This window comes from Cupressus sempervirens, chromosome 5 (genome assembly GCF_028749045.1).
Source record: "Cupressus sempervirens isolate cs-2001-9-10 chromosome 5, ASM2874904v1, whole genome shotgun sequence".
Taxonomy (NCBI): Eukaryota; Viridiplantae; Streptophyta; class Pinopsida; order Cupressales; family Cupressaceae; genus Cupressus; species Cupressus sempervirens.
The window spans coordinates 675,183,948-675,256,036 of record NC_143122.1 but is presented as its reverse complement, the minus strand read 5'-3'; the positions used below and the strand labels follow the sequence as shown (position 1 = coordinate 675,256,036).

Below are 72,089 nucleotides of genomic sequence, written 5' to 3'. Positions count from 1 at the left end.
TTCCTCTATCTCCCATCCTATACTCTCTCTGGTGCCCCTACTCTTTCTCACTTCCTCTCTCCCCTCTCCCATCCCCTACTTTCTCTCTATCTCTCACACTCACAAAAATAGCCATTCCCTCGCTCCACCCCCCTAGCTCTATCTTGGTTTTGGTTTGCAATTTAGGTCTCAATAGTGTGTGCACACTATAGCGTGTGTGCACTATAGTGTGTACGTACTACCTCAAATTCAATAGCATTTTAAGAGTGCATGCACGCTATAGGGCGCATGCGCTATTCAAAGCTTTGCATTAAAACCAAACCTAAGGCTTGGTTTTGCCTTGGAGATCCAACCCAAAGGTTTGAAGTTTATAAACATGTCTGAGACGTGTTTTCCAGCAAACATACAAAAAATGATTGATTTTTCTTGTGTGCTCCCCTTCAAGATTCTTCGTGGTTGGGTATCAATAAGATCAAGTTATATTACATTATAGGTCTCTGTGTTAGCTATCTAACCATATAATTTATTTTTAATTTGAACTATTTTAAGTCTTTCATCTATAATTTCTTTTGAATGTATGTTCATTTTTTGTCAAAAACCACCATGTACTAATTGGGCTGTAGATTTTAGCTCATTCATAAAATTTTGTAACAACTTAGTTTTTTAGAAACTAGACTCCATTCTATACACGTTGAAAAAAAGAAGTTTTGATTTTAGATTAGTTTTCAATCATTTCTAGGGGGAGCACACAGATATTTCATGTTTTTGGAATGGGTCTAATTAAAAAATTCATTAAAAAAAAATACACATTATAAAATTACCCAAAAAATCTGGGATAAACACATAATGTTAGGTAACTTTTGACCAGAGTGATTAAAGAATTTCAAAAAAAAATTTAAAATTTTAGGGGGGCCACACTTTGTACTATGTTATATTTTTTTGGAATAAATAGTACCACTTTCTGTGGCCCCCTTTTTTGAGGACCTAAAACTAAACCATTTTGAAAAAAAATTAGTAGTTTAGAAACTAGATTCAAAGGATTATGACTTTTGTTTTTGTCATATCTTAAAATTTTGAGCATAACTATCTTCAAATTCTTGTTGAAGTCCAGAATTTGCTGATTTCAGGAAAAAGGTGTCCACTTATACCCCCCTTTTGGCACCACAACTTTGTGCACTTACCTTACCAGTAGAAGGTGGATCTGTTTCAAATCTTTTAAATGAGTTTAATACTATTACTAGTCAGTTATCTTTTTGAGTATCAATTTTGATGAAGAAATTAGGGCTCTCTTGATTTTGTGTTCTTTTCTTGAAAGCTGGAATGGCTTGGTAATGGTGGTGAGTAATTCTATTCCTAGATCTAGTACCCTAAAATATGATGATGTGATTAGTGTTGTTTTGAGTGACGAAACTCGTAAGAAATCCTCATGTGGATGTACATTAGGAAGTGCTTTGAATGCAAAAATCAGGGCAAAATGACTAAGAGAGGAAGTAACTTTGGAAATCGTGGGAAATCAAGAGGAAAATCTAAGGGGAAGAGGCCTGAATCAAGAGGACTGAAGGACTGCTGGTACTATGGGAAAGCAGGTCATAAAAGGAAAGATTGTTGGAATCGAAAGAAAAATGAAGGAGATAAATTAGATTCAAACAAGGAGGAAAATGTGGTAAGTAAAAAATCTAAAGAGGATGCTTTGCTTTTGTCTTTAGAAAGTGTTGATGATTCCTAGGTTTTAGATTATAGTGCTTCATTTCATGCTACACCTCATAGAGGTTATTTCATTGATTATGTCCAAGGGGATTTTGGGCTTGTTTATTTAGGGGATAATGAACCCTATCAAATTGTTGGAAAGGGAAAAATTAAGATTAAGTTGCAGAATGGGTATCATTGGCTACTACATTAGGTAAGACATATTCCAAGGCTGTGTAGGAATTTAATTTCGGTAGGGAAACTCGGTGATGAGGGTTGTGTAGTTACTTTTAATGATAAAAATTGGAAGGTTTCAAAAGGTTCCCTTGTAGTAGAAAAAGGTGTGAAAGTAGGCACCTTATATCTTTGTACAGGTCATATTGTTCCTTCTACTTTGATTGTTTCAGAGAAAAATGTATGTTCAGGAACAATTGTTGTAGTTGAGCAGGGAGAACAAATAGCTACTATAGATTCTAATATCTAGTGTTGTGGCACAATAGACTTGGGCACATGAGTGAGAAAAGTATGAAAGTACTTCATTCAAAGAAAGTTTTACTAGGTCTAAAATGTGTTAATATGGATTTCTGTGAAAGTTGTGTATGGAAAACATAAGAGAGTGAGTTTTGTAAAGAATGGGAAGGAAAACAAAAAGGAGGAATTAGAGATTGTGCATATAGATGTATGGGGACTAGCTCAAGTATCTTCCCTTGGTGGCTCTCATTATTATGTTACATTTATTGATGACGCAACTAGAAAAGTATGGGTTTATTTCTTTAGAAAAAAATCTAATGTATTTCAAACTTTTAAGAAATGGAAATGCTTGGTTGAAAATGAGATTGGTAATAAATTAAAATGTCTCAAATCTGATAATGGTGGTGAGTAATTTAGTCATGAATTTGAAGATTATTGCTCCACTAATGGTATTCGTAGATAGAAAACTATTCCAAGTACTCCACAAGAAAATGGAGTGGCTAAACACATGAGCAAGACTATAATGGAGCACTCAAGGAGCATGAGGTTGCATGCTAGGTTTCCCTTACACATGTGGGTGGAGGCTATCAATACTATTGTATATTTTATTAATAGAGGTTCCTCTACTCCTTTGGGCTATGGTATTCTAGAGGAGGCATGGACTGGTAAGAAGGTGAGTTATTCTTTTCTCAAGACCTTCAGTTGTGAAGCTTTTGCTCATATAGACTCTGAAAATAGAACCAAGCTAGAAGCTAAATCAAAGAAATGTGTCTTTATTGGATATGGCATTAATGAATTTGGTTATAGGCTTTTGGATTTTGAAAATCATAAAATTGTAAGAAGTTAGGATGTAATATTCAATGAGAAAGTCTTGTACAAAGATCTATTGCAACAACATGAGAAGAAAGAAGATGATTATTTAGTGCTGGATGATACTCTAAAAGCTGATGTTCCAGCTATTCCTCATGATGTGCAACAACTACAAAAACAAATACCACACACACCAGTGAATGTTAAATGGTTAATGAGGCAAATTAGACCTCCACAAAGATTTTCTCCCTCTTTGTATTCTATTTTACTTACTGATGCTAGCGAACCTGAAAGTTATGATGAAGTTGTGTAGGTGGATACTAAGATTCAATGGGAGTCTACAATGAAAGATGAAATGGACTCTTCGCTAAAGAATAAGACATAGGATTTATTCAAGTTGCCTGCAGGTAAAAGAGCTTTACAGAATAAGTGGGTTTACAAGTTGAAAGAAGAGGAAGGAGGTAAGAAAATATTTAAAGCCAAGTTAGTTGTAAAAGGATTTTCACAGAAAAAGGAAATTGATTTTGATGAGATATTTTCTCCTATTGTTAAAATGACTTCTATCCATAATGTTTTAAGTCTTATGGCTGTTGAAGATTTGCATTTAGAGTAGCTTGATGTTAAAATAGAATTCTTTCATGGTGATTTGAATGAAGAAATATATATGGCTCAGCCACAACATTTTGAAGTCAAAGGTAAGGGGAACTTAGTGTGCAAATTGAAGAAAAGTTTATATGGCCTAAAGCAAGCACCTCGGCAATGGTATCTAAAATTTGATAGTTTTTGGCATGAGCATGGATATAATAGGTGTCATTCAGATTACTATGTTTATTTTAAGAGGTTGGATGATGATAGCTACATTATTTTATGCTTATATGTTGATGATATGCTTGTAGATGGGTCTAACATGGATCATATTAAGGGGCTAAAATGCCAGTTAGCACATGCATTTTCTATGAAGGATTTGGGGGCAGCAAAAAAAATCCTTGGTATGAAGATTTGCAGAGATAGGAAGAATAGAACATTGACACTATCTCAGGTTGATTATGTTAAGAAGGTGTTGCAACGTTTCTCTATCGAGAATGCCAAAGCTGTCAGCACACCTTTACCTAGTCATTTGAAGTTGACTAAGGAGATGCATCCCAAGACACACGAAGAGGAGGATAAGATGTCCAAGGTACCCTATGATTCAGTTGTAGGAAGCTTGATGTATTTTATGGTATGCACTGGGCCAGATATTGCACATGCAATGGGAGTCGTTAGTAGGTATATGAGTCATCCAAGAATTGAGCATTGAAATGCATTCAAATGGATTCTCAGATATTTGAGAGGCACATCCAATAAGTGTTTACACTTTGGGGGCTCTACTACTATTTTACAGGGCTATGCTGATTTGGATTTGGTAGGGGATATTGATACCAGGCAAAGTACTATAGGTTATGTATTTACTGTTGGTGGGGCAACCGTGAGCTGGGTTTCTAGGTTACGAAAGATTAATTCTCTATCCACTATAGAGGTAGAGTATGTTGTTGCTATAGAGGCAACTAAGGAGATGATATGGCTTTAGTTCTTCTTGGAAGAATTGGGACATCCTCATAAGGATAATTATTTGTTCACAAATAGGTATTTAGCTTTGCATTATAAGACCAAACACATACAGTTGTAGTACCATTTCATTTGGTCAATTTTGGAGCATGGATAGTTAAAGCTAGAGAAGATACATACCAATGACAATCCAATAGATATGTTGACAAAGGTTGTAACAAGGGAGAAGCTGAACTCCTCTTCAACTTCGATTGGTCTTCTAGACTGAACATGAATAAAAGAACAATAGAGTCTAGGGTGGTTTGATCCAGTGGGAGCCCCATGTGGTAGTGGTATTGCTACAAGATCAGTCTCCAAATGGGAGATTGTTGTTTAGTGCGGAGCCTGATCAGTCCCCAAGTGGGAGATTGTTAGATTGTTAGATTGTGGTGGCTAACGTTGTAGTTGACATATGGCCAACATATGGCCGACATGTTGTAACCCTAAAATGGCATAAAATACTTGTATAAAAGGGTTTAGGATTAGGTATTTTCATTATGTTGTGATACAAAATTGCTTCTTGTTGTAGTATTGAGCTGTAAGGGATTACAAATTGTAATAAGGTTGTAATCACTAGATTGTAATAATATTGGACTTGCAGTTTGGTGGACGTAGCCCAGGGATTGGGTGAACCACATTAAATCTTGGTTCTTTGTGTTCATTTTTGTGTGATCTATTATTTTCTATTATTGGTTATATTTGCATGTAGTTTTCATTTCTGTCCACAGTTTTATCCTAACAAAGCATATAGAAGCTACAAAGCTTTATCAGAAGTAACTGTTGATCTAAAAAACCTCCATTGAAATATAACCTAACTAGGTAGAGAAGGTTGTAATCTACATTAAATTAGGAGGCACACAAAAGCAAACAATTTAACTCAAAGATACAAATGACATAAAAACCAAAGCCCGAAGAGATGATCAATCAAACCAAGGAAGCATGAGAAACAATAGAAGACCCCCCTAATGCAAACAAGGGTGAGGTGACAGGCAACTAGAAAAGTGGGCCAAAAGAAATGCATGTCAAGGAACCATGATCAAGATGCAAAAATGAGTACATATGTGTGTACTAAGGTGATCAATCTCAGACACGTCATGAGGTTAATGTCATGAAAATGACACTCACTAGACAAAGGAAGATGGAAAACAAAGGCAAACATCAACCCCCCATGACACTTTATCAGATTAGTGCATGTATAATAAGGCACAAGACATATTAAATCCCAATAATACAATAATATGCATGAGTGTCCTCAAATGACACTACTCAAATCAAAAGGAAAAATAAGGCAAACAACTGAAATGAAAATACAGATGCAGTATGACACTTTATCTTAGTGCATTTGCAAGAATGCATACAAATGGTGTCTAAATAGACCAGAAGAGATAGAAGACTGATACAAAATATAGTACAAGTCATGACGAATCATCTGAAGCAATGAAATCAATCCCCAAACTTGAAATAACCAAGTTATCCACTAGAATGCAAAAATGTATAAGACTGAATAGAATGTTCCTCGAGCAAAATTTGGAAAAACAGTTAGCATCATTGGAAAGAGCTCAGAAAGGCCTTTCCATGATATAAAGATGTCACAAATTAGACATCAGATGCTCAATATATGTCTCCCAAAGTGCAAACATGTACCATTGACTTTGACAACAGAAAAAGCCATTAAAAAAAATGAAAATTGAAAATGAACTAGATGACTGTGATGTGCTCAAAATTAGCTTTCTGGCAATTTCTTGTTTTCAAAAAAAAGGAGTCTGTATGCCTAAGATATGAGCAAAAACACAAAGATAGGTCCAAATAGAGGCCAAGGAGGTGATAGGAAATGTTAATGCAGTGCTAATGTGGTGTTGATGTTAACAAGTTATGAGCCCAAATTTGACGGTCAAACGACCATCGAGGCAAAAAAAAATCACAAAATGACCCCTACCAGAAAAAAAAATCCAATCGCTAAAAACAAAATAGGATGTCAAGAAAAGACATTGTCATTGGATCAAAGGACCAATGTCAAATTAAAAATTGGTCGCCAAAGAAGGAATGCAAGTTTTTTTAGAGTAGTTGTCAAATAAGCCAAAATAATGGCCTCAACAATAGATATTAAAACCACATACATTGATGGACAAAATAAATGGGTGGTCCCACACCAAATAAGTCGTCCTACATGTCAAGAATTTTGAAAAAAAATGATAGATAAATCATCAAAATGCATCACAAACCTGCCCATGTATATAATGTCGCCCATAAAATCTTAAAAATTGCTAACTAGTTGGTATTGTGTTAGAAAAAAAGGTCATGGGGCTAAGTTAGGAAGATGAGCTCGTAGAATTAGCGCCACCCAAGACCTAAGCAAATCCAAGTGTGATGTCGTTGATAGAGGATACAAAGTATGCATGAACAAAGGCCAAGGTATATTGTGCATAGAAGGGCCTCCAATAATGTTGGTTGCAATGGCAAGAAGACTGATGTAGATTGTTCTACCCAGCCCCAATCTACTCAAGCCACCCATGTCACCAACGCTTGTGTCATACTCCAATGTATATTATATGAAACTGGCTATGAAGCTGACAAATTCCCTGCCCCATGCCATGCATAGCCCTCCATACACCATACCATTCACTCTACATTGTAGAAAACATATTGAGAGTCTTTTGCCTTTATAGTCAATCTTATTAGAAGGTAATATTTTAAAATCATTCTAAAAATTTAAATTAATTTTCCTTTTTACTATTAATATAATATAATATTTCTCCTTCAATTTTTTGACATAGTATGAAATGGTTTATTGATTATATTTAAAAAATTTAAAATTTTTACAATATATTTAATTAAAATTTTTGAATTAAGTTATTATTTAATTTTTTTATAATTTTTAAGTTATTTTAAATTTTTTGATTCAAATTGAAAATTTCACAAATTCTTAAACAAAATGGCTTATTGATTATATTAATCTACTATAATATTTTTGTTCCACTTAATTTAACTTTTTTAATTTAATTTTTTCTTTAGTTAAATTATTATTTTAAAAAAAAAAATTCTTAAAAATTTAATATAAAATTATTGATCTTAAAAATAAATTATATTATTTTTCTTATAGAATCTTTCTTTAGTCTCATTTTTAAAATAATTAATTAATCAGTCATTTTTAAAATGTGTCTGAATCAATAGAGTAAAGAAATTAATTATGTATGAAAAAATAAATTCTAAATAGAGTTCACATTTTCCTAAGGTATATGTTAGTTATTTTTATATTTTGATAATGTTATAGGCTAGTTTTTAGTTTTGTCATTTTCATCATACTACCAATTTCCCTAAGCATTTACTTGTTAGATTAAATTATTTAATTTATTTTATTATCTCAATATAATGAATTATGATAATAAAAATAATTTACAATCAACTAAATTACAACAATAACAATAGTCAAATTTGTTGATTTTAAAAATAGATTATATTATTTTTCTTATATAATCTTTCTTTTGTCTCATTTTAAAAATAATTAATTAATCAATCACTTTTAAAATGTATTTAAAAGAAATATATCTAAATATTAAGTTTGAAATAGAGTAAATAAATAAATTATGAATGGAAAATTAAATTCTAAATAGAGTTCACATTTTACTAAGGTAGTTATTTTTAAATTTTGATAAAGTTATAGGTGGGTTTTCAATTTCTATCATTTTCATCATACTACCAATTTTTCTAATCAGATTAAATTATTTAATCTATTTTATTATCTTAATTTAATGAATTATAAAAAAATTAATACTATACAATCAACTAAATTACAAAAATAACATTGGTCAAATTTATTAGTTTTAACTAGTATAGAATCAAAACAAAACAAATAAAATTGTTTTAATCTTATATAATAATTTTTTTTTTATGTGAAAAGAGTGAACTGTGCAAAACGTGTGAATTTCACCAAACCCTTCCTAAATAAACATTCTAAGTGATATGCATTCGGACAAGCAGAGGCATCCAAATAGTTTTCCCATGGATTGTGAAGCCCTACAACTTAGAATATGATGGAGGATTCCGGGTATACAAGAAAATTAGAGGTCAATACTTCTAATTACTTTTCCCCGCTGACAGATCTTCAGATTGAAAGGGAGGAAATCACAACACAAGGTTTTAGTTGGGATTCGTATGCTAAAGGAAGGGGCATTTCCCCAACCAAAGTATACTCTGTATCAAGCCTAGACAAGTAGATTTTCATGTTTAATTCCACCAAATATGCTAGTCAAAACCTAAATTCTCTTTACCTAGGGCAAGAGGGTTTCACTTTCCATGCTTGTGCAGGTGTTCCCTTGCATTCACTGATCCACCCTCCATTGCTTTCTCCATCCATTCACATCCCTTCACATTGCAAAGAGACTACTAATATTCATCAAGATCCTTTGTCCTCTAAAGTCTTCCATCAATTTGCAATAGAAAATGAAGACACAGTTCTCTTCATCAACAATCAAGATAGTGAAGAGCATCAGGAAGAATGCCAAGAGGTAGGTCTTTTCACCTTTTCGAATGGTCCCATAGTAGAAATGCAAAAATTGATTGAATGGTTTGAGGAATTTTGTGGTTCCCAAGTATGCATCACTCATTATTTTGATATAATTATCTTTATTCATTGTTATGATGAGTTGGTAAAAAAGGAATTTCTTATGGTTTTTGACTGTATGTTTAGAGGTCATGCTGTATATTTTTTTGATTGGATCCCTAATTGCAATGAAGATAATCTTCATTTTACAATTCCAACCTAGTTTTTAGTTAAATCATTACCTCTAGAATTAAATCACATAAGTATTTTAAAAAGGATTGGCAGATCATTGGGAAAACTGATTGGTTTGGATTTGTCATATGAAAGAAGTAATAATGTTAAACTCTTAATCAAATCTCAAATTAATAAAACAAATCTAAAACATATAAAACTCATCACAAAAAGATATACATATAACTTAAAATTTCAAAAGTATGAGGGAAAAATAATAGATATCATCAGGCTTGATGATGAGAGAAGGTTTTCCTTCAACATGTTATCAAAAACCTCAGATCTCAATAGGTCTTTATCTTTGATCGAAAGAAGGAAGCTCAGGATGATGAAAGATGATCATGATTTGGAGGATCACAATATAAGTTATGATTCAAAGATGAAAAAAGTAAAGATAGAAAAGAAGAATAACAACTCATGTCAAAAGAAAGGGAGTCATCAGGTCAATCTGAATATATCTACAAAAAGTGATACTTGGAATCTTCAGTTAGATAGGATCAATTCTAAAATAAGTTGTAAATCCAATTAATCTCCACTAGAAGCACCTATACAAGATAATATTCTTAGTGATAAGGAAAGGCCTCCTAAAGTAAGTGGTAGACCTAGGCTTCAGAGCATTATTGTGGACAACAGAAAATAGAGAAAGAATGATAGGAAAAACAAAAGAAAGAAGATCAATGTTAGAGAAGATCAGTGTTCACGAGGACAACAAGTACATATGGAAAAGGGAAAGAGATCACTCAAAACTAATTCAGCCAAGCATAAGAAGGAAGAGGTTACACTCAAAGATAAAGACATAGAGTTTAAGTTAAATCACACTTGCGAAGTTGACAAACATAAAGGGACTTCAAAATTTCAGCAAGCAGAAGATACAAGGGATAATCAAGAGGGCAAGTTAGAGGAAATTGAGAACTCTATGTTATTTAACTCTATCGGGGAAAGTAAAGAGGAAGTTAATATTGATAAGGATATGGATTAAATGGAACTTTGTTAGCTCTAGGTGCCCGATAACAACATGGTAACTCCACTCACAAAAATCAATTTTTGGCAAACCCCAACAGCCACAATAAGCTCACCATTTACACCTACTAGCAAGCAATAGAATAGGGAAAGGTATATAGAACAAGTAGATAAGCAACCGATAAAGGAATTTTATGAATTCTTGAAAAAGGATAGTACTCTGGATCTAGTAATGGATGACTTAATCATATCAAAATCAGAAGAAGTTAACCTAAATCAGCTTATTGATGAATTAATCCAAGTGTTCTATTTTGAAAATGTTGATAAAAGTGTGGATGCTTAGAAGGGAGAACGTATTCAAAGAATCCTCAAATTAGGTGGGAAAAATCACACTTGTGAAGATCTAAGAAAAGACCTGTTAAATATTGAAAATGAGGATAATAATCTAAGACAATCTTAGATGATAGTGTCTCATTCAGGTATGGAGCAAAAGAATAGTGGTAACAACAATGCCAGCAAAGTGGTATATGATTTAGACTTAGAAAATCAGTTTGGTCTCTTAAATTAGTTTTTAAAAGAATTTGAAAAGGAAGAATATGAAAAGAACTCAATCGAGAAGACCTTTATTGTTCAGAAGGCAGAATCTAATTTAGATTAGCTTGGAATCCATATGAATCAAGAAGGTCTCAAATCTCCTATGTGTGGAAAAATAAAGGGTAAAAGAGGAAGAAGATCACTAGAGGAACTGAAGGAAGCAGATGGACATAGAAGAGAATAGCAAAAGATAGACCAAATTTTCAGCAATGGCAATGGGAAGTGCCTTCCCAAGTAGGTATGAAGATCACTACCTAGAATGCTAGGGGTCTTAATGCCCCTAGCAGAAAGAGGTTATTAAAAAATTACCTCGAATCCTTTGAATTTGACATTTTTTTAATTTAGGAAACTAAATTAAATAAGCTAGAAGAAGTTAAATTAGGTAAGGTGATAGGATTGTGGAGTTCTATATTTCAAGAATCAATAGGGGCTTCTAGTGGTTTAGGTATTCTTTGGGATCCTAGGAAAGTCTGTATAAACGTTCTAAATATTAGTAGTAACTAGATTAGTGGTAGGGTACAGAGCTTAAAATCAAATCTTAAATTTACTCTCATCATTGTTTATGGACCAATTAGCAACATTGGTAAAAAAATAGTTTGGAGAGACAGCGTCTTATTTATGAATAGCCATAAGGGTAGTCTGTTTGTTTTAGGAGGTGACTTTAACACAATCTTAAATATTGATGAAAAGGTAGGTGGTATTCAGCTATTATCACAAGCATCCAAAGATTTCAAAGATTGGTGTGTCGTCGCATAATTTGATTGATATCCCAATTAGTAATGGAATTTACACATGGAATAATAGGAGAAAGGATTTTGCATATATTGCGAAAAAACATGATATGTTCTTGATTAAAGGTGATTTGGATGTTAGTAATCTAAACATTCAATCTTCTATTTTTCTTATTGCTGGGTCAGATCATTTTCCAATTAGATTTGAATTTTTAGAGCCTCACAAGCCTGTTAGGAATCCATTTAAATGTGATAAAATGTGGTTCTTAGACCCAAACTTCATCAATAATATTAAAGTATGGTGGGTACAAGATAACTTCGAAGGCTCAAAGATGGTTTTTTTTGTTCCCAAATTGAAAATGCTCAAAGAATGAATATTTAGATGGAATAAGGAACACTTCAATAACATTTTTAAAGAAAAATTAGATATAGAAAAACAATTGAAAGATTTAACTTCAAAAGTAATTAGTAAAGGTATGAACAATGACAACTATCTATTAGAGAAAGATTTATTAGCTAGGCAAGAAGATATTCTATCCAAAGAGAAGATTTATTGGAGACAAAAATCAAGAGAGAGGTGGCTAGCTAAAGGGGATCAAAATACAAAATTCTTTCACAATTCCACATTATATAATAGATCAAAGAGTAGAATAACATGTGTCAAAAATCATTTGGGTGTTCTAATTGATAATCCATGTAAAATTGTAGATACCTTTGTCAAATACTTTTAGAATATTTTACGTAATCATAAAGGTTCAAATAGAATAATGCAAGCTAATCTTCTGAAAGTTATTCCAAAAATGGTCATAATTGAAGATAATAAGGTTCTAAACAAACCTATAACAATGGAAGAAGTCAGGAAGGTAGTATTTGATATGAATCTAGATAAATCCTTAGGCCTTAATGGATTTCAAGCTTTCTTCTTTCAAAAATGCCAGGATATTATAGGTACAAATCTTTGGAAAGCAATTGGAGCATCCAGGAATGGGGGTGCTCTATTATTAGAATCAATTACTCTTTTCTCAAGCAAGTCTGAACCTGAGACCCCAGGTGATTTTAGATTGATTACACTTTGTAATATGGTGTATAAATTTTTTTTCCAAGGTCTTAGCTAACAGGCTTAAAGGAATACTTCATTAAATTTTTTCAGAGGAGCAAAATGGCTTTATGCTGGGTAGATCTATTCTTGATGGTATTATTATCATTCAAGAGATAATTCACTCAGCTTTCTTGAATAAAGAAGAATGCATGTTCATGAAACTGGACATTCAAAAAGCATATGATATGGTTGATTGGAGGTTCTTATGTAAGGTTTTGGAAGCTTTTGGGTTTTTCCATCAATGGATCAACCTCATTTTCAAATTTATATCGACTCCCAAAATCTCCATTCTTATTAATGGAATGCCAGAGGGTTTTTTTGATATATCAACGGGCATTAGACAGGGAGATCCATTATCTCCCTCTCTTTACATCATCATGGCAGAGGCATTTGGGAGAGTAGTGATTGATGCACATAAAAAGAAAAGGATTTCAGGTGTTATGTTTACTAGAAATATGCCTAATATTGCTCACGAACAATATGCAGATGACACTATCTTACCTGGAAAAAGTACCATCGAAGAGGCTCTTGGTCTAAAAGACATCATAAAAATGTATATGGAAGCCTCTAGACAAAAAGTTAATGAGCTTAAATCTAAGATTGTCTTTATTAATACAAGACCTGATATAGAACAACAAATATGCAAGAAATATCTTGGTATTGCTCTCAAGAAAGGAATGAAATCAAGTATGGCATGGTGTAATACTTTGGAAAAAATGGATGCTAAGCTCAACTATTGGAAGGATAAATGGCTAACAAAGGTTGGAAAATGTACCAAGATCCAATCAATATTATTAGCCATTCCAACCTTCCCTTTAACTTGTCTTCCTTTATCCAAGCATAACATCCTTAAATTTGAAACCAAAATGTGGAATTTTCTATGGAAGGACTATGAAGATGACAAAAAATTGTCTCTTATCAAATGGGAAAATATATGTAAACCTAAGGATATGGGTGGATTAGGGATCGAGAATTTACAATGTAAAAATGAAGCCCTTGGGGCAAAACTTATTTGGCATCTCTATAATGAAAGAGAGCACAAATGGGCTAAGATTCTTTACAATAAATATCTAAATGAGGATGACCCTCTTTCAATTTTTAGAATGAAAAACCCACCTAGGGGGTCAGAAAGTTGGAACTTCATGATAAAATGTTGCCATTTGATTTACAAATTTTTAACTTGAGATGTTAGCAAGGGTGATGAGGCCCTCTTTTGGGAAGATTCTTGGGATGGAAAACCCCCCTTTCTTCAAAGTAGTATCCCATTAGAGCTCAAAAATAATTTAATTAATCTATTGGGTAAGAAAGTTAGTGACTACAAGACTTTGGTTTATATAGACGATACTCCTAAATGGGTGCGGAAATCTCTGGAGGGTATGGGTATGGATGCTGAGATAGTTAAAGTTTTCAAAAAGCTACTAGAAGATAGGAAGCTTAAACAATCATAAAAGACAGATGAACTAATTTGGGCAGCCTCTATTGATGGTAAGTATAGCGTAAAAATTTGATATAGGGCTATATTTGAATCTCAACATTGGAAAAAGGTGGATATTTCGTTAAAGCTCTATTGGGATTCTTCATACCTTCCAAAAGTAGGATTTTTTTTATGGTTGGCTTTCCAAAATAGAATTCTAACTATGGATAGGTTATTTAAACTCAGTTTTTAGGGTCCATCTAGATGTGTTTTATGTAAACAAAATTACACAGATGCGGATCACATTCTTTTTAATTGTTCTTTTTCCCAGAACTGCTAGGAATGGCTTAGGCACATGTTGGGATGGTCAACCCTTTTCCCAAAATCTTTGTCTAATCTTCTTCAAGATTGGCCCATGAATTTGGTAAAGGGTATATACAATAAGCTATGGATTATCTTCCCATCCATTGTGGCATGGGAAATTTGGAAGGAAAGGAATCACCATATTTTTTCATAACTTAGAATTGAAACCTAAATATTTAATTGCAAAAATAGAAGTTATCATTGTTGAGACTACCATTTTGTACCTTAGGAATGTGAGGATAGAGGAAGGATCCTTTTCCAGTTGGGATGGGCAAATGAAGAAGCATATGTCTAATTTCATTAATCTTCCACTGTTCTATATGAAGAATAACAAAGAGGCTAGAGAAAATTGTAGATGGGTTCTACCGCTGAATGGCTGAGTCAAATTGAATTTTGATGGTGTTTCTCAAGGTAATCTAGGTGTAGTTGGTATTGGATGTATCATTAATGATGATTTTGGACATTGGGTAGCAAAAAAAGCTATATCTATCAAACCAACCTATAACAATCTAGTGGAATTAGAGGCTCTGTATCAAGGTCTTCAATTGTTTCTCATGCTTAAATTATCTAAGGTTGTCATAGAAGGAGACTCATAGATTGTCTTAAATGTTGTCAGAAAATGATCTACTCCTAATTGGGTACTCAATTCTTAGTTAGAAGAAGTCCTTGTTTTGCTGAATAAGCTTGAAGATAGCAGGATATGTCATATTTTTAGGGAAGGAAATCAGAAAGAAAGCCACTTAGCAAATATGGGGGTGGTTGGAGTTAAATCCTTTCTCTTCAAAGATGGATCATCTTCTCCATGATAATCTTGGTTGCCTAGCTTATATGTTGTTTTTTTATTTTCTCCTATTTATTTATCATTCTTTTAGAGGCTCTGTATCAAGGTCTTCAATTGTGTCTCATGCTTAAATTATCTAAGGTTGTCATAGAAGGAGACTCATAGATTGTCTTAAATGTTGTCAGAAAATGATCTACTCCTAATTGGGTACTCAATTCTTAGTTAGAAGAAGTCCTTGTTTTGCTGAATAAGCTTGAAGATAGCAGGATATGTCATATTTTTAGGGAAGGAAATTAGAAAGAAAGCCACTTAGCAAATATGGGGGTGGTTGGAATTATATCCTTGCTCTTCAAAGATGGCTCATCTTCTCCATGATAATCTTGGTTGCCTAGCTTATATGTTGTTTTTTTCTTTTCTCCTATTTATTTATCATTCTTTTCTCTTATATATATATATATATATATATATATATATATATATATATATATAGGGAAGGAAATTAGAAAGAAAACCACTTAGAAAATATGGGGGTGGATGGAGATAACTCCTTGCTCTTCAAAGATGGCTCATATTCTCCAGGATAATCTTGGTTGCCTAGCTTATATGTTGTTTTGTTCTTTTCTCCTATTTATTTATCATTCTTTTCTCTTTTATATATATATATACACACTCCTTTGTATATAATTTTTTTTAATTTCATAAATAATATATCCTTTTATTGATTAATCCTATCTCTTCTTTGTATTGTTTTCCTATTTTCTAGTTTGGCATGCCTTGGTAGGAATCTTATTAATACATGTTATACTATCTTTTTATAGTGCTATTGAATCTTTAGTATTCTTAGCTTGATCATTAGTCATAATGAATTAGGATGATTTTCAAACATCCTTGTAGTCATGGCTGGGTTTAGTTTTTATCTCGTGACATAATCATTTATAGGCTAGGGCCAGTTCATGCTAAGTTATTTTAAATGACATCATTTGCCAGTGTCATGCTAGGCTATTTCTGGATGCTTCCTTCTCCTTTTATCTGGGTGTTGGATTCTATCTGTATCACTTTTCAATCTCTTTCCTTGGTCATGGATTTGAATTTTGTGGAACAGCCTAATGACATTCCATAAGTGATAATGGTATATTGGAAGTGAAGGAGTTGCCTCAAATGGCTTTTGGGAGTTTTTCTCTATTTTGATAGGGTTAGTACTTTGGTAGCCAATAGGAAACCTTTATAAGTTGGTTTGTAATGATCCTAAGGACTAATCATTTTATGAGAATTCTCTACTTATAATCTCTATTTGATTGACAAGTATTCCTACTTAGACTTATATGATTAATGTTTCAATCTTGTTTAAATATTATGTTTATATTATTCTAAATTTATGAAGCTTTCTTATTTTTATAATTTCTTTGTTTTAGATATGTTCATGAATGCCCGTAGGGCTTTCAATTTCTAGGTTTTTTAACTCTATTTTAGGGGTCAATTTTTTCAATCATGGTTGGATACAGTGTGTTATTAATTTTGGGGATTCTTATCATGTGTTTCCTACTCTCTATCTTCATTCTTATATATGTTACTCTTAAGATAGCTCTATTTAATTGATGATATCTTTAAGATTTTTCATCAAATTTCATTGATTTGATGCATTTATGCATTGTATTTAGGACATGGAATGACAATGCATATCTGCATCACCTCCTCAAATGGTAATAAACTCATCTAGGTGGTATACTATATAAGCAATTATCTATTATATTTCTTTATATTCAATTACATTTCTCCACGGAGGTCTATTATTGTTGTCATTTTCAATATGTCCTATTCATTTTGATTTGTTTTAGTTATGATCAATTGAGGGTTTTTATGATTGGTTATTAATGGGTTTGTCATAATATGATAAGTTGATAGTATAACTTCATAGCTTGTTTGAATATTTATTTAGATGGGATTATGCAAAGTAGGATTTAAGATTCATTTAGTCTTTCTCTGTTAGTGATCCCTCAATGCATATTGGATGATCTAGTTCAAGGTTTGATTGGAATTTTCATTAACGGCTAATTGCATTTTCTCTTTTAGTTTTGTGAATCATGTAATCCTATTTTGGCTGTATGGAAGTAAGGTGGGCTTTTTTTTCCATGAATTCCTATTTTATTGAATCAATATGCTCATAGCTATTTGGTTGGAGATTATGGATGTCTATGGTATAATGTTCTAGTTGCTTCTTGAGCTTCATTTTTGGTTGATTTCTTTGAATTAAATCCTATAGCGGATTCTCTTAAAAATAAGGAGGTTCTCCCTAAGATCTTGTTTTAAGGAAGGTACTCTGTGCTAAACAGAATTTGGTGATTATCTAGGATGGGTTACTTTGAGATATTCATTACTAAGTTCTCCTCATTATATTCACATAGTATTGGTTTAATTAGTGGAATTCATAACATAATGTGATTAATGCTAAATGTTTTCACCAATTTCTTCTCCTATTATTCTTATGTTACTATTTACTAAAATCCCTTCATCTATTTAAAGAAAACTAGAGGAGTGATTTTCTGCATAAGGGTTAATTGTGAGAAGAGGAATAAGAAGTCTTAGGTAGTAGGAATTTGTTACATGCAATGGATACTCCATCCATATGAAGTCTAGGAAGAGGTAGATGTCATTTTGGGGTAAGGTCAGAGAAACGAGGATTAGGAAGATGGTCAAGATGAAAAATAGGTTGATTCATAAGGCCATTAAAGTCATTGTAGGGAAAGAATTTTTGCTCATGGTAGATAGGCATAAGCATAATACATATGTAGTTTCCATGTTTATAGTCATGGTCCTCTATGTTCACAAGGATGTAGTGGTTATTATGGATCTATGTAAAGTGGTGTTTAAAGGGCATTTCATTAGGGAACCAAATGTGGTCCTAGAAAATATTGATGATAACCTCTACATTCGAAAGAAGAGAAATTATGGAGTCAAAAAGAAAGGTGTCAAAGTCTACCCAATTTTGAAGATCAAATATCATTAGAAACTTGAGGAAGGAGATAGAAGATTGTGAGAAATTTGATGTTTCTCTTGGCAGTTACCAAGATTCAAATCTATGTGGATTTGCAAGGGGTGGAATAATACTTACATGTGGAAGGTTTCAAATGAGGAAGAAGTTTGTAGTTTTTGTCCATTTTTTGACTCATGTTAACCTATTTTTGGCTTCTAAGGGTAATTTTTGACTATCATCTACCTCTTTATGTCTGTATTATGATAGAATCGGGTCTTGTTTTGGGATATTTGTCTCACAATATATAGTTAAATTACCATATATATATATATATATATATATATATATATAGGAAGAGTAAGTTTTTTATGTCCTTTTCTATTAAAAATAATTCTAGCAAGAGTTTCCTTTATCCATAGAAGATAGTTAATGCATCACAAAATATAAGGGTAAAATTCTCAATTTTTGGTTATGATTATTATAAATAGCTCAATGATCAATGATTTCTCACTATGTTATGATCAGACCAAAATCTTATGCCTTTGAGCTTCCAAGAAAATTAACAAACCAGCTTATATGATTCAATAATAATAGAATGAATAGACCCAAAAAATTTAAAGTAATTCCAAGGTATCTAAAACAAAGGAAATAGAGATAAAGCTAACAGGGCAAGATAATGACCCTTAGATCAAGAAAATTGATGAGCTTGGTTTAGGGGTATGTAAACAAAAAAAAAACTTAGAAGAAAAAATAACAAAATATCAATAGACCAAGAGAGAAATAAGTAAGCTAGAATGATATTAGCATCAAAGGGAGTTTGGATTGATAATGGAGGCTTGAAGAAAGAAACAACTGAGATGTTGAAAAAAAATAACGAAAATATAATTGAAATTGCTAAAAAAATGTAACAAAACCAAAATTACAATGCTAAACATGTGCTTAAATAGTATTCGCTTTCAAACCCTTTTCATCTTGCACTAACCCATGCACATATAAGGCTCTTTTGTTATCAAGAGCATATGGAAAGCTTGGGAAGCTGTCAAGCCTTGACATTTCTAGTCTGGTGATGAGTTTCATGATGGACTCTCTTTGAACTAGCATAATATTTGGTGGTCTCCCCTATTTTCCATTTAGGGTATTCCCCTATCCAAGAGTCAAGGTGCTAATGCTTTGCATTTTTTCAAATGAGGCATCAAGAGTCCTAAATATCTTTTCTCTAGGGTCTCCATGAGTCTTAGATCTTGGAAATATATGCAAATCTAGTATTGTTTTGCTCATTTAGATTGACTAACTTTTGACTTATTGCTTTCTACAATTCTAGGTCACTTAATTCATAAAGTGGGTATCCAATCTATTCAACCTTGGTGGAATGATTGGAAGTGGTATCCTATCACTCCTTTCACCAACAACAAACCAAGGTTGGGTTGTAGATGACTTTATCACCATCTACCAGTGGTGGAGACACTCAATCAGAGATGACATTTGCAATCTTCCCTTTCCCAATGGAGAAAATACTTTGACACTATTTGGAGTGCTATTATAGAGTCCAAGATTGCCCATTTTTCTTAGTTCCTAGCTTTTCAAGGTCTTTCCCTTGGGCCTTGGCTCAAGCATATTGGCATTCTAGATACTAGGTGTCCATTTTGTGACCAACCAGAGTCTTCCTTGCATATTTTTTGGTTTTGTAGATGTGCTCAAAATTATTTGCATTGGATTCATAAATTTTTTTAAGTTGTTTTGGCCTAAACCCTTTTCTTGGCACATGGTTTTTTTGGGGGATTCCCATAGGATCCCCAAAAAATTTACCCAAGTTTGGCATACCTTTAGGATGGAGATTTTGTTCACTCTATGGAAATATAGAAATGTTGTTCTTTTTGCTCTCAGTTTTCTTGATATAAATATTGCTATGTACACCAAGGCATGCATTTGTAATAATGTAATGATGCGGATTCAAGTACAAGAAAACAAGGTGGCCCACCTTCAAGAGCTTCTTAATCACTGGGGCAATGCCCCTTGTACTGTTGCTAGGGTACCTCTAGATGCCTCGGTTGATACCTCGATGCCTAAAGGCCACCACTAGAGGTGCACTTTTCCAAGCTGCCACTTGCACATGCAACATTCCCAGGCTTCCCGCCACTACTCTCCTAGTGGTGACAATGGTGTGTGGAGGCATTGCTTGGATTCCCCACCCCATGGTGGCACTAATTGGTCCTCGACTCCTCTTGATCCTCTGTGAGTGGTTTCTAAAAAGTAGCCTTTTTCGCTTGGAATTGGCCATCTCTCCTCCATGACCTGATAGGAAGGATGCTAACTAGGTCCATGATGATGTTGTTGATGGTTGGACTATTCCCAGCCTATCTACCAACCCTAAGGATGACTAGGGATTTCATGATTGAGATGAACCACCCCCCTCAATTGGCACTACTTTAGTTGCTCGAGGGTTGCTTCTTATATGTTAATTTTGATGAATAATTTTTTATTCTGGCTTCGGTCGTGTGAACTCTTGTGGGGTGATCTTGTATCCTTCGACCCCATTTTTATGAATTGTAATCTTAGTATATTTTTATTAATAGAAAAGGACTATTCATTAAAAAAAAGTTAGATGGTAATTTTTTAAATTTTTAATTTTTATATATTAATTTTCTATGTTTTAATTGGTTGAATGAATTGAAGTCTTATATGTAAATTTTATGAATTGTTGAAATATGAAGTTAATTAAATATTATTTTAAAATTTGCTCCATAATTATCCCATTATTATCTTGAACTAATATTTTTATCCCCAATTTAGAACACATTTATTCGTATAAATTAAATTATATTTACAAACTACAATTGCTAATTTGAGAACTTCAAAAGTTATACTTCCATATGGAAAGGCTTTTCTTCCACTCAAAATTCCAACATTAGCTTAATGTTTCGGTTCTATATGACTTCCTCCATTGCCCATTATTGCTTTTACATCAAAATAACTTTAGTCATCCCAAAATAACTTCAGTCATCCCAAAATACAAAGTTTTATTGCCATAGAGGCTCTACTAGATATCCATAAAATACGTCTTTTCCTTTCTTCCATTACACAACTATGTGCTTCTCCTTCCCATTGGAGATCTTAAAAAAACTTATAACTTTTCTTTAAATAGATTCCTATATAACAACTCACTCCAAGAAGATTAATAAACCCAATGCAGGGGAAAATAAATGTTGACCAAATTGAGTTTTTTGAAAAGCTCCGCCCTTGATAATTCAAGTTAACATTATTGCTATGAATTACTTTGCTGCATATGATAGAACCAAAAGGAAATCATATATTTTTTGTTAATTATCATGTTGCATATTGAAATAGTTAGTTTGACTTCTTAAACTCAATAAAATATAATACAGATACATATATTGGAACATCAAGGTCACTAGAATCTATTTTAGTAACCGTTATCTCTATATAGAGTAGAAACATGTTGTAATCTTTCCATTCAATTGAATATAGATTTGAATGTGTATAAGACAATTATTCTCTGAAATTTTGTGTCTATTCACTATATATGCTCATATGCTATTGGTTAGCTTTGTGTTCAACAACATACTACCAATGAGATTCAAAATGATTTTGTACATTGTATCTCCACTGGTTACAAAATAGAGTACCTTAAGTTCTTTCTTGTATGACAATTCTCTCAGCAAAGTTATGGTCATAGATTTTGAAAACTTATTTTCCATGTTAAAGAAGACCAAGATATCATCAAGCATACCATTTTTTTTGAAAGCTGGTTTAATTTACATAGTCATCTTCAAGCTGATTTTGCACTTTCATTTATAACAAGTCTAGTTAGACATTATATAATTTAAAATATTGAGATGATTTTCCCAATTAATATACAGATGTCTAGCATTCAAGATTCTGAGTCATGATTTGATGTAAATCCAAACCCTTTTAATGTATTGGGCAAAGATACTACTATCATTGTGAATTCAAAGGAGTTCTATAATTTTTTGGTTGTGTACTAATTTTCCTATATTTATCATTGAGAAAAAAGATAAAAATATTTATCTTATTTTACTAACAAATTGTCTTTGTGGAAAGATGACTAGGGAACATAGGACCACAAAATTGCTACAATAATTGCTATATATGTCTCTGCAAATTCAATTCAAGGAATACTATACCTTTATTGAGATACAACTATAGAAATTCTCTAAGCATCACCTACCTCAAGTTATCCCATGTCTACACATATATATTTTTGGTAAAATATGGGCTGAAGAAGTGTTGGTAAACAGATTTGTCACTGTAAGAATTATCTTTAAAATTGACCTTGCCCGTCGTGTGAAATGTGGTAATTGTACCAATTTAGTTGAAGAGATTGTTACCGATCACTATCAGATTAAAATCTTCCTCTTTGTTTGAGAGGGGGAGCTCCCTCATATGATAAAAAATTTAATTTTTCAATAAAAATATATTCGAACTTGAAGGATAGAAAGAAAGCTACTAATGATGAATACACCAAATGACTTCAAAGCGTTGTTAGATTAACAAAAATTGCTCATAAGGACAATCAAGAGCTACGCTTGAAGATGATCGTTAGCACAACACTGATTTAAGATTCATGAACATTTGCATAATACCATGAAAACATTCATTGCAAAAAGAATCAACACTTTCATGTCTCACCAATTAAGATTTTTAGAAAGATAACTCAAAATGTGCTTTCCTTTATTTTCTTGCACCAAGAACATAAGAGGAATTTTTTATTACACAGACAAAATTTGTACATACTTTCCAAAAATTGTCTTGTCATCACCAAAATTCTAACATAAGTGTTGCCTAATTCCAAAGTCCAAAAAGTCTCTTTGCAAAGAAAAATGATCCCTTATATAGACCTAAGGTTAAGAATGACTTCTCTATGGTTAATAACTATCTTGCAATTATGTGATTTTGACAAGGTTAATTAACCTTACAAAAATTAACCTAAAATGATCAAGTCCTTAGCTTATGACTGAAAGCAACAAGATCACCTTTAACAAATTCCCATCCTAAGTATGAAAAATAGAATGATATTGTTATCCTCAACAAATTTGAAGACACAACTTGACTGGTATCTCAAATTTGTTGAATTAAACCCTTCTTTCTCCATTCAATTTAGTTTGATGCGGGGACCATCTTATTGGAAAGATATTGTCTTGTAGCTAATTCATAGAGCTATCCAAATGAACATGTGCTCTCAGCGTTATAGTCATTCTAGTTGACATCAAGAGACAAGTCTTGGAAAACCAATATGTTCTATATATACTCTTGATTTGTCCATGTGAAAGGCAAGAGTATAGGTTGAAGACACCATCCAAAAGAAGAAAAAAAGGATTGGGTTGCTTTTGTATGTTTGATAGCAACTCTGTCCATTGATTCAAAGATATAACTTGTTGCAATGTTCCCTCTTTTGATTAGACAATGAGGATATAAGCAAAGAATCACACAACTTATTATGTTACACCTGACAAGTGCATTTGTTTGAAATTTTGAGTATATATGACTATAGGCTATATTGATGTTTTCCCATATAAATATTCTATACCACAAACATATCTCTCATCATTTCTCCACACTTAGTCAAATAGTTCATATCCTAACTCATTTATGCCTCCATGCTTTAATGGGTTCTCCACACTTAGTCAAATAGTTCATATCCTAACTCATTTATGCCTCCATGCTTTAATGGGCTGGTTACATATCGTAGCACATGTTTACAAGGAATATAATGACAGAGGCGATTTAAACACCTTACTTTGAAGTTACTCTTGAATATGGAAAGGCTTAAACATCACACACTAAACTCAATTCCTAGATCAAAAGTGTTAAACGGTCAAAGTTGACCTTTTTTCCCAAACTTAATTCTTCTCTTACTGTAATATTTAAGAATGACTCTCAAACACTTACACATACCCGTCAACATTGCCATTCATACTTAAACCTCAGCAAAGCTCTTATCCTGCGGTTGAAGGATGATAAAACAAGTCACTAATGAGATCACATCTACAGTCACACCGATCACATGAGGGATCAATATTGTAAAACAATCTGTCAAATAGTTTGCCTCCCAAATTATTCGGCCTGCGACTCTCCATTTAGAATAATGGCGCAAGGCACTCGTGTACATACTCCACATTACATGTGATAATGCTACTTTCGGATTGCAATAGCACCAAATTCATCTTCAGTGTGAAGATCTTTTGAAGATTTTCCAACCGAGTCATTGTATTTTTATCCACTGAAATCGATGCTCCTTGGTGATTAGGCTAATCCTGAAAATGAATTAGCTTTTACTCTTTGCGTCTCTATCTGCATTCACAAATTCGTTAATTTCTCTTTTCAATGATGGAACTATCTGTAACTTTCTTCATCGACCACAAAGACATTTCAGTAAGGAAGAAGCTGAATTTTGAACAGTTCCGACTCTTTGATCATTTTCCTTCACCAAATTGATCTAGTGTGTATGCATCATTTCATGCAACTCGGCACCATTTTCTGTACTCCCATCAGAGTGAAGTGAATATTCATGCATTCTGTACTTTGGCCTGAACATTCAAATAACTACATTATTGATGTTCATTAACCTTTGGATTCTTAACCTCTTATATTTGGGCGAAGAGGTTAAGAATCATCTCCAATCTTAAGCTCTCGTGTTTGGACATAGAAGTTAAGAATCATCTCCAAAATACAAGCTTTGGGACTCATGCTTAATCCTTTTAGTTTTTGATGTTGAGGTTTGGGGTTTGTAACATGTGTTTTGAACCTCTGTTTCTTAATTTCTTAAAGTTTTATAAATACTTATTTTAAGAGCTTTCATTAACTTGCCATAACTTTTGATTCAGATATCAGATTTCAATATAGCTGGAGCTGAGCCCGAGACACTAAGATCATTAATCATTTGAACTCTCCATTTCCAGCCCCATCTTGAACTATTTTCAGCCAATTCTACCAATGATTTGATTTGACATGAAACTTTTGATGTAACTGTATTTAATTGGGAAAATACAGATGTGTCAGGGTTACCTGTGGTGGGAAACTAGCTTAGACTGAGGGAGAAGAAGCCTCGTCACACATTAATAAAGCTAGCTAAAAAATATGGTCCTATTTATTCCATTTGCACTGGAAATGATTTTTTGGTTGTTCTCAACTCATCATAGGCTACAAAAGAGGCAAGCAAGAATCAACATATTTTATTTCTTGTTTGGCAGAATTAATGGTGGATGGAATCCTATTTCACCTGCAAAATAATCATAAATCAAAGAGGGTTTTTTATAAATGCGGATCACTGGCTATTTTGATCTATGCAATAATATGGTTGTCCTTTTGGTAGTAAAAGTGGAGAGACGACTAAAATGGTTTGTATAGCATTCAGACACCATCCATCCACTCACTATATCTTGTCTCCAAGCGCTGAGAAGTCGGAAGCAATCCCCCAAATTCTAAGAATGTTGAAGAATGTTCAAGATAAGAAGCTGGTTGGAATAAAGGTTTTAGTTTTGTTTTGTAGTTATTGTGAGAAATATATTAAAATTTAATTTAAACTCACAACTCTAAACCTAAAATTTTACTCGGCACTTAAAAGTTGCTCAGCACATAAAAGTGCCGAGTGCCACTTTTACTCGGCACTTGAAGGTGTCGAGTGACAGATTGCTCGGCACTTGATGGTGTCGAGTGACAGGCAACAGGTGTCGAGTTAGCTCGACACTCAAAGAAATAATACTCGGCAACAATGGATGCCGAGTAAGCTCGGCTCCAAAAGAAATGCTCGGCAACAATAGATGCCAAGTAAGCTTGGCTCCAACTGAGAAAGAGGATGCCGAGTGTTCTGTTCAACTGAAAAATTATAACTTAAGAAATTCCAACGTGAATGCTTTCACCATTAAAACCAGAGAGTCAAAGCTTTAAGCTTTCAAACAAATTACTCAAATGCAACATACAAGGGAAGAGCAACGGATTCAAGTATGCTTGCTTGCTTTCTATTCAATCTTTGATTTAAACTATTACAAAATCTGGGAGCATTTGACTTCAACCAGAAAAGCCTAAACTGGTAAAACTTCAAACTTCAATAAACTTTAAACCTACAACTCTAATGCCTGCATACAATGGTGCCTGGAGCAATCATTGCTTCAACAGGACAAATCCAAACAAAAACTTACAGAGAGAACAAGGAAAACACGTGCAACTGAAGGCACAAACTTCTTTTCTTCTTCCTTCTTCTACTCTACTCTTCTTAGCAACTTCTGATCTTCTTGATCTACTGGAACTCTACAAATGAATGAATAAACATTCCTTTTTGTCACATTCCATTTTCTCCTTCTTTTTTTATTTGAAAAATCTCACCTATCCATATTAATTTTTTTGTCTATTGTGGATATTAGGAGGGTAGGTGAGAGTTTGGCTCTAGGGGAAAACATCAACACTACATTAAATATTCCAACACTCCCCCTTTGTCCCAAGCTAAACAAACAAGGATCACAACTGATCCAAATCAACTACACCAAGACACTCTCTTAGGTGTACAAAAGATCCAATGCCTAATGGCTTTGTGAAAATGTCTGCTAGCTGCTACTCAGACTTACAAAAATTCATTTTGATATCCCCATTCTCCACCAACTCTCTGATAAAGTGATATCTGATCTCAATATGCTTGCTTCTCCCATGGAAGACTGGATTCTTGGACAATGCAATTGATGAGATGTTGTCACAATAAATTGTGGTTCCATCCTCTTGCCTTTCATTCAAATCTATCAAGATCCTCCTTAGCCAAAGTGCTTGACATGCTGCTGCATTTGCTACAATGTATTTAGCCTCTGTTGTAGATTGAGCAACAATAGATTGCTTCTTGGATGCCCATGAAATTGCACCCAATCCCATATGAAACATGTATCCGGAAGTGCTCTTCCTATCATCTAAACTTCTAGCCCAATCACTATCAGTGTAACCAACCAACTTGAAATCATCATTTGCAGTATATAAAATTTTAAATCCCTTGGTACCTTTCACATACCTTAGGATCCTCTTTCTTGCTTGCCAATGGGAATCCTTTGGGGTTTCCATAAATTTGAAAATTAGACATACTGTATGCATTAGGTCTGACTGAGTTGTAGTCAAATACATTAAACTTCCAACCATACTCTTGTATAGTGTTGGATCTACTCTTTTGCTAGAGTCTTCCTTGCTCAACTTTAGACCTACTACTATTGGTGTGGGGGATGCCTTACTATTCTGCATTTTAAATCTCTTCAAGATCTGAACTGCATATTTTTCTTGAGAGATGAAGATGCCATCATGCATTTATTTTACTTCTATGCCTAAAAAATATTTCAAGAGACCCAGGTGTATCATTTCAAATTCACTTTTCATGGCCTCTTTAAACTCACCAATTAGAGCTTTGTTATTTCTAGTAAAAATTAAGTCATCTACATACAAGACAACAATCAATACATTACCATCTATTGCCTTGATGTAAAGAGTGGGCTCACCATTGCTTTTGCTAAAGCCATTGCTCATCAAATATGAGTCAATCCTACTGTACCATGCTCTTGGAGCTTGCTTGAGCCCATGAAGAGCTCTCTTCAATCTATATACTTTGTTCTCTTCACCTACAACTTCATAACCAGGTGGTTGTTCCACATATACTTCTTCTTTCAATACACCATTTAAAAAGGCGAACTTCACATCCATTTGAAATACCTTCCACTTGTGCTGAGCTGTAATTGCTATGACAACACACATGGTTTCCATTCTTGCAACCAAGGCATATGTCTCATCATAATCTCTTCCATACTGTTGTTTGTAGCCCTTGACTACCAGCCTTGCCTTATGCCTATCAATCTTGCCTTCCGCATTGCATTTGGTCTTGTAGACCCATTTCACTCTAATCACTTGCTTCTTGGGAGGCAATTCAGTTAGCTCCTATGTCTCATTTCTTTCTATAGCATCTATTTCCTCATCCATGGCTTTACACCATTTCTTCTCCTTAATAGTTTTTTCACAATATATTGGATCACTATGAGAAAATAATGCAAAATTAACACTCTCATCATAATCTTCATACCTTTCATCTTGGTATATCTCCCTAAGACTCTTGGTCTTTCTTGGTAATAGGGAGGAGAGTGTGGGATCAGAATCTTCACTGCTACTACATTGTCGACTAGCTCCCTCTTCACTGGTACTCGAAACTAACACTCGATCATGCCTAGAGGAGCTCGGCAATGACTAAACCTACTTGCCTTTTCTTCTATTTGCTCCTTCTTCTTGTTGTTCATCAATGTCTTCTTCACTCATAATTGGCACTTTACTTGAAGTGCTCAGTGACTCATCAGTTGGACCATACCAAGACTGATTTTCAAAAAATTTCACATCTCTTGAAAGAGTCATCTTGTTGTTCAATGTGTCATACAATATGTATGCCTTTGGTTTTGAGCTGTACCCTTTGAAGATGCACTTCACACCTTTGTCATACAATTTCTTCCTTTTTTCTTTAGGCACATGTGCATATGCAACAAATCTAAACACCCTTAAGTGTTCAACTGTCCATCTTCCTCGTGACCATGCTTCCATTGAAATTCTATCACGGACTGCCTTTGTAGGACACCTATTAATTAGGTAAAGTATTGTTGCCATGAATTTTCCTCAAAATTCAGTTGGGAGACCTTTCTCTTTCATCATGCTCCTTGCCATTTCAAAAATGGTCTTGTTCTTTCTTTCAGCCACTCCATTCTGCTGTGGTGTATAGCTGGTTGTGAGCTCTTTCTTTATGTCATGTTTCCTACAAAATTTTACAAAAGAACTGGAGGTATACTCCCCTCCTCTATTTGATCTTAGGACTTTGATATAGTGTCCACATTCTCTTTCAGCCTAGGCTTTAAATTCTACAAATTTATCAAATGCTTCAGATTTATTCTTTAAGAAATACACCCATGTCCTATGACTGAAATCATCAATGAATGTCATGAAATAAGTACTCCCCCCAATAGAAATAACTTGCATAGGACTGACTAGGTCAGTATGCACTAACTCTAATGAATATCTAGCCCTCCTAGAATTTAAAGAATTAAAGGGAAGCCTATGTTTCTTACCCAAAATACAAGCCTCGCACTTGTCACATGAATTTCCTATATGTGGCAAACCTTCTACCATTCTTTTATTTGACAACAAATTTAAACCAGCATAGCCTAGATGACCATAACTAAGGTGCCATAGCCGTGAGGGGTCTTCAATCACACTCCTTAGAGCTGATTGTGTGGGAGGTGCAGCACCAACTTGAGATGAGAAACATGTCTCTATCTTCAAGGGAAACATTCTATTCTTTGTCATCTGAACTGCTGCAAGTAAGTTCTTGCTCCCATCTTTTTCATGGATGACACACCTATCTTTTTCCATTAGCACTTTGTATCCATTTTGAATGAGCTAACCAATGCTCATCAAATTGTGCTTCATACCAGGGGAAAAATACACATTTTGTATTTCTTTCTTCTCATCTTTCTTGGTGCGGACCATAATAGATCTTTTGCTAACAACTGGTAGGATTCCATTGTTACCCATCTTAATTTCTGATTTGAAACTCTTGTCAATGAATGAAAACAAGGTCTCATTGCCACTCATGTGGTTGCTACATCCACTGTCAAGGTACCAAACCTCAGGGCTTCCTTCTTCACCAACATTACACATGATGAAGGCAATGTTATTGTTTCCACTTTCCATGTTAACATCAACCACATTTGCTTGTCCTGACTGATCATTTTACTTCTTCCAACATTCATTTGCATAATGCCCATATTTATGGCAGTAGTAGCATTCTACATTACTCTTATTTGAGTTGTAATTTTTTTTACCTCCTCTTGAGGTATTTTGAGAGCTACTTGCTCCATCTGCTCTTCTTGAGCTTTCTGCTGCAGTATTTTTTTGTTCTCCATTTCCTCGGCCTCTTCCTCTAGAGTTTCTACCTGAGCTATTTCTTCCTCTCCCCCTTCCTCTTGGATTTGATTGAGCCTTGAATACTTGCTCTTGGGAAGAAGAAGATGGAGATCTATTGATCCTATGCTCATGGGTTTGAAGTGTACCCATTAATTCATCCATTGTCAAAATAGTGAGGTCTTTTGCCTCTTCTATGGTCATGATCAAATTGTCATATTTATGAGGTAAACTCCTCAATATCTTTTCCACTATCCTCTGCTCTTGATAGGCTTCTCCATTTGACTTCAGTTGGTTAATCACATTGGAGGTCCTTGAACTGAAGTCTGCAACTAATTCATTTTCCTTCATCTGAAGATTCTCAAACTCCCTCCTTATATTCTGTAGCTTTACTATACAAACTTTATCAGTCCCCTTGAAGTTTGTCTCAAAGATATCCCAAGCTTCCTTTGCATAATTTTCTATTGCAATCTTTGGGAATACTATCTCTGTCATTGTTGCTTGAATAAGACTTAATGCCTTAGCATCCTTCCTCATTGACTATTTCAAATGAGTCTTCTGTGCATTTATGAGAGCAACATACTGAGTTGGATCAGTCACATCATTAAATCCATTAACTAAAAACTCCCACAAATCATTTGTAACCATTATGGTCTTCATCTTCTTTGCCCATGTATCATAATTTTTCCCATTAAAGGATGGTGGCTACTACCATATCTTTCCTGCATCTCCTGCCATGTCAAATATTCCAAGAAAACAAATGCCCTAACTCACTATGGATGTGGGGCCTCAAAGCTCTAATACCATGTGAGAAATATATTAAAATTTAATTTAAACTCATAACCCTAAACCTAAAATTTTACTCGGCACTTAAAAGTTGCTCGGCACATGAAGGTGCTAAGTGCCAGTTTTACTCAACACTTGAAAGTGCCGAGTGACAGATTTCTCAGCACTTGATGGTGCCGAGTGGCAAGTTGCTCGACACTTGATGATGCCAAGTGATAGGCAACAGGTGTCGAGTTAGCTCAGCACTCAAAGAAATAATACTTAGAAACAATGGATGCCGAGTAAGCTTGGCTCCAACGAAAATGCTTGGCAACAATAGATGCCGAGTAAGCTCGACTCCAACTGAGAAAGAGGATGTCAAGTGTTTTGTTCAACTAAAAAATTATAACTTAAGAAATTCCAACGTGAATGCTTTCACCATTAAAATCAGAGATCCAAAGCTTTAACCTTTCAAACAAATTACTCAAATGCAACATACAAGGGAAGAGTAATGGATTCAAGTATGCTTGCTTGCCTTCTATTCAATCTTTGATTTGAACTATTACAAAATCTGGGAGCATTAGGCTTCAACTAGAAAACTCTAAAACAACCCTAAACTGGTAAAACTTTAAACTTCAATAAACTTTAAACCTACAACTCTAATGGCTGCATACAATGGTGCCTGGAGCAATCACTGCTTCAACAAGACAAATCCAAACAAAAACTTATAGAGAGAATAGGGGAAACACGTGCAACTGCAGGCACAAATTTCTTTTCTTCTTCCTTCTTTTGCTCTGCTCTCCTCTACAACTTATAATCTGCTTGATCTGCTTGAACTCTACAAATGAATGAATAAACATTCCTTTTTGTCACATTACATTTTCCCCCTTTTTCTAATTTGAAAAATCTCACCTACCCGTATTAATTTTTCTGTCGATTCTGGACATCAAGAGGGTAGGTGAGCATTTGACTCTAGGGGCAAACATCAATGCTGCATTAAATATTCCAACATTTATGATGTTCAAAAATTATGTATTTTGAAATCAATGGTTTTGCAACTTGGAGGGCACACTACCCACCAAAAGGTGGTGGAGAGCAATAATAATGCATGGAAAGTCTCCAGGTCTGCATCATTCCTCTGTTGCTATTAAGAAATTGATTGTCGTGACATTGGAGAAACTAGCGTCAGGAGCAGTGAAGACTTTTTGGCAAGCATTGAATAATGACTTAGTTATTCTCGATGGAGCCAAGATCGACCAGAGGAAAGAAGAAGACAACAGAGGAAACCAATTCTCAAATTTAGGTAAGAACCTACAGTCCTCTTCCCGTATCCTCATTCATAATTTGCAAATGAAAAGTTCTATTAAAGAAGAGATCTTAAAATTACATAACACTTCTATTTTCCTGCCTGCCCAAGACCTTTACAATCTACCCTCAAGAGCCTTTTTGAATGAATGGTTTCACAATGTCTAGAGTAAGGAGCTTGGCTTCCACTTCTCCTTCTCATGAATGGTCCAAAAAGGTCTTTTCCTCATTTCCTTTAACAACCTTGAATCCCTGAAGAAATTAGTCGATTTTTTTTTGAAGATTTGGACAATCCACCTTTAGGGTTATTCCTTGGTCGACATAAGAAATTATGACTGAAGTTTTAGCACTCTCAACACCTAGCACTCTCAACACCTAGATGGATCTCTATAGGAAACTTTCCACCCTTCCTTTGGAACTTGATTCTTCAGGCACTAGAACCCCTTGGCAAGGTCATCAAGTTCGACCAATCATCCTCCATGATACCACATTTTGATGCTAGGATATTAATTTACATCGACCTAGGTAAAGAATTTCATAGTGAAGTATTTTTTGATATCCAAAATCACATATACACTTGTCCTATCACCTTCTTGGGTGAGATTAATGCTTGATTTCTTTGTAGTAAAGAAGGGCATTAGAGGAAGAGCTGTCTGATTCTAAAGAGTCATAGGAAAAACTCTAAATCTTCTTGGAATTCTGAATTGTGTAATAAACCTGGGGGCCACTCTCTTCCTTTGCTCGCTTTTTAACCCACTCCTCTTTCTGAGAATCTTTCTACAAAACTTAACAAGCTTTGTGCGAGGCATTCAAAACCCTTCCTATCAATCTTCCAACACACTTTATTAGTAACGCTTTTGACATTGAGGTCCTTGTCCTCGATACATCTACACTAGGTTTTTCTAAAGATGGCCCAAACCATCAAACAATGAATGCACAAAAACTTATGCTCAAAAAGATCAAAAAGAGGTCACAACACAAATTTAGAAATACTGGTACCTGTTCCCCAGTTCTACCTCCTCAGGATGAAGTTGATGTTATTCTTTTGGGTAACATTCACCCACTTCCCTCTCTAAAGAAGGATATTAATAATAATAGCATGGAGGTTGATAAAGACTCTCAACCCTCCATGGTAGTGCACAAGGGATCCTCCATCAGTCCTGAGGAAATCAATAATTGAGAAACTATATATGATAAAATTAACAACTTTGAAGTCCACGGTTGTTATCCTAGCTTCAAGTGGTAATCCCCTTCCTATCCAAGATGCTAGTCAAAACACTAGAAAACTAGCTTCCACCATTCATATTCCAAAGAGAGAAGAAGACATATCAATTGACAAGTTAGAGAGTAATTTGTGTGAAGAACATAGTCAAGAAGGAAGAGAAGATGGTGATGCACTATATGTCTTTAGAGAAAAAAAGAAATCCATAAAAATAATGAGAAGATCCATAGATGGTGGTAAAGGTGGTGGGGGATAAGTTTTCCATAGGGTGAAGCTGATCAATCTATATCCAGGAAAGGAGGCAAACATTTTAACTTTATTGCTACTTCCAAACTAGGCAAGATACAAAAAATGTAAACTACACAACTTCTTTAAGAAAGTTGAACTAATGATTGATTCTAACACAAAATAATTCCCCAATGAATGTTAAATGTATTACTTGGAATGTCAGAGGATTAGAATCCCCTAATAGGAAATATATTATCAAGAGGCTCCTCAGAGCTCACTCAAATGTTGATTTTCTCCTGGTCTAAGAGATCAAAGCCTCAGGGTTCCAATTTGATGTTGCTTGTAAATGTATATGGAAGGATGGAAAAGTATTCTTCACTCAGCACCCTAAAGGAAGAGGACATTCTACCATCCTAGTCAGCCCAAGATGGTCCAAGTGTGTATTAGACTAGGGGATTTCTCCTTGCAACAAAATGGTTTGAATATCAATTCTTTTCCATGAAAAAGGGACTATAATTGGTTGTATATATGCCCCAAAAGATTTAGACATTAGAGAAAACCTTTAGAATTGGTGTTGCCAATGTAAAAATATACTGTGGAAAGTGGCTAGAGATTTCAAAATGATGAAGAATCAATAGGAAAAGGTGGGAGGACATAAGGTAGAATGGAAGAATGGAGAAAATGTATCATGGAATCGATTCTTCAATAAATTAAAAGTTTTTTATCCCCTAGTAGGTAATAAGGATGACCATAAGGGTATATGGTACATGTGGACCAAATTTTAAAAGAGCATAAAGAGAATATATTCAAGATTAGATAGGTTCTACATCAGCAATGATACCTTCTCCTTCTATTTGAACTCTAATGGTGATGCTACCAAGGTATACCCCTTCACCCTTTTTGACCATCACCTTGTCATCGCTTAGACTATACTTCTTATCCAAGGCACCTAGGTGCCTTGCAAGAGAAAACTTGGCTTTTTCCTTAACACCACTCTTCTCAACAACAATGAGGTTTAAAATCTTGCACTCATCATTAGATGGTACAATACTCATAGTCAGACATAGAGATGATATTCAAAGATCTCAAGTTGGAACATCCTTTTTCAAACAGTGGGTAAGAAAAAGGCTAAATCTTATTAGAAAATTAAAAATTCTCTACATGAAGAACATGTGGAGCTAGAAAACAAGCTACAACAAGAACCTCATGACTCAACATCACTAAAAAATCTAGTTATAGGTAGAGACTCCCTTAGCAACTTTCATAATCAAAAAATTCAAGGAGCTAAAGTGAGAGCTATAATGGAATGGATGGAACATCGTGACAAGGGTTCCAAATATTTTTTCCAATTGTTAAAATATAAAGAAGCACAAAAGAGGATAGAAATGATTGTAGAAGGAGTAGATACCATCTCAACCTAGGACAAAACCCTCCAAGAATTTGCTAAGTTTGATAAGGTACTATTCACTATAGAAGAGGAAGGGAACAACATGGAGGAGGCAAGGGATAAAGTTAGTAGTCTGATACCAAATAAAGTGCATGAAGAGGATAAAGATAGATTGGAACAACCATTATCTAAGGATGAGATTGTTGAGGAAATTAGGCTGATGAGTAATCGTAAAACCCCTGGGCCAAATGGTATCCCAATAAATTTCTACAAGAAGCATGTCGAATGGACCTAACAAGACATACTAGGAGTATATAACCAAGCTATACAAGAAGGGTCTTTGGGTCCAAGCATAAAAAAAGATCCTATCAAGCTTATAACCAAAGAGGGAGATAAAACACTCATTCAAAAAAGGAGACATGTAGACTTATTGAATGTATCATATAAGATATTAGCTAAGGTGCTAGCCAACATAATTAAATAGGTACTACCTAAGATTGTTTTCCAAACTCAGACAAGATTTGTTAAAGGAAGGTACATTCTAAAAAACCTTATCACATGTTGAGAAACTATGGAGTGGGCTAAAAAAATTAGAGCATAATTCAGCCATGTTCATAATAGACTATGAAAAAGCATATGATAGAGTGAAATTTGGGTTTATTAAAATGATGCTAAAGTGTTTGGGTTCCTTGAAAATGTTTATCAATATGGTATTTTTTCTCATGAAGGATTCTTAAACAACTGTAGAAGTCAATGGTGCAAGGTATTCCAACTTTCCATATTTATTCAACAAGGTTTCACATTAGCCCCTTACCTAGTTTTTTTAGTTGTTGACTCTCTCCATTATATTCTAAGGGATTCCTCCCTCTCCTCACCTGTCAAAGGTATTCTATTCCCCAATGATGAAGTAGTTTCTAATGTTCACTTTTCTAATGGCATTGCCTTACTTACTGATCTTTCAGACACTAATGTATGTATCCTTTTCAATAAGTTAACCATTTTTTGTAGAGCCTCTAATAGCAAGATATCCATCAGCAAGTCCATAATCTTGGGATGGCAAGACTCCCTAGCTAATTGGTACAACACATATGGATTCTCCTAGGGTGGACCTAATCAAATTGTTAGGTACTTGGAAAGACACTTCTTTGTATCCCCTAACCTTAAAAATATGTGGAACTGGGTCAAAAGTAAGACTTAGAAGAAGTTGGGAAAGTGGAACAGAAGCAACTTATCCCTTGCCGAAAGGGTGCAAATTTATGAGAAAGCTCTTGCAGGTTATAATATCTACTACTCATCTTCTTTTTTATTTAATGTATCACACTTCAATTATGTTCAAAAAGTGATAAGGAGTTACCTCTAGTTGGATGACAAAGGCACTAAAAAATGACACATGGTAAAGTGGGAATGTTGTGTTAGAAGGAAGGAGATATGTGGTTTAGGATCGAAAGATTTGAGATTGCAAGGATGTTCTCTTTTGGTTAAATGGATAGACAAAGCTCTCCAGGGTAATGACCCCTAGAAGGTCCTCATAAGAAACAACATCTACAATGGAGTCCCCCAACAAGGAAAATAATGGAAAAACCTTCACAGGCATGACCTCCTGTCTAAAAAGTGGAAAGTAAATGTGGAGTGCGGGGAGGGGGGTGGGGGGGGGGGGGGGGGGGGGGGGGGGGGGGGCGGCGGGCGGCGGGCAAAGGGGGTCTAATATATTCAAGGCAATCTAGAAAGGATGGGAATATACTAGGCATTAGATAGGTGGGAATAAACTAACTGACAATACCTCCCATCCTTGTGGTGAAAAGTCCCCATGGTGGAATCTGGAAAGGAATGGAAAGCCATTAGCTCTACTACAATGATGGTCAGCCAAGTACTCGAATAAATGCAGTATCTCCAAGTTCATTGACTTTGTAAAGGATGGTTCTCTGATCAAATGGGAAAACCTGATGTCTAAACATGCCCTTCCCCCCTCTCATATTGGAACCTATAATATTATGAAAGATGCCTAGTTTTAGGCCGATCTCCCCTTCCAATGTGGAACTAATATTTGTAGACTACCCAAATTAAGATGGTCAGATATTTCATTGGTCATAGACACTAAAACCAAGCTAGTATACAACCTACTATCAGACTCCTTGGATATTATCAACCACCTCAATGTTGTTTGGCATAGTAATCTTGACTAAACCAAATGGAATAAGATGTTATATTATCTTTGGCAAAGAACTGTTGAACCAAAGATTACCTATTTCTTGTGGCAAGCCTTGTTACACACAATCATAATCAAAATGATAGATGTTAACCCCTTCATGTGCATGGCCTATCATCTACCTGAATCTGTTAACCACATCCTAGCTAATTGTACCTTTTCCAAGGGAGTCCAGATGATCTTTGGTATTAAGTTAGATTATCAAATATCTCTCTTGCATGTCATTACCACTCATATTCTAGATTTACATAAGAAACTTAATGTTGTTTGGTCGATTTTATCTTCTTTGTTAGTTTGGCAATTGTCGATAATGAGAAATGTGGATAGATTTAAGAGTAAAGTTGGGGTTCTTAGCGAGTCTCTGCAAAGACTCATTATCAGACAAATGTGCATGTAGGTCTCAATTATCTTCAAGTTCAAAGGACAGAACTATCAACAGAATACAGAGGATTGCACAAGAATTTTGAAAAGGGAGAGCATAACCTTTGATATCCTAGTAGAATAGTCTGACACGTGAGAAGGAGATTGCACACTTTGAGAGATGCTTAATCAGATCAAGCTAAAAAGGAGGATTGGTAATGAAAAAATGGGTCATGAGGCACTCCATGTTAATGAAGAACAAGAGAGGGATGCATCTATGAGCACCCCCCTACACTTAGCACCATTACAAATCTACATAGAAGGTAATGGCAGGAGGAAAGAACCTAATACGATTGGTGACCTGCTGGACAATATGAACCCCAACAACAGGGCAGAGAAATCCTTGATCTTCCTTTATCATGCTTCAAAAATTAGGGCTAGAAGGAAGCCGACCATAACTATCACTCATATCCTGATGCCTCTTCATATACCCCCATATCCATTCTCAATAACCCCTTCAACATGTTACCCGGTCATAAAGTATTTCAATTTTTGAACTTGTTAATCCCATGGTTATGTTTGAAATATGTCCCATTTTAATCATTGGAATGGTTATTTTATCTTTAAGTTTTTGTGAGTTTCTGAATCTTCATATCTCCAGCTCGTTCCCTGCTTCGCCCAGCACTTGAAATTTTCAAAATCTGACTTCTAAGCCACAAGTTATCACAGGTTAATGGAGTGATCCAAATTACATGTTTTCAATTTTATCATTAACCATTAACCTTTCAAACAAGTTAATGATAACTTTCAAATTGCGCATTTTGGAGTAGGCTAATTAACCTCTCCAAAAACATGTATTTCTTAACCTTTCAAATAGGTTAATGATAACTTTCAAATTGCACATTTTGGAGTAGGTTAATTAACCTCTCCAAATATACATACTCATTAACCTCTTTGAAACAATTATTAACCTCTCTATTTAGCTGATTAAGGTCAAGGACTGGAGGAACCATTGATGATTGTAAATAAAGAACTTTCCCACGGTACCCTTTTATGCTTAACAATAGAGATACTCCCTTCTTATAACTCTGTTCACCCATATAATCGAGCATGGTTTGATAATTAACATGGTAGACCTCTGGATGGCTTTCAAAACGGGGCAAAATGTACATCCCTACAATTCACAAGTATCCTCAAAGGTGGAATCATAGAGTCTGTTTCTTCATTCGTAGTAGTTTCCATGGGTGCTTGTGGGCTATGTTGGTGTTTGAGGAGGCGTCGTTTGAATCTTGCAAAAGAAAGAAATTTTGTGCTAAAATGGAGGCCTTAGAGTAGGGTTTGAGAATCCATCAAAGGATAATCCAAAGTGGATTTTTATGGGATGATGTTCTTGTGACTTACCTAATAGACATGTATGCAAAATGTGGAAGAATACATGATGCTTGAGAAAATAAGTAATTCAAATGAGGTTTCCTGGACTACTACGATTACTAGAAATGTGCAGAATGGTATTGTTGATAAAACTTTAAAGCTTTTCTAGGAAATGCCTTAATCTAATGTGGTCTCATGGATTGCAATCATTGTAGTTTATGCTCAGAGTGGACTTGTAGAAAAGAACATGGACGTCTTTAACAAAATACAATTGGCTGGCGTAAAGCCAACCTCGACAACTTATGCCAGCATCCTACCAGCACTCTCTTCCAATCATTTCCATGATACAACATGCCTTAGAAGCTAGTGCTATTCAAAATTAGTGAAAGTATTCGAGAAAAGAAAAGACCGCTTCATGGAACATTCACCAAGGCATGGGTACTGGGTGATCTGAGTCTTTCTATCACATGAGTTTCTTAGCAAAATGTCTCTTTTCTCAGTCGTGGCTTTTCTTCTTCTCTCAACCTATGACACTCGATGACTTGGCCATTTAGCAATAAAGAAGTCTCGGGTGCAAATAAATCAAAATATTTAAAATTCAAAGGGATTGTGAGCTAAGAACTCGGCATGAATGAAGCTCACACTCATCAAATCCACACTCCATATAAATGTATTTTCTTCCACTGTCAAAAGTGTAGAGATGACAGGGTTGAGATCAGTTAGTGAAGAAGTGCACAATGTGTTTGACATTATGTCCAAGCTGATTCAATGGTGTCAGTGTAAAGAAGGTTGACAAGGATCGATAGCCACTTTGAAGAATTGGTCATCGGGGCTCACGGCTAGGATGGTCTTTACCTCTATGCGATATACAATATCAAATGCCCAGTATCATGGATTAATTTTTGATGGCAAAGCCTACCAACTATTTGATAGAATTCCCAGCCTTCAAGATGTGAATGGTAAGGCATGAAAGCCACGTGATCAAGTTTTTTATTCCTCATCGGGCTATGACAAACCATGTGAACTATTTGGACGAAGATCTCCATTCTTAGCCATGGCTTTCCTCCACCTCTCAACCCATTAAAAAACATAGACAAGGCATGAAAGCTGATCAACGAATACGTTTGATATGATAAAACTTGGAATGTTTCAAATGCATAGCATGCCATGGTGAAGCAATTGTCTTATGTGGAATCACAATCATTTGTTGCACCCCCCTCTGCAATGTTGTTTCAGATCTTGATCGTCTCCATGTTAGGTTTATTACATTAATTAGGCTAGTTTTTGTGTTTAGATTAGATGAATAAAATTAGTTTAGTATATAGTTGCTATGAAGTTATTCTTGTAAGAAGTTGTTGTAAAGGAAAATAAAACTATATGAAGATTCTCAGACATCAATGTAATTGATTTAGTATTATTCAATATTATTCATATCATTCTAGAATTATATTCAGTATGGTTTCAACATCAATTCAGTTTGTATCTGAATGATGATCTGAATCAATAGTTTCAACATTTTATATTTTTGCTCTTTCATTTTTATATTGTTAGTTTCACATTCTTTGGGCCTATTATAGTGGTATCAGAGTAGGTTAATCAATGGGTAGAAGAGTGCTTTTAATAGATTTTGGATGACTAGACCCTATTTTTTATGAATGAAACAGGAGGCTGGAGGCAATGGAGGTTGGAGGATTTTTATCATCTCAAGCTAGCTTCTCGCTTAGAGATGATTACTACACGAGGAGCTGCTATTTGTGTCCCTATAAAGTTGGGGCTTAGCCAAATTCTTCCCTAATGATAAGAGGGGAATTGATAGATTTGTGTCCCTGAAGAAAAGAGGGGGCTTGGCTATGTGATTGTCCTTCTATTGAGTGGGGGGGGGGGGTAGGATTTCAAGAATGGCAGTTGAGACACTCGGAGGAGATGTTGAGTTTCGGAGGAAAGACATCCAAACATATTAGTGGTGATTGTTTCTACGACATTTGAGGAGGCGTTAGACACACTTGGAGGAGATGTGAACTTTCAAAGGAAAGGCATCTCATGTGCAGCACTAAAGGAGGCATTAGGCACACTCCATGGATATGTGAAATTGTGGAGGAACTATGTCTCATTGTGCAAAAGAGGTAGAAACAATGTTTTATGAGGCCAACTTCAGGATTTGCAATCTAAAGTTGGGATATGAGGGCAACTTGAAGATTAAGACTTGCAATCTGAAGTTGCAAACTATTTTCAAAGATTGGTGAAAGAGCTCAACTTCAGGATTAGGATTTCGAATCTAAAGTTGGAGACTGGTGAAGGAGCTCAACTTTAGGATTAGGATTTGTAATCTAAAGTTGGTGACTACTTTCAAAATTTGGTAAAGGAGCTTCATCAAGGTTTATAATATTGGTGAAGGTTTTTCAATTTTATTGGATTAATGTAATAAGGGGGGGAATGTTGGACTTATTACATTAATTAGGTTAGCAAGAATGATTGTTGAATTAATTGAATAAGGGGGGAATGTTAGGTTTATTACATTAATTAGGCTAGTTTTTGTGTTTAGATTAGATGAATAAAATTAGTTTAGTATATAGTTGCTGGGAAGTTATTCCCATAAGCAGTTGTTGTAAGGGAAAATCAAACTATATGAAGATACTCAGACATCAATGTAATTGATTTAGTATTACTCAATATTATTCATATCATTCCAGTATGATATTCAGTATGGTTTTAGCATCAATTCAGTTTGTATCTGAATGATGATCTGAATCAATAGTTTCAACATTTTATATTTTTTCTCTTTTCATTTATATTACAATAATAACTCTAAAAAATAGCATAATTAATGTAATAAACCTAATTATTGGCATGCTAAAGTCTATTTTTGTTGCTGGTATTATTGGCATTGCACTTTTCATAGATGTAGTATGTTGGAGGGTAACAACAAAGAGACAGGCAGCTAGAATGCAACATACATATTTAAGTTCCTTGTCATACCAACACATATCCTTGTTTGATACACAAATGTTTAGGTGGAGAATACTAATGTTGGGATTGCTCACAAACTTAGCACCATAAGAAATCCACAATATATTTGTGTTTTTAAGTAAAGAGAGCTGATAGAACAAGGCACTCATTCATATTTGATAAAGAGGAGAGATGGTGCATATACTTAGATGGCCAAGAAACAAGAATTACAAGAAGAAGATGAAACAAAGGATTCTGATAGTGATAGTGAGAATATTTTTGAGGATGTTCTAGCTAATATGTTTGATAGATATAGTCACAAATCTTAGACTTGATGAGCATATGGTCACTATTCGATGGAGATATCTAAGGTCCAATTTTTAGGTCATATAGGTTAATTTTGTAGAGGTTAATTAACCTCACCCAAATCATGTATTTGGGAAGTAGTTATTAACCAATAATAGGTAGTTATTAATCTCTATGTTTATATAAGGACCCTTTTTGGCTTTGTAAAAGGAGGCGGGAGGGGAGGGGGGGGGGGGGGGGGGCGACTTTTTGGTTTTAAAAATAAGGGAACTTTATCTCTGAAATTGAAAAATCTCTATTGTCTTCTTGGTGCAAGGATACGAAATGAGATGTGCTTTGGGTTTCTTATTCTAAAATCAAAAATGTTATACATTGTAGTACACATTCTCATGGTATTTTGCGAGTGTTTATGAATGATAATGAATGTGCTTGGTAATACTGGTCACTTTCAAGCGTAATCCTTGATCACCTTTGTTATCAATCTTGTTTACCAAAGAAGGTTGTGAGGACATGTGATGCATTCGTCCTGAATAGATTTCTCGTAATTTTTGAAGCTTTAGATTCTTTATTTGAAAACCCTTTAAAAATCATATCATACAAGGGAGCTGCCCCTCTAAATGCAGAGGAAGACTACATACCAAGGGCCTATCTAACTGTTGTGAACAGTTTGCCACACACTCCATTGGGCAAATTCTATTGTGACAAATTTGTTTACCAACACAACATCATCAAAGTAGGGAACATGTGCTTCAAATGGGCCAAAGGAATTTTTAGCTTGGACTACCTAGGTTGAAGAATGATTGGGTCTAGTTCCTAAAGAATTAATTACGTTATATTAATTTTCATTTTAGACCAGATGTTATATGGGAATAGATCTTTAATTGTCTACTACTCCTTACTTTGTGACTTTTATTTTGGTGAACTCTTCCGTCTGATGTTACTCCTTTTTTATTCAATTATACTTAATTTTTTTTTTATTTAAATGTAATTTTAATCTTGAAATCTTGAAAAATCTTACTCAATCTAATGAAAGTTCAGAAAAATTGTATATATTTTTACTAAAAATAAATGTTTAAATCTGATTTAGTGTAGAAAATCGAAAAAAATAATATTTTTGTTTTGATTGGTTCATTGACCTTTCAAAATTGAAACTTAGCACTAACGACACATTCATAATCCCATCCCATTCTTTTGACTCCGCTACTTTTATTTACAAACATAATAAGTGTTAATTTGATTAGACAACTATACGCTTATATTCATCTTATTCAGTGAATAGTCTAATGCATCTAAGTCAAGTTATTTTTGACTAACTACACCCTCTGTGAAATCTGAGTAAACTATAGAAGGATAAACCTTCATCATTCCAACTGGATGTGTTAATGGAAGACACCCACAAACTGTTTTAAGAGCCAATTTCAATATGTCTGCAGTACGACTTGGAATAAAATTAATACAAACGACTGTTCAAAGTTGGACCGTGATTGAACTGTATTTACCCGAACTTAGTAATTTGAATATGACCCTTTTTAGGGCTTGACAAATCCGACTTTTCACAGACAAAAAACCCCACGCCCTCTTGACGGATTAAAAATAGTTCCACCAAGTATTCAACTTTGAAACGGCTAAACAACAGACAAGAGTGAATAAACATGAGAAATGTATTTTCATTTTTATGACCCTGCATTTCGCTATAATAGAAACAAGCTTCTATAAACGTTTCGCACTTCAAATTCTAAGGCTCTGGCCTTTCCCCATAAGGGATAGTCAAAAACTATAATAGTTGTATCCAAGTGCTAAATAAATGATCAATAATTAAATGTTATATGTCTTTTGTGATTATTTAAGACCGTATTTGCCTGCAGCTCAATTGTCTGTACATAAAATTATAATACATTCTCACGTTCAAATTTTTTTGTTTGGTCAGGGAAAGCTACATTGCACCCACACACTTTTGACTTACTGTAATCAAATTTTATATCACTCGGATTTGAGTTTTCTTGCAGATAAAGGCAAACCAAAGTATTTGTTTGAGTTTTCTTGCAGATAAAGGCAAGTTCAGGGAAAGCTACATTACACCCACACACTTTTGACTTTCTGTAATGAAATCAAGTATATAAGGGATATTGTGCGACAAATTTTATATCACTCGGATTTGAGTTTTCGTTTGTGTGAGAGATATACTTCACTAGAGTTTGTGGTTGTGGGTTTCAATTGTTTTTGGGTTAAAATGAGAACAATCTTATGCGAAGAAAACATGAACTGCCTGAGTGCAAGTTTCAATGATGTTGAGAGTGAAACAAGTCTGTCTAAGATGGCAAGTGGTAGTCTACACGAGGAGGATTCTCCTTACTTTGCTGGGTGGGAGGAGTATCGAAAGAATCCATATGATGAAAAGCTCAATCCTCATGGGGTTATCCAGATGGGCCTAGCTGAGAATACGGTATTGTAAAACTGCAAAACAGTCCCAAAACATGTTTTTGAAAAAAAAAATTCATTTAATTTAATTTTTTCATTTTTTTGAGGGTGGAAACTCAAATGTGTTCTCCTTCGAAGGATGTTAAATTTTATAGATTCGTAGTGGAATTTTTTTAATGTATAATAATTTTTGGGCTCCATTTATTATAAAGATAAAACATAGATGTTTAAATTCATATTCTATGATTCATGGCTAAGATAAGAATAAATATATTTGAATAGTATTTTAGGATTCATCATCTAGATCCACATTTGGGCTTTTGTATACAGTCGGAGAATATTTCAACATTAGCTTAGAAAGTTAAATTTGACAGAATATAAAGTGAGTTTGAACTTTTCTTGATGGTTTAAGATATTACTTATTTGTAGCTGATCAGGAAGACAAAATTATGCTAAAAAAGAAGAAAATAAACGACGTATTTGGAATAATTGTCTGAATTTCAATGCCCAAATTTGCAGCTCTCATTTGATCTGATGGAGACTATCATGGATTATTAGATTACAGTGGTTGAAAAAATACTCAGAGGTGACAATTACTTCTGAGCACAATTTGGATTCATTCAAGGACTTGGCCATCAATGGAGACTATCATGGATTATTAGATTACAGAAAGGTAACAATCATCCTATATCCTATATTGCTCTTAGTTTGAAGTTGTAGAATTTTACAATAAAATTATGAAGATATAACTTTTTATTGCAGCACATCTAAAAAGATTATAAAGAGACGAATTACAAAGAATTTACGCCAGAAGAAAAATAAATTATATAAGTTTTATTTACTAAAGAATAAAATTAAATTCTAAATATATATACATATTTTAGCACATTCTTTATTTAAATAAAAACTTAAAAATTAACTAAAACCATCGTCCGCTTTTTCACCAGCATCATTATTAAATAGAAGTTTTAATGGATTTGATTAGAATGTAAATAATGGTAGATTGAAACAGTGTTAGGAGGCCAGTAGACACGTAGAATCATCCTCATAATAAAAACATATGTAAAAATTTATTATTTTGATGAACTATATTTTGCAGACGAACATTTTGTGTGACACCAAAGATTGGAAATGAAGACGAATAATTCTTTTTATTTGAAAAACCAAACTTTACTTCAGCAAATTTTTATTTATTGAGTTCTTATTAATTATGATTACAGGGTGTGACATATATCATGGAGGCATTGAGAGGAAATAGAGTGAAATTCGATCATGAAAGAATAGTAAATACAGCTGGGGCAAGTGCAGCCAACGAGGTGTTAATGTTCTGCCTTGCTGATCCAGGAGATGTCTTTCTAGTTCCCTCTCCTTATGACCCTACGTAAGTTTCCCTCACAGAAATGATGAGTTTTATATATATAAAAGTTTTGGTAGGTATATATTTATATAAATTAGTTTTATATACATTAGTTTTCTATATATAGGGTTTTAATTCACTAGTTTATTTATTTTGGTAGGTATATTTGTTTTATTTATTTTTATTAGATTTGGAGTATTTCTTATGTATGTTTGGTTTAGTTCTCTTTTCAATTATTTGTTTTATTTTATTTTTCTTTTCTGTAGCATTCTTTCATTTAAAGATAGATCAGAAAGTGTGATGCCAAACGTTAACTCTAAAGAAATTTAGACAGTCAATCTAGAAATCAAATCATACATTTTAAATGAATTACAGAAATGTTGATGTGTTTCAACCTTATATTAGTTATAACAATTAGAATATTGCAAACATTTCTTATCTAAAGTTGCCTTTTTACTGTAGTTTTGATAGAAATCTGAGTTGGCGAGCAGAAGTAGAGATTGAGCCAATTCATTGTCACAGCTCAAACAACTTTCAAATAACCAAATCTGAAGTGGAATCAGCTTTCAAGAGAGCTGAAGATCTTAATAAGAAGGTGAAAGGAATGCTGATAACAAATCCATGCAACCCATTGGGCACAACATCAAGTGCTGAGACATTGAAGATGCTGCTGGCTTTTGCAGATAAAAAGAAAATACATCTTGTTTGTGATGAGAATTATGCAGGCTCTGTCTTCAACTATCCAGAGTTTCATAGCATTGCAGATATTGTTGCAGAGGAAAATTACAGCCCAGATCATGTGCACATTGTGTACAGTTTATCAAAGGAAATGGATCTTCCAGGCTTCAGAGCTGGGGCAATTTATTCCTATAATGACACAATTGTCACAACAGCTAGAAGAATGTCCAGTTTCACCATGATTTCAACTCAGACTCAGCATTTATTGTCCACTATGCTTTCTGATCAAGAATTCGTTAGTTATTACATGGCTGAGAATAAGAAGAGGTTACAAGAAAGGCATGGATTGATTGTTTCAAGGTTAAGGCGAGGTGGCATGAAAATCTTAGAAGGGAATGCAGGGCTTTTCTGTTGGGTAGACATGAGTCCTCTACTTCCATCAAATGACAGAGAGGGGGAGACAGAATTATGGAAGCGTATTTTGTACGAGGCAAAACTGAATATTTCTCCTGGGTCTTGTTTCAAGTGCATGGAGCCTGGCTGGTTTAGAGTCTGCTTTGCTGAAATGAATACTTCAACCATGGAAGTTGCATTGGAGAGACTTCAAAAATTTGCCGAGAAATACATTAAATCTACACATTAATCTTTGTTAATTCTATTGTCTAAATAAAGGGGATTCCAATGTTGCAATTAAATGTTCCTCCTAAGCCTATTCTTCCACAAAATACAAAGCCACCCATTATTCTAAGCTTGGGTCTCTTCAGTCTCTTCTTCTCTGACAATTTCTGAGATTCTATATATATATATAGATATATCTGTTGGAGTTAATGTTCCAACGTAGTCAATAATAATTGTGGCACATGTGGCAAGCTTGTTGAGTTGCTGACAACACAAGTTTAGTTTAGGATTGAGTAAAGAGTTTTAGTTTGAATCAAGTTCTTATTGTAGATGTGTTGAGTTAGGTGTCCATAAGTTTCAGTTAGTGTCAAGTTTATGTACATTGTCAATTTTGAAGTAGTTTGTTGTCAATCTAATTAATAGTCATTTATGAATGTTGTTGAGTCAAGCTATTGTATAAATTGACATCTATTATTCAATGAAAAAGAAAGCTAGAAGTTCCTTCTCTCTATTTAAAATCTTCTGTTCTATTTTTCCAATAATATCATCTACTATACTTTTTGATAGCATCTAACATAACTGAATAAAAACAGCATACATCATAACTGACTAAAAAATCTCTCTTTTAACTAGCGTCCTATTGATTCAAAATAGCAAATTGTCAAAAACAAAAACAAAAACAAGCCAAACCAAACCAAAAAAACTTTTGAATTGATGAAATATTACTTTATCTCTAAAGAATATGAAATCTTGCTTATAGAATAAGTTTAATGTTTGAATCCATCAAGTCACACGCAAGTCACACGCAAAACTTCAAATGAAAAAGCAACGAGGTTTCACTGCTACTTATTCAATCCCATGTCACGCAATTATCTTGTCAAATTCCATTTAGATTATTAACAATCTCGGTGAAAATGTTGATGTATGCCATAGTGCATTCCACGTTAATATTGTTTGACTTCTTTTAATGGATTTCTTAACGGAACAGGTAAGGCAATGCCTATTTGGATAGTTGACATGATTTGTTTTAGATTTTAATTAATTAATACATGGTCGGAAAGGATATTTGACATTATTTGTTTTAGATTTTAACTAATTAAAATATGGTCAGAAAGTCATTGGAGTGTTCATGAATTATATGATTTAATATTGTAAAATTTATTCTGTCATTTAAATTGGTATTTGATAAAATGGTCTTTAATTTGTAGTCTTTTGTTTTACAATTAATATAATGATATTCATGAAAAAAAATGGCAAATCTGTTTTCTACAAATGTTCTGCTTTTTAATTTGAGCTACATGTGCATTCTCTTTTATCTATGTTGACAAGATATATCAAATGTAAGATCTTATGATTTATAAATTTTCAAAGCCTAAGCCATGTATCAAGTTATAGTTTAATTAAGTAGAATAATAATGCTAATATTTAATGAAGTAGAAAGTAGAGTAGAATAAATTAAAGTACTAAGTCATATTATAAGTTTAATTAACTAGATTAGTAAAGTTAAAAGTCTAATTTTTTAATTTAGAAAGATAAAATTCATCATTCTATTTTAAATATCTAAATATTTTAAAAATATGATTTTTAAATATGATTTTTTAATTTAAAATCAATATCCAATTAATCATATAAATGTAATTCTACTATTATAACTAACTTAAATATATCTTAAAATATTAATATTTTATTTAAACTAAAAACTACTCATTAAAAATATAATAATAAGTATACTAAAATGTAGAAAATTTGGCTTTCATATTCAGAATATAATTGCTATTTTGTTTGATCTAATAATTATTATTAAATTTATAATAATAATTAAATTTAATAGAAATAATAATGATTTAATTAATTTGATTTAATAGTTGATAATAGAATTCCTTTAAAATACAATGTATAAATAGAATTGTAGAATATATAATGATTAGAAAATAAAATTATTGTATTTAAACGACTGAATATTTAGATTTGAACTTTATTTAGTTTTTATGAATTAAATACATTTGATGTAAAGTAAATATTTTATTATTAAAGTTAAAGAAGATGTATTTAGTTTTAACATTTAAATCTAGAAGTTACATACCATAAAAAACTACTATTAATATTTGTTTTGTAATGTTCATTTGGGAAATCTTGCCTTACAAATGTTATATGCAAATAGATCCACAAAAAGGGTCCTATAACACTAAATAAATTCAACCAATCATGTTTGACATAAATATTTTTTATAATATATAAATTATATAAATAAATATAAAAACTATAGAAATATGTCATTTAGAGAAAATAATAGTTTGTGATTGGTGGAAACTAATTAGTTTGAGTAAAAATACAATAACAAATATTTTCTCTAAACATAGGAGTTGTTATCTAAAATCAGTTATATGCATGGAACTCTTTAATGTGCAATTCTCTGTTTGGGTATACCAAATTGCAATTGTGAATAGGAATAAATATTCCAAATTTGGCCAAAAAATGAGCATTTGCAATTGTGAATAGGAATAAATATTCTAAATAGGTGGAATTGGCATATGTATTCTCATTCCAGATTTATTTATTTTTAAAAATATAAATTTTTGAGTCCACGAATTCTCCATCAAATTCCTATTGAACCAAACAAGAATAGGGTTACGTAGTCTTATTTTCTAGTCTAGAATAACATTTTCACAATACTTATTCCTATTCCCATATTCTTATTCCCCAAACAGACTCTAAATGAACAATCAGCCATTTGAACATTACCCTAATGAACAATCAATGAGACTCGCATCAATACAGTGACAACATATTGAAAATTGAGCAATTGGTAGTACCAATATTGATAACAAGTAAACTTTACAACAATATGGAGCTGAGTAATAATGACTGGATGATCAATATAACTTGAACATACTATCGGAAGAAGAAATGGTATGTCTGCCAAATGCTCATGAAAACGAATTAAACCGCCAAGATAAGATGCAATGGGTCATCTAGAGAGGTCACAATGATCAACTGGCGCCAGATTAACTTACCATTGTCAAAGGAACAAATGATATGTTGTCTCATTGAGAAGGAATGAAATGACATATGCCCTGTGATTTATTCATATAATCGAGGAAAGTTAAAATGATAGTTTTTCTTTTTTTGTTTATATAGCACCAAATGCCCCAGAAAAAGTGTTTAACCTATACCAAACATATTATTTCCCTCTTTCATTTGAGGAATTGGGGGAGGAATATGTTAGGCTTGACACTACATAAAAAGGGTGGAAACTAGCTATCTATAGGGAGAAATTATGAGAAAAACATGATCCTTTTACAGAATAGGATGGCTTACCTTTCAATTTTGAGTTGTTCAGACCTCATTTTCAGTATACTTATTAATATTTTGGATAGGTTGGGGATATTAAGGTGCCTGATTTCATGTCAATAGGCCCAAAGGTGTTGGCAAGAAACATCTAATTATTTGTTCCTAGACCATTTGATTATGCTCAGTACGTGCTGAAAGAATGCATGCTTCCATAGTTTCTTTTCAACAGGACGGTGAACACCCACGATTCAACTATTATTCAGTATTGATTCATGTGGCTCCTTTCCATGGATATACTAGAGGGATGTGGTCAGATTGATTGAATTTGGCGAGTAAGGGAATAAATGGAGAAGATTAACCGGTTCTGTTGTGGACATCTTTTTGGCATTTAAGTTATGACAATTCTAATTTTGTTAATTTTAAATAATGTTTTATAAGAATAATCTACCAGATGTACAACTGCACCTGTTACCAACCGATATCCATGGAGATCAAAAAGATTTTGAGGCCTAAAGATTTTGATGATAGAGAATTAGTCCGACACAAGAAGGGTGATTAATATGTACATACTGATTTTACTTGCATCGGACTTAGTGGTTTTGCAGAGAGCCTATAATAATTACCTCATATGGCATTTGATATACTTGCATCTCTTGAGATTGCAAGATAATTTAGTCTTTCAAATCAATTACATTTGGTAAGCTACATAAATAGACTTTCCTGCCTAGATTTTTGAGTTTACAGATATTTTACAATCGTCTCTAAAAAGGCTTTTGAGGTAGCCCAAAGTAAGCTACTAAATGAATTCAATTTGAAATAGCACTTTCCTTCCAAAAGGGTATGAGCCTCTGGTGCAGTGGCGCTTATGAAAGAATTATTTTACCATCATTATGGTTTAATATTATGCACGAATGTAAGCATGAAATGCAACATGGGTGAAGGACCCTGGAAGAATTAATATCTTATCATTATTATCTAAGTTGATGTGCAAGTTTAATAGGTAATGTATCTTATAAAGAATCCTCAAACAAAAGGATTTTACACTATTTTGTAACCAAGTGAGAATCGAATGAATGATCTTGGGGTAGTTAAATGGTTTGTAAACCATTAAGATAGTCTTTAAAAGACATCTCATAATGCTTGGAAGTAATAAAAAAGATCGATAAAGAGAAGACTGAAACATTATTGAAACTAAAACACACTTCCATTATATACTAATGACAGATTACAAATGTATGGCTCTTTGGCTGCCTGGCTCCCACCAGAGAGCCATGAGAGTTTCTTCTCAATTTACTCTCTACTTCAAACCTATTGTCTTTTCCCCTCTTATCGATCCTCTTCTATCTCCTTTCATTACATTATGAGATGTCTTTTCACTACTACATAGAGGTGGGGTTAAACATGATTATAGAGACAATTGTTGAGTCAATTGTCTTTATTTGAGATGAAATAAAAGTTGTTTATTGTCATAAATATTGTCTTTAATTCAATGTCTTTAATTATTGTCGTTAATTATTGTCTCTTAAAGACGATATAAAACCTTAACTTATTGTCTTTTATTATTCTCTTAAAGATGATATAAAACCTTTACTTATCATCTTTAATCAATCTCTTAAAGACAATATAAAACCAGGCTATTTATTGTCTTGTAGAGACAATTTCACTTGTGTCTTTACCTAGAAAGATTAGTTAGAGAGATGACATTTTTTTTAATATCACCTTTATGAATGAATGTAATAAAAAATAAACAATTTAATTATATATAATTTTTAACATTTAATATTTACTATAATTATTTCCAATGTTTAATTCTTGCAAAGCACTAAACAAAATAGTAAAAAACTAACTCGAATAAAAAAATTATATTTATTTTTCATTTATTATCAATGTTGTCTTACAAAATAATGTGGGAGCTAATCCACAAAAGGAACACATCATTAAACACTAGTAGTTGCATGTTTATGTACACACAACAAAGAGCTAATAGAAGCATATTCTTTTCTCTAATGAGAAAAAATAGTTGACAAGTGATTAAAGGACCATAGAGCCTACCACATTTTTGACAAGTGATTGAAGAACCATAAGAGTTTAAGTAAGGGTGAGTGGTCTAAATGGTTTTTGTCCTTGATAAGAGTAGTGGAACTCCAGCTACAGAATCTTCAATGCTCATTCTACATAAATCCTCAATGGAAGCCTCCCTTGATATCATTTAAACTGTCAGGCTCATTGATGGTCGGGAAGAACTCATTCGTTGAGTGTATAGAGGGCCACTTGAATAATTCTTACAACCTTCTACACAATAATTATCTCCAAATTTTGGATCCACAAGATCCAAAAGCTTGCCTTCACTAAGCAATTCAAACACTTGCATTGCATAAATTGCATGTAAGCTATTCATCATAATATTTTTTCACAAACGCCAATAGTGGCATGTTGTGATGGTTAAGTTGTTGAGTTGTTATCCTTGCCATCAAGGTTCAAATCTAATAGGGATGAGGTCCCCCGTTTGTGGCCTCACAGGTTCATAGCTCCAGGTCAAAGCATTTACCCCTCTTTTAAAAAATAATAATAATAATAATTTTTCACAAACCCTTTCACGGAGATGTAAAAAGAGTCTTTTAAAAGAAACCCTAATACTTAAAAAATTAGAAGTAGAAAGATACCATACCAAGTCCTAGATCTATACTTCTGATACTCACTACAAAAAATCTAGTTAGTCACTACAAAAAATCTAGTTAGATTAGTTCAAGATTTGAAGTATATTTTAAGTATACCTTATCATGCCACTAGCAACAACTCTTCCTTTAGAATCTTGGACACCCTCATAAAGGTCTTCAATCATCTCTTGATGATGTGATTGAGCAAAAGTGAGATCCATATAATTTGTGACTTTTGGCCAATCTTGGGAAGTCATGACCTGGTTTGACATCTAGCACATCAAATTTAAATAAGATGTGACAAAGATTAAATGAAGATTGTACTTAATGTGAATCATTAGAAATCATGAGGAAATCCATTGATATCTCCCCTTTTTTCATCTTTATGGGAAGAAGCATACATGCCAATTGTAACACTTAAAATAAATTAAGTGAAAGAAAATTAAAAGATACAAAACATCCATGAACTAAATTAAAGAGGGTAGCATTATTTTTTTACAGCTGCTATGGAAGGACTCGTGTCATCTCCAAGGCGAGGGCAAGCTACATCTACTCAAAATATTATAGTTGGAACATCAGTGACAAGAGATGTCCTTCTCTATAGAGCATCTGCAAGAACAATGTTCCTTGCACCCACCTATAACCAATCCCACCATATAAAATTGATTATGAAAAAATTATAACTTCCATGGGAATGAGTTCATGCAATATATAAAACATAGAATTTATTCTGCATATCTGCAGTTCAAACAAACATCCATCAAATTTTACAACATATCACACTGTTCACCTTAACATTAATCTTGAGAGATACATTTTCCATGTGCTATTTTCTCTTCTTCTTTACATGTTTGGAACAACAACATTGAGAAATTATGGTGGGGTCGGTCTTACATATCCTTTTCAGTTCTCCTCGAGAAAGCATAAGGACAGAAATCAAAACTCAACTTTCCATGTCTTCACCCCATATATCATGACTACCTACTTGGACCAATAGTAAAAGAATACATAGTTGATGACATATACCATATAAAGGACTGTTGTTATCAGGAAAAATTGTAATTAGAAGCTCCAATTCCTTTTCCCTAAGTCTATTTTTTATTGCAGTGTACACACATTTCAATGCAGACTCAACTTGATTAGGAGGTGATGTATATAGTGGAACTGGTGGCTATAAATTCAACTCTTGAGGAGAAACATTGGGTTAAAGTGATGCAAGATAAATCTTACTCATATAATATAGTTTTGATAGTAAGATACCATGTTTAAAATTAGTATGTTAAGGGTTCAAGTCTATTCACCTACCCTTTTTCACAGATTCCAAGCATTACATTGCAAATCTTAAAATTCAAGGTTTCTTAACGGCTACAAGTTACTCACCTGCAAAAGGTAGGCACATGGAAAGAATTCGAGTAGCATTAAGGAACACCAATTCAGTGATGGTGCTAACATTGAAAGAGAAGAAAAAGTTGGTTGAGAAAAGAAAGTGTGAAAAAGAAAAGTAAATGTAAGCATAAGGAAGTGCACAAGAAAATGTGATAAGAAGCAACAGATTGGTCAATATTAGCAATCATGAAGTTATGAAATTGCAAGAGCCACAAGCCATGCATAGACCTAGAAGGGACTATTTCTAACCAAATGGCACTATTTTTCATACCATTTCTTATAAGAAATATGGAGTACAAATAAGTAAATTGTAAAACAAGTCTTGTTTTCTAGTCTGTAGTACAACACTAAAAGTTTCAAATATAGATGATGGAGCTTGCAATTTCTCTAGAAACCTAGTAGAGCCATGCAATTTCCTTCTTATCTGTAGCCTAGCAGAGTGTGTTTGTTTAACATAGTTGTTAAAACTTTCGCCCTTTTTATTAGGAGACTTCTCTCGTAAAATTTCCTTTTTTCTATTTGCTTGTCATTGCATGTCCTTTGAAGTAGAAGAGTAGGAATAACATCTTCTCTATGTAATTTTTGGATTGTTTTGTCATCAAAATTAGCTGACTTAGAAGTCAGCTATGATATTCACTATGACCCCTATCAATGCAAGACAAAATGAAAACAACTCCTTTTCTTTTCTCATGTCTTCCATAGAGTGGATGGAACGTTTTCAGTAGTGAAAGGCCACATCCTGCCAGAGAATGATGGTTTGGATAAGAGGGATCTGAAGAATCTACTTGCTTTCAAAAAGGGCATTACGGCTGACCCCATGAAATCACTCTCCAGTTGGGTTTCTTCTAATGCAGCAAACATATGCTCCTGGAATGGTCTTCTGTGCAGAAAGGGTTCCATAAAAGTTGTGGGCATAATTCTTCCTCACATGAAATTGGAAGGTACTATTTTTCCTGCCATAGCAGCCATCTCATCACTGAAGATTTTGAATCTCACCAATAAATTTTTCATCGAAAATATTCCAATTGAGCTTGGCCAATTGAAAGCCTGAAGCATTGTAAACCTTAGTCATAATGGACTGGAAGGGTTCATCCCTATATCTCTCTCCAATTGCTCGCACCTTCGGGGGATCAGAATTTCTGTGAACAACTTGACTGGGAGCATACCTGCAGAATATGGTAGTTTGAGCAAGTTAGAGCGTCTGATTTTGTCCTTTAACCATCTGACTGGAAGCATTCCAATGTCTCTAGCCAATTGCTCACATCTTCAAGTGATTTCATTTGGGGAAAAAAATTTGAAGGGTACAATACCAGCAGGGTTTGGGCGCCTAGATATGTTGGACAGTCTCTTCTTGGAGAACAACTGTCTAAGTGAAAGCATCCAATTTCTCTGAGCAATTGCACCTCTTTCCTTCAATTGAGCATTGGCTACAACAATCTCATAGGTTCAATTCCCCTTGATTTGGGTTCAATAAAAAATCTGGCATATCTCTACTTTGAAGGCAATTCGGTCAGTGGTAATATCCCTTCTTTCAATAATTGTTCTGAGTTGTACTATATTGCATTTTCTTACAATGGCTTGACTGAAGACATTCCCTCTGAGTTGGTTAGGCTGGACAAGTTACAGAGTGTTTACTTACGTTTTAACAAGTTAAGGTACTTTTATATGCAAAATTTGCAATTTCAGCTTTCTAACAACCCTGCAGAAACTAGGCACTAGTCAGTAAGAGGGAATAAGTCTCGGTCTTAAAATTATTGCTTAATTTTTGGATTCAAAACATAAAAATATTTTACCTACTCAAACAAATTGTCATTTTATGTAATGGCAAAGCAATCTCTGTTTTCTATGTCGGAAAGTAGATATCCAACTCAGTAGATCAGATTAAAAAAATGAAGCATGTAGGGAAAATAAATTTACATTATGTATGGCTTCAGACTAGTTTCCAATTACACCGTAGCTTGCAATTCGTAACTAACTTTTTAAATCAGTTCCTTCGCTAACACACGCTCAACTAGAAGATTATCATAGATGGGAAACAAGGTTGCCATGCAAAACTAGACCCAACCCTTTCAATTTACCCATCAGAATAGAGTAATGGGCAGGGATAATAGGTAAATGGGTATTAGATATAGAGGATTATAATATATACAAGGCACGACTCTCACCTGTTAGACATGATTTGAAGTGTGCAGAAATGTTAGGATCAATAAGGTGGTCAAATCTCTTTTTGATCTGATTTTTTGCAATAATAACAATAATTGGGTTAAATTTTATGTAATTATACCACTTACTAACCCACAAAATCGTGCAAGAGCTGATTTTCCACATATTTTCTGAACTGAATGTTGGGTATCAAAACCATGATTTCCATAGGCTTGATCATTACCATGGTGGTGTATATTAAAATGGTAATTAGTGTTCGACGAGGAATCATCTCTACATAAATAAAGGGCATTGTTCACTTTTCTTGGCCTCCACTGTGACACACACCTAAGGTTAGAGACACACCTCCATGGCTTCCTATTTGTCTAGGAGTTAAATCTTCGTGGGAATAATTGCCACCCATTCCAACAGATTCATGGTTGTAAGTTAAATTAATTGTATTATCATATTCTTGAAACTTGTTGCCATCCAAATTAGGTATAAATCTCTTCACACCTTGTTCAAAATTAATGCACCCATGTGTTTCATCAAGCAATTTTCTGTCAACCCCAATGGTTGGTCCTGGATTTATAGAAGATAGGGAATCAACATTAATTCTCCTTTTATTCATGCTCATATCTAATTCTCTTGTGCCATCAACTTATCCCCTGAATGAAATTGTGATTCTAGAGGTATGCTCAGGGCTGTACCACTACTTTCCTGACTAGTCTATGACGTGCTTCCACCATCATCAACTTTGGAACCTTCACATTTGGAAGAAGATTGCTTATCATATTACACCCCTCAATCCAACATCATCTTTCCATTTTTGTTCATTTTCTTTTCATCTCCCACTAGACTTTCAGTTTTTTTCCTTGACTCCTTTTCTCTCTCTTTTTGGTAGAGGCATTCATATCAGATGTCTCCTTTAATTCCTGTAGATACATATCTTCTACAATTGGCTTCCATAGCCTAACTCTGGTATTTATAAACCAATTTGAAACTTGAAACAAGTTGTGCCAATATTTTTATAGATTAATTATTCCAACTGGTAATCTTTAGCATGTTCTCTTATAAGTTTCAATAACATTAAATGCTGGCAAAAACTTCAAGTAGTGCCTAATAATATACAATTCCTAACAATATACCCTCAATGGCCTCTCTAGAAGAACAAATTCCATGAATCTTTCAGCAAGTATAATAACAATTTGTGCAAAAATGGCTGATACAATGAGCGGCTGGGTTCTATACGAAAATAAAGTGTTGAAGAACATGCGAAAAATACAAGGATTCCAAGTTCCACATTGGAAAAGTCGTGACAGGCAAAGAAGAATCATCACTTACAGAACTGTCAAGGCAACCTCCTCAACTGGGGACTGCTCCTCCACTATTTTTGCATCTCCATTACCATTATGCTCCACTGTCAAAGGAATTATTATACCTCAGGCTATTACAGCCATGTACTAGCATTTTTTCACAGAATCCTCTATTCAGTCATTACACCCATATGCCAGCATTTTTTCTCATAATCCTCTATTTAGTCAAAGCTTTTGAGTTGGTTTCTTATGCAATGGTTTAAAGTGCTGCAGAACTTGATAGTGTTTTGATGTGTCTGGCATTCAGTCAACTAACACACAATTCTCCAAATCTTGGTTGATAACCATTATAAAGAATGAATTTTTTCTCTACTGTGAGGTCCTAAATTTTTGTACTGTTGTGGTCTTTGTCCTTTTTTTGAGCTACTTTTACACTTAATTCCAGTAGAAATATTTTAAAATGGTATGATGTAACTCATTTATGAAAATTTTATATAAATGTATTCAAGAATTCTGTAGTGAAAGGTACAGGCCCATACAACATGCTTCCAGTTAGATTGAGGTGGTAAATGTGAGAAAGATTTCCTACACTAGGAGGAATGCAACCAGAGATCATGTCATTCTCCAAAGACAAAGAGCTAAGATTCAAAATTTTTCCATAACTCACAAAGATTGGACCACTATACCCTGAATTAGCAAGCCTCAGCTCTTGACGCCTTCTGAGGCTCCCAAACTCAACTAGTAAAGGATTGTTTTCTATTGTAAAGTATTGGAGGGTTTATAAGGTAACCAAAGAAGGGGGAAGCCTACAAGTAAATTTGTGTTTGCTAATAACAATAAAATTCATGCTTTTCAAGTTTCCTACAACTACAGGAATGTGTCTTGTGAGAAAATTGGAGGTCAAATCTAGTTATAAACTTTATGCTTTAAACATATTCATAAGCCATTGGGCATATTAGCATAGAGAGGTAAGCAACAATTCATTATTTTCTCTAGAATTAAAATACTATGATGAAATTGATTTAAGGAGAAGAACCAGGGAAGCCTTCAACAAACTTTTTGACACCTAAATGTTTTCAATAGAATGACCAATTATTCTTCCATTGTAACAACAATAGTGAATGATAAATTAAAAAATACTCAACAACAAATTTTGTCAAAGAAAATTAAAATACAGCTAATAACTTTGACCTTGTTGGCCATAGTTGAAGTATGTTCTTTAAGGTCTGATTCATCTTTGATATTGAGCTTCTTGAGTGGGTTTTTGTCAGACAGAAATGCACTTTGGTTCAATGCTTCAAAGGTGTCATTCAGATTTCAAGTGTTGTGCTTGCCATGGATGTACAAAATAATTTAGTACAACACAGTTTTAAAAGGAACCCATCTCTTTACTTTTTGATAGATCTGATTCCTGGCAAGTATGTTTGTGGAGCAATGAAACATTAGGCGAGATATATTAAACTTGACTAAGTCTTGCAAAAATGTGGTCTCATGAGGTGTTTAGATTGAAGGATAAATTATAAACAAAAATGTTGAGATGCACTGTAATGTTGAGAGAAAATGTAGCATGTGCTAGTATTTCTCAATCAGATATGGTGACCACTAGTTATGCACAAAATTCATCTTTGCCAGCATACTCACTTCCTGTGCCTAGAAAAAAAATTTAGTCTATGGAAGAGGCATGAGAAAGGTAGGAACACCTATCAAAGCATAGAAGTAAGGAGTTTTCAGATGTTGTGATTGGTAAATGCCTTAGTATATGTCAATGTCAATGATGGAAGTCATAACATAGTATGAGGATATTGGTTAACAAATTCCTAGATCAAACTTAGTTTTATGGGATTTTTCAATAGGAATGATGTTTGTAGGATGTGATCAATTAAAGGATTGACAAAACACATTGAATAAATATGAAGAATGGACTTTGTTGAAAATGACATTTGGAAATGTTCTCATCTTTGTAGATAAATATTGATAATTCAAACTCAATAATTTCTAGTTGTTTGAATCCAATTATACTGCTCCAACAAGGAGCCCTGTTTATAGGCACCAATATCTTGCATACTATTGGGACCTACCAAATATAAGAGCTCAGCTAAAACGAGAGGTTCCTTACTATTACAGAGAACCTAGACCCAAGGTATGGGAATATGGTAACTTGGAAGGTCATTATTGGCATTATCCTTAGCCTGTGAAAGATAGATATTATTCTCATTGGCCAAAATACATAGATTGGCATCCCAAATCTTATGAAAGAGATGTCATAAAATTTTGGTGGAGATTTTAGTAGGGGTTTTCATAGATTTTAAAGACCTATTTATATTATTCACTCATTTTAGAAGCTGGTACTCTTCTCCTCTCTTTCCTAGAGATGAGAAATTTTGCAGATTTCTTTCTCTATTGAGGTCATAATCCAGTTGAAGGTTGGTTATGTATTGTAATTCAAAATTCAGGTAGATTGCAATGTCCCCATTTCTAAGATTGATTTTAACAATAATAGAGTTAATATACAATTAAACAAATGAATAAATAGATATTTAGATATAATTATTTATTCTATGTTTAATAAAACCTAATAATAGTAAATAATTATTTAGTAAATAAAATAAAATAATAAACTATAATATAGTTTATTAATTTATAATGAAGAAGTATATTTCATTAATATATATATATATATATATATATATATATATATATATGTAAAGGATTAATTTAATATTATTATATAATAATAAAATTAAATCCAAAGACAAAAAAATTGTATTTCACATATTATTATTCTAATAGAATAGCCATATACATCACCAACTGCTGAATATATTGGTTCATATATCCTTGCTTTGACTGGATCTACTACCTATGCTGCCTCTGGTGCTTCTAGCTCTGCTATTACTGATTATAGGTCTGGATCAAAAAGATTATCATTTTTCCGGAACAACATCACGGAAGAAGGTATAGATCTCAATCACTAGTCCTCATAAGGTCTGCTGGTCAAGCTGCTGATGTTAGATCTTGAGATGGTGCAAAGGTATGCTATGGTCCATGCTACTGGCTAGGACTATGTATCAAAACTCAGAACAGGGTAAAATGCTACTATAAGCTGTGCTCCTAGATATGCTACTAGGTATGCTGCTGCAGGAACCTGGTTCGACTACTGAGGATGCTGGATCAATATTAGAATAAAGAACATAATGAATCGCTTAAACAACTGCTGCCCTACCATTCTATAAGCAACAAGGTAAACGTTTGCTTCAACTAATTTGCATAAGCAACAGAATCAATGGCATAATCTACAGCATGACCAAGATCAAGATCAGAAGCTGCTGCATAATCGACATAATCAACAGGATCTGCCTCTGCCTTAGATGCTGCTATTGGTCAATCGACTGGATAAAATAATGTTAATTACTTCATAAAATAATATTATATTATCATTAAATATATGATTAGTGCATGTTAAATATTAAATAATTATAATAATGTGACTATAGAGAATGGTCACAACTGTTGACAAATCATTATCTATCTGGATATTTATATGGTAGATTAAGGAGAATGAGAAAAGGAAAAAAAAAAGGAGGATATCGTACACAGGTTGAAGGAGATTTTCAGAAGCTTACCATATAACAGCTAGTCTTGCAGTCAGGAATTAAGGACTGATATGCAACAATTGATAGATATAAGAAAGAATTAGAAAAGACATATAAGGAGAATAAAAAAAAATAAGATACAATATTTTCCCACTTAGATAGAAAAGTAAACAAGGACAAGTATATCCAAACTAGTAATACTTGATAGGACACCAGCTTATAAAAGTGACAATTCAGTAGAAAGAACCTTTAATTATATCTACAGACTCTGCAGTCAGCATACAAAGTAAAACCATATAGGTATTCGTATCTTGACACAAACCCAAAACAGAGATGAACCCATAGACATGATATTTAATCCAGTGAATCAAATCATGTTAGCACCTCCCTTAGCAATCACAAACTCTAGCCAATGATCACCCTTGAATCTGAGAATCATAGGCATTTAAAGGAAGTGAAGACAAGGCCCCATATATACACAGCCATAGTAATAATCATTAAAGCTCAAAAACATTTTATAGGCAAAACAAAACACAAGCAGCAACCATAATAGTATCAGAAAGAATCATACAGAGTTGACAAAAGAAGCAAATGAAATGATATTTGATAGTGATTATAGAAGCCATACTTCTATACTAGTGACTAGATAAACTATAGTTCAAGGGAACTCGAAATGTGAGAATTGGCATACAGATGAAGGGAAAGACTTTTCAGAATAGATAAGAATAAAACATCAAAAAATCATCATGATCAAATACAGAACGGATCTGATCATTGTCTTAGGAGCATAGAAGATAATGAATGGTAGAAAGGAAATGATATGACATTATAGATATAGCAGTATTAAGAGTTTATGAGTTGTAATGAAAAGCAGTATTGGATAATGATAAAGAATGGATTCTTTTAGGTTTCCATAGCTGTAAACAATGAATGGTCATCATTATATATTTTCTAGCATTAAACTCGTGATCAATATCTCATAGCATTAATAGGGTACCATCAATATACTAGAAGATGCAACTTCAAATAATCACCAAAGAAAGCTATTATCCAAAATGCACAAACCATCTACTTTCAGACAACATCATACTCTCGATGCAAGAATATAACTACACATTGGAAATCACAACATCCCACTATAAGCAATATTAACATCCTATACATTCCATATTCTCGAACAATGGATCAGAACTACCAATTCATCATTATACATATAGAGGAACATTATAATATATCCTCCATTAAGAAATGAGAGGAGGCCAAAGGTATATGGAACATCAGGACAGTCATTATAGAAGTGATATCACTTGTATCAAGTATAGATGAGATAATACCTTATGTCAAGTACACATATATAGATAAAATTATCTTGCTCATTACTTTGGGAGATAATGATCTTGGATTGGTGAAATAGTATTATTGGATTTCTTATTCAGAGGAAATAGTTCAAGGAGGGAAATTATTTGGTAGTCTCAAACCTTTAAGAACAAGGGACATTCCATAGATTGATGAAACCATTATCTATCTCCTTAAATTTGACTTAGACTTCTATTTGGCATAGGATTGGGACATTAAATGTTCTATTAAAGCATGTAAAATGGAAGAATTGATTTAGTAGAAACCTCTACTCATAGCTCTCAATTTTTTGTGAATAAAGAAAAACACCTGGTAGTGTAGACCAACTATGGTTATGTTTATAGCTTGATTTTGTGCTAATGTATTCAAATGCAAACTACAGAGATAGTTTCTCTTACACTATAATTGTTTATCACACTTTGCAAAGTAAAATAATATTTTGGTTACAACTGTTATATGACAAAATAGAGCTATCAGTTTTTAAAAATGTAATCTCTTACACTAGTAGGCATGGCAATGGAAGGTCTTCCATAATTAGAAAAGACTTTCACTTAGAAGTGGACTGATATCCTCAACAACCCAACCCTGTCTTGCTAGGGGACAAGAAGTCTCAAGAGGGGAGAGCTTATAATTTTTCTTTGTTAATCCAAGTATGAAATGGAGTCTTTACAAACAAGGAGTAAGGAAATAAAGATTCTATCACCAATTAAGTCAGATTTAGGACTAAAATCTTCAGTCTTCAGCTGATTTATTGTGAATTAATTCCTAGTTAGTATTGTTAATTTTGTGTTCAGTTATTTTGCAAATAAAATTGTTAGTTAACTAATTAAGAAATTTATGTTCCTATCTATTTTCATGCAACGCTTCTTACATCTTTTGGCTTGTCTCATGAATCCTTGGGTAGTTATCCAAACATAATCCACATACAACAAGGTTCACCTGCTCAACTCATACTCCTCTCACAAATCCTGCTTAATCTTTTGGCTAGCACCTTATTACTATTTTTCATGCAATATCCAAAAGTTTAAGTTATCTTCTATTGGAAATATTCAAGATATGACAAGTTACTGAGAGGGGAGGGGTGAATCAGTAACTTTAAAATTTCAAACAATAAAACTGCATACTGATATATTCACCATTCATCCAAGTAACCTACTGTAAGCATGAAACAAAATCATTTGCAACACTTGAACACACAGATTTGGTGACCCAGAAACCTTCCAAATAGAAAGTAAAACTGGGGTGGGGATGAAACCCACAAAGCTTCATTACTGCAGTATGAAGTTGGCCGGTTAAGGCTTACAATGACCACTTTTGGTGATCTGCCCTATTAGGAGCACAAAGGATTGCTAGATCCACCTTGTTAGAGGATTTACAAACATACAATAAAGTATGCATTCTGTTAGGAGATTTACAAAAGACTGTTAAGTCTACCTTGTTAAAGGATTTACAAAAACTGATTCACCTGTTAGAATGAAATAGTGGATCTGATTACAACTGATTGCTGATAAGATCCGCTATGCTCTGATTCACCTTGATGTGATAGATAAAACTTTTTTGCTCCAAAACTTGACCTTGCTGAATACCTTCACAACTCAGCACACATACTTTCGCATGCATGTATTTCTTTCACACTTTCACAGTTTCATTCATTACAATTACTATTTCCATTATATTTGAATGATACAATACATTGCATATATATATCATCCAAATAAACAATACATGCAAGGTCGGCTAAAACAACAAGTGCAAATCTCTATACAAAGTCGGCCCAAGGTAAAAACTCGGGTTCACTGAACTGACTCAGTGTCCTTCTGATACTCGACGTCCACTGCGTTACTCGGCATTGTCATGCACTCAGTAGAAGTGAAGGCACGGTCCATACTAAACACTTCGAGTAGTTCTGAACTCGGTAACCATTGGAGACTCGGTAGAAGAGATGTCACTCGGTGAACACTTCTATCTGAACTGTAGCTCGGTGATCAAAGGAAACACTTGATAGAACCTTGTGACTCGGTGATAGTTAGTTTCCTTGATAACCGTCTGAACACAGTAAAATTAATTTCCTTGATAACCTCAGGAGTTCAGTTATCACGAAGTTCTCGGTCAATACTAAGTACATCTTCACTCGGTCGAAACTGATTCCTTTCTTTACCTCGAACACTCGGTAAACACTGGCTGCTTTGTTCACCTCGATCACTTGGTAAACACTGACTTCTTTGTTCACCTCGATCACTCGGTAAACACTGAGAACTAGGTAAAGCTTGGCTTACAAAGGAATGTCCGGTGCGAGCTCGGTAAGCATTCAGAATCCAATAAGTGTTGTAACTAATGACAAAAATGTATCATAATGCCAACAATCTTCAGCCTCCTTGTTGCTTCTAGTAGATCTGATGGGAATGAACATAGGAACATAAAAGCACTAAAATAGTATGATATTAACTATTCAATGACTTAAAATTTTGATAGATAGAAAATATCAATACCAATTATACACTAAAGAGGTTTACAACATTCTATAGTCAGACATAAGAATGCATTGGTATCTTATTTGTAGCCCACTAGAGTACATAATCAAATCAGCAACAACTGAATTTTTGTTGCATGTTGTAATACCTTTGTGAATTTTTGTATGGATGCCTTCTTATGTTCTTTAGCTCTTGCTACAACACATGTTTCTACCTTTACAAAATCTAGATTCTGTATATCTATACTAACCCTGATGCATAGCTCAAGTAAAATAGCAAGAGCCAGAAAAATTGGGTTTGACTGCTTGCAGTAATTGACACCTCTTGGAAAAAGTAAGGACAAGTCAACAACAAATTTTATCAGCCTAATATTACTGTTGAAAGATTTCATGCTTCCACAATCCATATTGTTAACTTTACATCTTTCTGCTAAATTAGATACAAGAGTTCTGGAGAATACATGACTCCCACCATAAAATAAGGAACAAAAGTTTTAAACAGCACACAATTCTTACCAATAAGACCAAATGCCATTGAATTGGTCAGAACTCAAAAAGAACAAACAGATGGATGGTAGGAAGCAGAGAGGAAAGTGTTGGGGTACCATAAATTTCAATTCAACTCTTCTTACGTATGCTGAAAATGATGTTGCCTCTCATCCTACATTAATTAATTCACTCATTTCAACAACTTGAGTTTCCAAATTAGATATTTTAGACTGATGGATGAGCCATAATAGCTAACGATCCCTCAATTATAGTATGACCATGAGAAAGTTTATACGCTTTTTGGAGAACTAATCCATACCCAACTAGGTTGTTTTTACAAGGACCTTTGTGTTTCTCCATTTTGAATTTGTTTCATACCCAATTAGGATTCTTTGTAGTTCATTGTGTGATTTTGTCTATACTAGTTACATCTCTCTTTGGTTTTCTATTCGTTTGTTTAATTTCTTTTTAAATTTAGTCACACCGAGTTAGGATTCTAGATGATTCAATTTTAGAAGCATTCATATTTAGGTTGAATTGGGAATACCAATGCGAATTATAGCTCACTTTGGCTGATTTCATTGCCCCAATTTTGGATTTTGGATTGATTGACACCTAGTTTAGGTTTTTTCTTTGAAACTTTTTTGTATTTGAATTACCTATATTTTAGGTCAAAGAGCTATGGATTCACCAAATGTTGAAGAAACTAGCACTGATGCAGAGGAGAATGACATGGAGACTCCCATGGTTAGTAAAAAGAGAGACAAACACACCACACATTTCCTAGGAGCCATCAAGACAGTGCTTATAGATTTGATGGTGAAGGAAATTATTTCAATAAGGAGTGGGATCTAACAGAAGGGTAGGGAAAGGAGTTTCGTTGGTACCATGTGGAGTTTCGAGGTATAATAAGAAATTGGCCCTTGCTGCTCAATACCTAATTGACGTGTTCTGCGCTCCTCTGAAACTTTATGACATTTTGGCCCTTGTAAGAAATGGGCCATTCATTTGGAATATTGATGGGGCTCTTGTTTTAAGGATCAATTTTGAAGGCCCCATGAATAGAAAATTTACACATAGGCTTGAAACCTGGATCACTGAGAATACTATCATTATCGTATCTCTGGGGAAGGTGCCAAGGCTCAATTTTTCTATGCCAATGCAACAACCTCTTCTTTCTAATATTCCAAGCGTGGAAAGACCTTAATACAGAAGGGGTTCAGTGATAGGTGCAGAGGAGGGATCCAAAATAAGGGGTCAAGAACAACAACCAAATGTGACCATCATCAAAGAACATGTGTTAGAATTTCTACTTACCATGAAGAGTACACACAAAATGCTTGAAGAGTCCAAACCCTAGAAGGATCCATGGCGTTCAGAGTTAAAAGGTAATAAACCATGTCACAATAGGGCAAAACAATGTAAAACATACAATGTTAATGAAAACAATGAATGGTCAGGATAGCCCACAGCAGGGCATAAAAATTAAAAAAACCAATTTAAGAGTTTAAGAAGCCATGACAACTAGCTGTTTCTTACCTCAACAAACTGCGTTTGAACCAAAAAATTGCATTTGAGATCGTCCAGGCTCTAAGAAGTTGACGATTTCCAGCCCATGCATTCTTTTTCTGTTAGATTGAAAACCCAAAATTCGGAAGAGCAGATTAATTACAAACCAAAAAACTCTAATGCAAATACAAAGGAAATTGAGCCCAATATATTAAAAAAACAAGAGATCTTTAGGGTATTTAAATACATGGTTATTGTGTAGATCGTTCCCATTGAAGATGCCGATGAAGCCCTTTTGACAACGCCGAAACCGAGTCGAGTGCCTAGAGTTTTGGAAAGATAACGATAAGTCATATTAGGAAAACTCTCACTTTACCTATTGTCTTTATTTAAAACAATTAAAAAATAAAAAAATAATTTAAATATAAAAAATATGTTAAAGACATTATTTATATTTTATCTTTAACTATCATCTTTAATATTGTTGTATGTAATAGTGTTTAAAAACTACCTTAATGGTTTACAAACCATTTAACTACCCCAAGATCATTCATTCGATTCTCATTCGGTTACAAAATAGTGTAAAATCCTTTTGTTTGAGGATTCTTTTTAAGATACATTACCTATTAAACTTGCACATCAACTTAGATAATAATGATAAGATATTAATTCTTCTAGGGTCCTTCACCCATGTCGCATTTCATGCTTACATTTGTGCATAATATTAAACCATAATGATGGTAAATTAATTCTTTCATGGGTGCCACTGCACCAGCCTCGAGGCTATATTTACTCTTGCAAAAGGAGAGAAAATTTTGAAGATTTTCTCCATGTGTCAGTGACAACAAAAGATATATTCCAGAATATGGAGGAGGTAAAGGCCATTGAGGTTACTAACAATTAGAACAAGGAGTTAGACTAGGGAGATGCAAAAAATCAAGGAATTGAAGGCTCAAGAACTAGACAAGAACTAGATGAGGAGTCTCATAATAATGTAGTTCCTCAAGGAACAAAATGTTACAACAAGGTTGCACATTGGGGAGTTTGATATTTTAGACTAATTTTTTTAAGTAGCTACTAAATTATAAATTTGATTAGGATTAAATAGGTTGTAAGCCCATAACATTATATTTTTTTAATGACATTTTCTTAAGTGTAAAGAACTTAAATCTATTTTATTCAATATGAAAGGAAAAAAATCGAAGGAATCTATAACACACATTACCCTTAAATTACCGTTAGTAATGAAAGGAAAATCATGGAACATGCAAATGTTAAGATAGAATGGGAAATTTTGAATATGACTCCCAAAGGAGAAGGCAATTGTTAATTGAGTCACATGTCATAATTTTCCCATGTGGGGTTCCACATAGCCGCTCAAAACTTAGTGTGCACACCTTTGTTTTTCCCTTCCCTATCTCACCATTACAATTCTTCACTATGTTTATATTTATTTGGTTGTTCAGTTGCTCATAGATATTCATAAGACAAGTCTTGGAAGTTTCATAGTGCCATGCACTTTTGACTTATTGAGATGAATAAAGTATTTAATGGGTATTTGTAGGATAAGTTTGAGTATAACTTGGTAGTTTGAAGTTTCTTGTACTTAAAGTTAAAGATCAAATAGTTAAGAGAGATATTTTTATACTTTTTTCAAGTGGGAGAAGAATTTATTACTTTCCATTGCATCAAAAGATCAAACTATGAATGTCTAATAATCCATGGGAGGTCATTAAGTGATGTTAGGAATCTCCAAGGAGGTGTTGACCACCAAGTCAATAATCTCCCCCTCGATGTCAACTGAGCCTTCAACACCCAGTGAAGGGAGACTCAATTCTATACTCAAGGTTCTAATACCAATTGTTAGAATAATTTCCATTGCATAAAAAAACTCAAACTATCAATTACTATTACAAATGTTAGATTTATCTGAATAGAGGAGACAAAACCCTATGATGAAAATCTCAATGTTGATGGGGTTTTTGAGATGGGTTTTGTAGACAACAAAGTAGTGTAACACAACCCAAAACTATTTTGTTTATTTGTTAGGTTTTATTCAAGTTTTGAGATTTGATGTTGTACTTTATATAAGGCATTTATATTAAGTATAAATAGGTTTTGAAAGGACTTGAAACCTTGTACAAAGGGACAAAAAAGATGAATACCACCCGACAAACTAGAGGGAAACACCAAAGTTCCCAACAAGAGGGAAAACAACCCAAGAAGCCACAAACCATCAAGATTTACATTTTTGTCCAATCTTTGGAGAACATAAAGACATATCAAATGAACATTTGGAAGATTTTTCCTTTTTTCCTTTAATTGATTTTCAACCATCCTCCACCTTCCCAGAAACCTTCTATCAATCCCCACGAACCTCCAAAGCCCTTGTAGTAGGAGAAGCACTAGAAATAGTGTTCTGGATAGAGTCAGTAGTAAAATAAGGGACAACAACAACATTCTAAATCAAAGCTGCCAAAGGGACAATAATTGAATCATCAAAATTAGCAACCAAAGAAGAAGGATCAACAACAATATTCTACGTCAAACCCATCATAGAGATAGTATTCGAATAATTAGAGACAACAATAGAATCCTCAGGAGAATAATGGTCAATATGGGAAGAGCTGACAACCCATCCACATCCATTGATACTTTTTGAACTGTATAGTGATCATTTGAAACCCCCAACCACCAAGAAGGTGATTTCTTTGATCTAACCTTGTCAAAGGAGCATTGCACATCAAGATGGCTAGTCTTATGACATTTCCCTTATTTAAAGGGAATACTCTCATAATCAAGAAGTTGAATCCAAGAACCATTTGGAGAACCCAACTTAATCTTTTTAGGGAGCCCCTTGGAGAAATCCATCTCCATAAGGATGTGAGCATACATCATCCTATAGATATTGGAGGAAACCAAATCAACCAACAATAAATCCCCAAGTGCATCTCCCACAGCCTCCAAAACTGAATCTGGCCAAAAGTAAAGGGGAAGATTTGATAACCTTACCCAAAGAGAAATCTTATTAATAAATCTAATAGTCGAATCAAAATTCTAATACCAAGGTTTGGCCATCAAGGGGAACCATTCCTTCCAAGAGAAACCATGACACAAGATGGAATTACTATCTTCAACATTTGCAAATGTCATAATAAAAAAACCCATTGCCATAGGGTAAATCTAACCTAAATCCTAAATGAAAAATTCCCAATATTTGGAAATCCAAGCATGCAAATCCAAAGAGAGGGCCAAAAACTCCTAAAATAAAAACTAGTAGTAGTAGAAGAGTAATCCTCCACATATGTGAAAATCTCATCAACAATTTCTAAATCTAGATGAAGCACAATCGAGTTAATTACAAAAATAGGCACAACCAAATGACTAATAGACCCCTTCTTCAGAATAGAAGCACCAATACCAGACTCAAAAGCAACCACATCCACATAATAAATTATATATCTCCTCATAGCAATTTAAGAAGCATCGGGAGAATGGAGAGCATCCACAACATGAGCAGTTAGAGCAACAGGAGTAGGACCTGTAGTAGCGACTCGAGCCATAGAAAAAAGGCAAAAAGCCTCCACAACTACAGCTAGAGGATGATGGGAATCCCTGGTAGCTTGAGGATGATAAGTGGGAGAGACTACATGTTGAACCCTAGTGTGAGCAGTGTGGGCAGTAGCAGGCGCAAGAGCTAGAGTGGGAGCCTTCATTTCAAAAATACTAGGAGGTTTGTTATATATTTATATAAGGCATTGGATTATATTCTATGATTCATTATAAAGATAAAGGTTTAAAAAATGTATTATATTTGATGATTTGTTGTATAGTATACACAATAAATTGATATTTTCATGTTTTGCAAGTTTATCAGATATTTCCATCTTATTCTATGACTGGTAGTACTGAATTTGAAAGATTTTAGATTTGATAGCATGTGTGTAAGTACGTATGTATGTACATGCATAGTTATCAACACAAATTTATTTTGTGTCATATTCCATGATCTATCATCAAGATAAGAATATTTTTTTTTCCATCATATTCTATGATTTATCATCAACATAAGAATAAATGTCTTAGATCACATTCTATGGATTTGAAAGCCTATAAATTTGAGTCTAATTTTATTTAAATAGACATAAATATTTTGGATTATTTATTGTGATACATAATCAAGATAAAGATAAGTGTTTCCAATCATAACTCTATGGCCATATTCTATGTATTTGAAAGGTTTAGAATTTGAGATTGTGTAAAAACTACCTCTACAAAACCAATCCATGTCAATAATCTCCATAAAAAGAGAAAAATTCAATGAGAGTCAATGTCATTTGAATTTTGACCAGCCAACATTAATTAACATTAAATTTAAAATCATTACTATCAACTTTATACACACACACACACACCACAAGTCATATTCCCAAATACGATGATGGTTTGAATAGGATGACCAAGATGAAAGGAGATCCAAATGTGCTTAGGAAAAAACAAGTGAGAGTATATTGTAGGAGTGCTTTTTCAACCTACCATGGAGTTGTTAATCTTCCTTAATG

General features: G+C 33.9%; 1 pseudogene across 1 annotated transcript; it reads left to right on the top strand.

Moving 5' to 3' along the window:
• Window positions 1-44,279: 44,279 nt before the first annotated feature.
• Window positions 44,280-47,827, top strand: LOC149557749 (1-aminocyclopropane-1-carboxylate synthase 7-like; annotated as a pseudogene). Its single transcript, XR_016352409.1, has 4 exons — window positions 44,280-44,690; window positions 45,185-45,338; window positions 45,886-46,046; window positions 46,485-47,827. The product of XR_016352409.1 is annotated as a 1-aminocyclopropane-1-carboxylate synthase 7-like (transcript).
• The last annotated feature ends 24,262 nt before the right edge of the window (window positions 47,828-72,089 follow it).